Source organism: Triticum aestivum, chromosome 4A (assembly GCF_018294505.1).
Source record: "Triticum aestivum cultivar Chinese Spring chromosome 4A, IWGSC CS RefSeq v2.1, whole genome shotgun sequence".
NCBI classification, from domain to species: Eukaryota; Viridiplantae; Streptophyta; class Magnoliopsida; order Poales; family Poaceae; genus Triticum; species Triticum aestivum.
The window spans coordinates 18,107,739-18,179,827 of NC_057803.1; the positions used below are offsets into that span (position 1 = coordinate 18,107,739).

Sequence of the window (72,089 nt, forward strand, 5' to 3'; positions counted from 1 at the left end):
ACTATCCATATTGCACTTGTATCACCATCTCTTCGCCGAACTAGTGCACCTATACAATTTACCATTGTATTGGGTGTGTTGGGGACACAAGAGACTCTTTGTTATTTGGTTGCAGGGTTGCTTGAGAGATACCATCTTCATCCTATGCCTCCTATGGATTGATAAACCTTAGGTCATCCACTTGAGGGAAATTTGCTACTGTCCTACACACCTCCGCACTTGGAGGCCCAACAACGTCTACAAGAAGAAGGTTGTGTAGTAGACATCAAGCTCTTTTCTGGCGCCGTTGCCGGGGAGGTTAGCGCTTGAAGGTATATCTTTAGATCTTGCAATCGAGTCTTTTAGTTTCTTGTTTTATCACTAGTTTAGTTTACAAAAGAAAACTACAAAAAAATGGAATTGAGTTTGTCTCATACGCTTCATCTTTTTAATATATTTCGTGAGTATGATGGAAAGGATAATTGTGCTAAGTGCTATAAGACGAGATCTCTAAAATGTTTGGCACTAAATATTTGAATGATGAGCATGATTGCAATGTTGTTAGTACGAATTCTTTGAATATCCATGATGCTAATGATGATTGCACTAGTTATGATGAAAATGCCTCCTATAAACATGTCAATTTTTGTGGAGTAGACTGGGTTTGCAAGTACACACCAAATAGGGAAGATAGATATTTCAAGAGGCAAAAGTACTTAGAAACCAAATTGTTGCAAGAAGAGCTAGATGAATGTGCTGAAAATTTATCTTTTCTTAGCCCTACTTGTGAACTTCGCAATGAACATGAACATTTTAGTACCCAATGCAAATTGTTTCATGAGTGTATCGTGTCCAAAAATTGTGATGACTTGATTTCCCTTACACATCATAATGAACTTAGTTTGCTCTTGGGTTATGAAGAAATTAAATGTAGAACTAAGGATATTCCAAAATTTGCCCTTGATAAAATTCTTCATTTTGATCTAGAGGAAATTTATATGTATTGCGCGGTGAATTGCTTTGAAAATCCTTATATTTCCAATTACATAAAGAAAATAAAACAAATAGAAGATGAATAGAATGCTAACGAAAGGGAAGAGACTTCCCAATATTCTCCTATTATTTCTTATGATGAATCAGGTAACAAAGAGGAGCCCTCTATTCAACCAATCTCATTAATAAGGAGCTCCAAAAAGAGGATTGAACCCACACATGATGTGGTGAAGAAGAAGAAGAAGAAAAAAAGGAAGAGAGGTAAAAAGGTATATCTCCCAAATAAAGTTGCTCCTATTATTGTTGTGCCTCATGAACATGACACACTTGATGATGATGATCTCGTTATGCCTATTTCTTGTTGTGATGATTATGATTGGGAAGATAATGACACTTCTTATGATCTTGAAAATCTTTTTGGCACTTGCTTGGAAGAATATTATAATTGATATACTATTGGTGCTATCTATACTATTAATGATGAGAGTGATTATGCTTATGATATGAAAAGGCCCAAGCTTGGGGATGCTATGTTTAATAATGATGATATTTCTAGCCTCTCATGTTTTGATATGCAAAGTTGTTATGATGATAGCATGCCTTCTACTTATGATGATTATTGTGATAAAACTTATGCTATGAAGAGTAGTGATGATTATATTTATAAAACTTGCCATGATTATGAGTACCCTTTCTATGAACATTACTCCTTTCACGTGGAAACAATTTATAGTATTCAAGTCTCTTATGATACTCCCACTATTCCGAATGAGAAGAATTTTGCTTATGTGGAGAGTAGTAAATTTTCTATGAAAGTAGGTCATGAAAAGGATTATTTAGGTGCTGGTTATATTGTTTAATTCATTCATTATGCTACTGAAAATTATTATGAGGGAGGAATATATGCTTGTAGGAATTGCAATAATATCAAATTTCCTCTCTATGTGCTTAAAATCTTGAAGTTATGCTTGTTTTGCCTTCCTATGCTAGTTGATTATTGTTCACATAAGTTTTTTGCTCACAAAATCCCTATGCATAGGAAGTGGGTTAGACTTAAATGTTCTAGTAATATTCTTCATGATGCTCTCTTTATGTTTTAATTCTTATCTTTTATGTGAGCATCGTTGAGGGCGTTAAACGATAGCGCTTGTTGGGAGGCAACCCAATTTTATTTTTGTTCCTTGATTTTTGTTCATGTTTAGTAATAAATAATTCATCTAGCCTCTGTTTATATGTGGTTTTGTGCTTTTAATTAGTGTTTGTGCCAAGTAGAACCTTTGGGAAGACTTGGGGAAAGTCTTGTTGATCATGCTGTCAAAAACAGAAACTTTAGCGCTCACGAGAATTGCTTCCATTTTTATTTGGAGAGTTCTATTTATTTAATTCTTTTTGAATATGATTAATAGATAAATTACTCAGGTCCAGCAATTTATTTGAGAATTTTATGAGGTCCAGAAGTATACTTTTGATCCAGATTACTACAGACTGTTCTGTTTTTGACAGATTCTGTTTTCGATGTGTTGTTTGCTTATTTTGATGAATCTATGGCTAGTAAAATAGTTTATAAACCATATAGAAGTTGGAATAAAGTAGGTTTAACACAAATATAAATAAATAATGAGTTCATTACAGTACCTTGAAGTGGTCTTTTGTTTTCTTATACTAACGGAGCTTACGAGTTTTCTGTTAAGTTTTGTGTTGTGAAGTTTTCAAGTTTTGGGTAAGGATTCGATGGACTATGGAATAAGGACTGGCAAGAGCCTCAGCTTGGGGATGCCCAAGGCACCCCAAGGTAATATTCAACTACAACCAAGAGCCTAAGCTTGGGGATGCCCCGGAAGGCATCCCCTGCTTCGTCTTCGTTCATCGGTAACTTTACTTGGAGCTATATTTTTATTCACCACATGATATGTGTTTTGCTTGGAGCGTCAATTTATTTTGTTAGGATTTGCTTGCTTTTATCTAGAACAATGTTTTGCACCTTTTATTTCAATAAAAGTGGCATTGATAGCCTGTACTATGCCTATGTCACAAGTATACATGTTGCTGTTTGAAAACAGAAAGTTTACCGCTGTTGCAATAATTCCCTAGAAAAGTCAGAATGTGATAAAATGTCAAAACCTTTTGCATATTAAGATATGATAAATTTAATACAGTGGTAATTTCCTTTCATAATTTTTGGAGCTAGGTAAGTATGGATGTTGCAGCATTCTTTACAGACTATCCTGTTTAGGCAGATTGCTGTTATGTTTGCATTGTTTGCATATGGTTGCTTCTTTAATGATTCTATTTGAGGATAGGACTATTAAATATGCAGAGGCATTTAGTATGCAATGTTGAATAATAATTTTAGTGATTTTCTACAGTAGAGTATGATAAGGTTTTTGCAATGGTTTATACTAACTTATCTCACGAGTCCTTGTTGAGTTTTGTGTGGATGAAGCTTTTGAGATTTAGGGAGACCATGATATGAGAGGAATTAAGGAGACACAAAAGCTCAAGCTTGGGGATTCCCAAGGCACCCCAAGATAATATTTCAAGAAGTCTCAAGCATCTAAGCTTGGGGATGCCCCAGTTGGCATCCCACCTTTCTTCTTCAACAACTATCGGTTAGTACCGGTTGATCCTAAGTTTTTGCTTCTTCACATGATGTTTGCTATTCTTAGATGTCATTTTATTTTGCTTTTCTTTCTGTTTGAATAAATTACCAAGATCTGAAATTATTAAATGTTAGAGAGTCTTCACATAGTTGCATAATTATTCGACTACTCATTGATCTTCACTTATATCTTTCGGAGTAGTTTGTCATTTGCTCTAGTGCTTCACTTATATCCTTTTAGAGCACGGTGGTGGTTTTATTTTATAGAAACAGATGAACTCTCATGCTTCACTTAGATTATTTTGAGAGTCTTAAATAGAATGGTAATTTTCTTAAAATCCTAATATGCTAGGTATTCAAGAATAATAAAGTTCTCTTATGAGTGTGTTGAATACTATGAGAAGTTTGATACTTGATAATTGTTTGAGATATGGAGATGGTGATATTAGAGTCATGCTAGTTGAGTGGTTATGAATTTGAGAAATACTTGTGTTGAAGTTTGTGATTCCCGTAGCATGCACATATGGTGAACCGTTATGTGATGAAGTCGGAGCATGATTTATTTATTGATTGTCTTCCTTATGAGTGGCGATCGGGGACGAGCGATGGTCTTTTCCTACTAATCTATCCCCCTAGGAGCATGCGCGTAATACTTTGCTTTGATAACTTGTAGATTTTTGCAATAAGTATGTGAGTTCTTTATGACTAATTTTGAGTCCATGGATTATACGCACTCTCACCCTTCCACCATTGCAAGCCTCTCTTGTACCGCACAACTTTCGCCAGTATCATACACCCACCATATACCTTCCTCAAAACAGCCACCACACCTACCTATTATGGCATTTCCGTAGCCATTCCGAGATATATTGCCATGCAACTTTCCACCGTTCCGTTTATTATGACAAGCTCCATCATTGTCATATTGCTTAGCATGATCATGTAGTTGACATTGTATTTGTGGCAAAGCCACCGTTCATAATTCTTTCATACATGTCACTCATGCATCATTGCACATCCCGGTACACCGTCGGAGGCATTCATATAGAGCCATATCTTGTTCTAAGTATCGAGTTGTAAGTAAATGAAAGTGTGATGATCATCATTATTAGAGCATTGTCCCAGTGAGGAAAGGATGATGGAGACTATGATTCCCCCATAAGTCAGGATGAGACTCCAGACGAAAAAATAATAATAAAAAGAGGCCAAAGAAGCCCAAATAAAAAAAAGAAGAGGCCATAAAAAAGAGAAGGCCCAAATAAAAAAATAAAAGAATGAGAGAAAAAGAGAGAAGGGGCAATGCTACTATCCTTTTACCACACTTGTGCTTCAAAGTAGCACCATGATCTTCATGATAGAGAGTCTCCTATGTTGTCACTTTCATATACTAGTGGGAATCTTTCATTATAGAACTTGGCTTGTATATTCCAATGATGGGCTTCCTCAAAATGCCCTAGGTCTTCGTGAGCAAGCGAGTTGGATGCACAACCATTAGTTTCTTTTGTTGAGCTTTCATATACTTATAGCTCTAGTGCATCCGTTGCATGGCAATCCCTACTCACTCACATTGATATCTATTGATGGGCATCTCCATAGCCCATTGATACGCCTAGTCAATGTGAGACTATATTCTCCCTTTTTGTCTTCTCCACAACCACCATTCTATTCCACCTATAGTGCTATGTCCATAGCTCATGCTCATGTATTGTGTGAAGATTGAAAAAGTTTGAGAACATCAAAAGTATGAAACAATTGCTTGGCTTGTCATCGGGGTTGTGCATGATTTAAATATTTTGTGTGGTGAAAATAGAGCATAGCCAGACTATATGATTTTGTAGGGATAGCTTTCTTTGGCCATGTTATTTTGAGAAAACATAATTGCTTAGTTAGTATGCTTGAAGTATTATCATTCTTATGTCAATATGAACTTTTGTCTTGAATCTTATGGATCTGAATATTCATACCACAATTAACAAGAATCACATTGAAATTATGCCAAGTAGCACTCCGCATCAAAAATTCTGTTTTTATCATTTACCGACTCGAGGACGAGCAGGAACTAAGCTTGGGGATGCTGATACGTCTCCAACGTATCTATAATTTTTGATTGCTCCATGCTATATTATCTACTGTTTTGAATGTTTATGGGCTTTATTTTCCACTTTTATATTATTTTTGGGACTAACCTATTAACCGGAGGCCCAGCCCAGATTTGTTGTTTTATGCCTATTTCAGTGTTTCGAGGAAAAGGAATATCAAACGGAGTCAAAATGGAACGAAATCAACTGGAGAAGTTATTTTTGGAAGGAAACCTACCGGATATACTTGGACCCTACGTCAGAAGATGAAGGAGGTGCTCACGAGGGTAGGGGCGCGCGCCCCTGCCTCGTGGCCCCCCTTCGGTCCACCGACGTACCCCTTGCACCCATATATACCTACGCATCATAAAACTTCCAGAGGACACAATAGATCGGGAGTTCCGCCGCCAGAAGCCTCTGTAGCCACCGAAAGCCAATCTAGACCCGTTCCGGCACCCTGCCGGAGGGGGCAATCCCTCTCCGGTGGCCATCTTCATCATCCCGGCGCTCTCCATGACGAGGAGGGAGTAGTTCTCCCTCGGGGCTGAGGGTATGTACCATTAGCTATGTGTTTGATCTCTCTCTCTCTCTTGTTCTTGAGGTGATACGATCTTGATGTATTGTGAGCTTTTCTATTATATTTGGATCCTATGATGTTTTCTCCCCCTCTACTCTCTTGTAATGAATTGAGTTTCCCCTTTGAAGTTATCTTATCGGATTGAGTCTTTAAAGATTTGAGAACACTTGATGTATGTCTTACCGTGGATATCTGTGGTGACAATGGGATATCACGTGATTCACTTGATGTATGTTTTGGTGATCAACTTGCGGGTTCCTCCCATGAACCTATGCATAGGGGTTGGCACACGTTTTCGTCGTGATTCTCCGGTAGAACTTTGGGGAACTCTTTGAGGTCCTTTGTGTTAGTTGAATAGATGAATCTGAGATTGTGTGATGCATATCGTATAATCATACCCATGGATACTTGAGGTGACAATGGAGTATCTAGGTGACATTAGGGTTTTGGTTGATTTGTGTCTTAATGTGTTATTCTAGTACGAACTCTAGGGCTGTTTGTAACACTTATAGGAATAGCCCAACGGATTGATTGGAAAGAATAACTTTGAGGTGGTTTCGTACCCTACCATAATCTCTTCGTTTGTTCTCCGCTATTAGTGACTTTGGAGTGACTCTTTGTTGCATGTTGAGGGATAGTTATGTGATCCAATTATGTTAGTATTGTTGAGGGAACTTACACTACCGAAAGTATGAACCCTAGGCCTTATTTCACACATTGCAATACCGTTTACGCTCACTTTTATCATTTGTTACCTTGCTGTTTTTATATTTTCAGATTACAAAAACTATTATCTACTATCCATATTGCACTTGTATCACCATCTCTTCGCCGAACTAGTGCACCTATACAATTTGCCATTGTATTGGGTGTGTTGGGGACACAAGAGACTCTTTGTTATTTGGTTGCAGGGTTGCTTAAGAGAGACCATATTCATCGTACGCCTCCTACGGATTGATAAACCTTAGGTCATCCACTTGAGGGAAATTTGCTATTGTCCTACAAACCTCTGCACTTGGAGGCCCAACAACGTCTACAAGAAGAAGGTTGTGTAGTAGACATCAGGGCGCGCCTACCCCCCCCCCCCCCCCCCCAGGCGTGCCCTCCATCCTCGTGGACCCCCTGTTGCTCCACCAACGTACTTCTTCCTCCTATATATTCCCACGTACCCCCAAAACGATCAGATACGGAGGCAAACCCCTAATTCCACCGCCGTAACTTTCTGTATCCACGAGATCCCATCTCGGGGCCAGTTCTGGAGCTCCGCCGGAGGGGGCATGGATCACGAAGGGCTTCTTCATCAACACCATAGCCCCTCCGATGAAGTGTGAGTAGTTTACCTCAGACCTACGGGTCCATAGTTAGTAGCTAGATGGCTTCTTCTCTCTTTTTGGATCTCAATACAATGTTCTCCCCCTCTCTTGTGGAGATATATTCGATGTAATCTTCTTTTTGCGGTGTGTTTGTTGAGACCTATGAATTGTGGGTTTATGATCAAGTCTATCTATGAATAATATTTGAATCTTCTCTGAATTCTTTTATGTATGATTGGTTATCTTTGCAAGTCTCTTCGAATTATCAGTTTGGTTTGGCCTACTAGATTGATCTTTCTTGCAATGGGAGGAGTGCTTAGCTTTGGGTTCAATCTTGCAGTGTCTTTCCCGGTGACAGTAAGGGCAGCAAGGCACGTATAGTATTGTTTCCATCGAGGATAACAAGATGGGGTTTTCTTCATATTGCATGAGTCTATCCCTCTACATCATGTCATCTTGCTTAAGGCGTTACTCTGTTTTTAACTTAATACTCTAGATGCATGCTGGATAGTGGTCGATGAGTGGGGTAATAGTATTAGATGCAGGCAGGAGTCGGTCTACTTGTCTCGGACGTGATGCCTATATACATGATCATACCTAGATATTCTCATAACTATGCTCAATTCTGTCAATTGCTCAACAGTAATTTGTTCACCCACCGTAGAATACTTATGCTCTCGAGAGAAGCCACTACTGAAACCTATGGCCCCCGGGTCTATCTTTATCATATCAATCTCCTACTACTTAGTTATTTACTTTGCTATTTACTTTGCCTTTATTTTACTTTGCATCTTTGTCATAAAAATACCAAAAATATTATCTTATCATATCTATCAGATCTCACTCTCGTAAGTGGCCCTATAGGGATTGACAACCCCTATTTGCGTTCGTTGCGAGGATTTATTTGTTTTGTGCAGGTGCGAGGGACTCGCGCGTAGCCTCCTACTGGATTGATACCTTGGTTCTCAAAAACTGAGGGAAATACTTATGCTACTTTGCTGCATCATCCCTTCCTCTTCGGGGAAAACCAACGCACTGCTAAAAGAGGTAGCACCAAGCCCTAAAAGCTCTCGGGAGGGCTGATCTGGAGTCCGTTCGCGGCTCCGGAGAGGGGAATCTGTCGCCATTGTCATCATCAACCATCCTCCATCACCAATTTCATGATGTTCACCGTCATGCGTGAGTAATTCCATCATAGGCTTGCTGGACGGTGATGGGTTGGATGAGATTTATAATGTAATCGAGTTAGTTTTGTTAGGGTTTGATCCCTAGTATCCACTATGTTCTGAGATTGATTTGCTATGACTTTGATATGCTTAATGCTTGTCACTAGGGCCCGAGTGCCATGATTTCAGATCTGAACCTATTATGTTTTCATCAATATATGAGAGTTCTTGATCCTATCTTGCAAGTCTATAATCACCTATTATATGTGTTATGATCCGTTAACCCCGAAGTGACAATAATCGGGATACTTACCGGTGATGACCATAGTTTGAGGAGTTCACGTATTCACTATGTGCTAATGCTTTGTTCCGGTACTCTATTAAAAGGAGGCCTTAATATGTTGGAAATATGCCCTAGAGGCAATAATAAAAGTATTATTATTATATTTCTTTGTTCATGATAATTGTCTTTATTCATGCTATAACTGTATTATCCGGAAATCGTAATACACGTGTGAATACATAGACCATAATATGTCCCTAGTAAGCCTCTAGTTGACTAGCTCATTGATCAACAGATAGTCATAGTTTCCTGGCTATGGACATTGGATGTCATTGATAACGGGATCACATCATTAGGAGAATGATGTGATGGACAAGACCCAATCCTAAGCATAGCGCAAGATCGTGTAGTTCGTTTTCTAGAGCTTTTCCAATGTCAAGTATCTTTTCCTTTGACCATGAGATCGTGTAACTCCCGAATACCGTAGGAGTGCTTTGGGTGTACCAAACGTCACAACGTAACTGGGTGACTATAAAGGTGCACTACAGGTATCTCCGGAAGTGTCTGTTGGGTTGACACGGATCGAGACTGGGATTTGTCACTCCGTATGACGGAGAGGTATCACTGGGCCCACTCGGTAATGCATCATCATTATGAGCTCAAAGTGACCAAGTGTCTGGTCACGGGATCATGCATTACGGTATGAGTAAAGTGACTTGCCGGTAACGAGATTGAACGAGGTATTGGGATACCCACGATCGAATCTCGAGCAAGTAACATATCGATTGACAAAGGGAATTGTATACGGGGTTACTTGAATCCTCGACATCGTGGTTCATCCAATGAGATCATCGTGGAGTATGTGGGAGCCAACATGGGTATCCAGATCCCGTTGTTGGTTATTGACCGGAGAGTCGTCTCGGTCATGTCTACATATCTCCCGAACCCGTAGGGTCTACACACTTAAGGTTCGGTGACACTAGGGTTGTAGGGATATGTATATGCAGTAACCTGAATGTTGTTCGGAGTCCCGGATGAGATCTCGGACGTCACGAGGAGTTCCGGAATGGTCCGGAGGTGAAGAATTATATATAGGAAGTGCTATTTCGGCCATCGGGACAAGTTTCGGGGTTATCGGTATTGTACCGGGACCACCGGAAGGGTCCCGGGGGCCCACCGGGTGGGGCCACCTGCCCCGGGGGGCCACATGGGCTGTAGGGGGTGCGCCTTGGCCTACATGGGCCAAGGGCACCAGCCCCAATAGGCCCATGCGCCTAGGGTTTCCAAAGGGGAGGAGTCCCACTAGTGGAAGGCACCCCTAGGTGCCTTGGGGGGAGGGAAACCTCCCTTGGCCGCCGCCCCCCCTAGGAGATTGGATCTCCTAGGGCCGGCGCCCCCCCCTTGGCCCTCCTATATATAGTGGGGGAAGGAGGGCTTTTGATCCACGCCTTTGGTTGCCTCCTTCTCCCTCTCCAACACCTCCTCCTCCTCCATAGCGCTTGGCGAAGCCCTGACGGAGTACTGCTGCTCCATCACCACCATGCCGTCGTGCTGCTGCTGGTGCCATCTTCCTCAATCTCTTCTTCCCTCTTGCTGGATCAAGAAGAAGGAGACGTTACGCTGACCGTACGTGTGTTGGACGCGGAGGTGCCGTCCGTTCGGTGCTAGGATCTTCGGTGATTCGAATCACGTCGAGTACGACTCCCTCATCCCCGTTCTTTGAACGCTTCCGCTCGCGATCTACAAGGTACGTAGATGCATCTAATCACTCGTTGCTAGATGAACTCCTAGATGGATCTTGGTGAAACCGTAGGAAATTTTTTGTTTTTCTGCAACGTTCCCCAACAGTGGCATCATGAGCTAGGTCTATGCGTAGTTCTTCTTGCGCGAGTAGAACACAATTTGTTGTGGGCGTAGATGTTGTCAACTTTCTTGCCGCTACTAGTCTTATCTTGCTTCAACGGTATTGTGGGATGAAGCGGCCCGGACCAACCTTACACGTATGCTTACGTGAGACCGGTTCCACCGACTAACATGCACTAGTTGCATAAGGTGGCTGGCGGGTGTCTGTCTCTCCTACTTTAGTTGGAGCGGATTCGATGAAAAGGGTCCTTATGAAGGGTAAATAGAAGTTGACAAATCACGTTGTGGCTTTCACGTAGGTAAGAAAACGTTCTTGCTAGAACCCTACTTCGGCCACGTAAAACTTGCAACAACAATTAGAGGACGTCTAACTTGTTTTTGCAGCAAGTGTTTTGTGATATGATATGGCCAAAGTTGTGATGAATGATGAATGATATATATGTGATGTATGAGTTGTTGATGCTATTGTAATAGGAATCACGACTTGCATGTCGATGAGTATGACAACCGGCAGGAGCCATAGGAGTTGTCTATATTTTTTGTATGACCTGCGTGTCATTAAGAAATGCCATGTAAATTACTTTACTTTATTGCTAAACGCGTTAGCCATAGTAGTAGAAGTAATAGTTGGCGAGCAACTTCATGGAGACACAATGATGGAGATCATGATGATGGAGATCATGGTGTCAAGCCGGTGACAAGATGATCATGGAGCCCCAAGATGGAGATCAAAGGAGCTATGTGATATTGGCCATATCATGTCACTATTATTATTTGATTGCATTTGATGTTTATCATGTTTTGCATCTTGTTTACTTAGAACGACGGTAGTAAATAAGATGATCCCTCATAATAATTTCAAGAAAGTGTTCCCCCTAACTGTGCACCGTTGCGACAGTTTGTTGCTTCAATGCACCACGTGATGATCGGGTGTTTGATTCAAACGTTCACATACAACGGGTGTAAGACAGATTTACACATGCAAACACTTAGGTTGACTTGACGAGCCTAGCATGTGTATAGACATGGCCTCGGAACACAGAAGACTGAAAGGTCGAGCATGAGTCGTATAGAAGATACGATCAACATGAAGATGTTCACCGACGTTGACTAGTCCGTCTCACGTGATGATCGGACACGGCCTAGTTGACTCGGATCATGTTATACTTAGATGACTAGAAGAGGGATGTCTATCTAAGTGGGAGTTCATTGAATAATTTGATTAGATGAACTTAATTATCATGAACTTAGTCTAAAGTCTTTACTATATGTCTTGTAGATCAAATGGCCAACGTAGTCCTCAACTTCAATGCGTTCCTAGAGAAAACCAAGCTGAAAGACGATGGAAGCAACTATACGGACTGGGTCCGGAACCTGAGGATCATCCTCATAGCTGCCAAGAAAGATTATGTCCTACAAGCACCGCTAGGTGACCCGCCTGTCCCACAGAACCAAGACGTTATGAACGCTTGGCAGACACGTGCTGGTGACTACTCCCTCGTTCAGTGCGGCATGCTTTACAGCTTAGAGCCGGGGCTCCAAAAGCGTTTTGAGAGACATGGAGCATATGAGATGTTCGAAGAGCTGAAAATGGTTTTTCAAGCTCATGCCCGGGTCGAGAGATATGAAGTCTCCGACAAATTCTTTAGCTGTAAGATGGAGGAAAATAGTTCTATCAGTGAGCACATACTCACTATGTCTGGGTTACATAACCGCTTGACTCAGCTGGGAGTTAATCTCCCGGATGATGCGGTCATTGACAGAATCCTCCAGTCGCTTCCACCAAGCTACAAGAGCTTTGTGATGAACTTCAATATGCAGGGGATGGAAAAGACCATTCATGAGGTATTTGCAATGCTGAAATCAGCAGAGGTAGAAGTCAAGAAAGAACATCAAGTGTTGATGGTCAATAAAACCACTAAGTTTAAGAAGGGCAAGGGTAAAAAGAACTTCAAGAAGGACGGCAAGGGAGTTGCCGCGCCCGGTAAGCAAGCTACTGGGAAGAAGCCAAAGAATGGACCCAAACCCGAGACTGAGTGCTTTTATTGCAAGGGAAGTGGTCACTGGAAGCGGAACTGCCCCAAATACTTAGCGGACAAGAAGGCCGGCAAAACAAAAGGTATATATGATATACATGTAATTGATGTGTACCTTACTAGTACCCGTAGTAGCTCCTGGGTATTTGATACCGGTGCAGTTGCTCACATTTGTAACTCAAAGCAGGGGCTGCGGAATAAGCGGAGACTGGCAAAGGACGAGGTGACGATGCGCGTCGGGAATGGTTCCAAGGTCAATGTGATCGCCGTCGGCACGCTACCTCTATATTTACCTTCGGGATTAGTTTTAAACCTTAATAATTGTTATTTAGTGCCAGCTTTGAGCATGAACATTGTATCGGGATCTCGTTTAATTCGAGATGGCTACTCATTTAAATCCGAGAATAATGGTTGTTCCATTTATATGAGAGATATGTTTTATGGTCATGCTCCTATGGTGAATGGTTTATTCTTAATGAATCTCGAGCGTAATGCTACACATATTCATAGTGTGAGTACCAAAAGATGTAAGGTTGATAATGATAGTCCCACATACTTGTGGCACTGCCGCCTTGGTCACATAGGTGTCAAACGCATGAAGAAGCTCCATGCAGATGGACTTTTAGAGTCTCTTGATTATGAATCATTTGACACGTGCAAACCATGCCTCATGGGTAAAATGACCAAGACTCCGTTCTCAGGAACAATGGAGCGAGCAACCAACTTATTGGAAATCATACATACTGATGTGTGTGGTCCAATGAGTGTTGAGGCTCACGGTGGCTATCGTTATGTTCTCACCCTCACTGATGACTTAAGTAGATTGGGTATGTCTACTTAATGAAACACAAGTCTGAAACCTTTGAAAAGTTCAAGGAATTTCAGAGTGAGGTTGAGAATCAACGTGACAGGAAAATCAAGTTTCTATGATCATATCGTGGAGGAGAATACTTGAGTCACGAATTTGGCACACACTTAAGAAAATGTGGAATAGTTTCACAACTCACGCCGCCTGGAACACCTTAGCGTAATGGTGTGTCCGAACGTCGTAATCGCACTCTATTAGATATGGTGCGATCTATGATGTCTCTTGCCGATTTACCGCTATCTTTTTGGGGGTATGCTTTAGAGACTGCCGCATTCACTTTAAATAGGGCTCCGTCAAAATCCGTTGAGACGACACCGTTTGAATTATGGTTTGGTAAGAAACCTAAGTTGTCGTTTCTAAAAGTTTGGGGATGCGATACTTATGTCAAGAAACTTCAACCTGAAAAGCTCGAACCCAAGTCGGAAAAGTGCGTCTTCATAGGATACCCTAAAGAAACTGTTGGGTATACCTTCTACCTCAGATTCGAAGGCAAGATCTTTGTTGCCAGGAATGGATTCTTTCTGGAGAAAGAGTTTCTCTTGAAAGAAGTAAGTGGGAGGAAACTAGAACTTGATGAAGTATTACCTCTTGAACCGGAAAATGGCGCAACTCAAGAAAATGTTCCTGAGGTGCCTGCACCGACTAGAGAGGAAGTTAATGATGATGATCAAGATACTTCTGATCAAGCTCCTACTGAAATTCGAAGGTCCACAAGGACACATTCCGCACCAGAGTGGTACGCAATCCTGTCTTGGAAATCATGTTGTTAGACAACGGTGAACCTTCGAACTATGAAGAAGCGATGGCGGGCCCGGATTCCGACAAATGGCTAGAAGCCATGAAATCCGAGATAGGATCCATGTATGAAAACGAAGTATGGACTTTGACTGACTTGCCCGTTGAGCGGCGAGCCATAGAAAATAAATGGATCTTTAAGAAGAAGACAGACGCGGATGGTAATGTGACCATCTATAAAGCTCGGCTTGTCGCTAAGGGTTATCGACAAGTTCAAGGGGTTGACTACGATGAGACTTTCTCACCGGTAGTGAAGCTAAAGTCCGTCCGAATCATGTTAGCAATTGCCGCATTCTACGATTATGAAATATGGCAAATGGACGTCAAAACGGCATTCCTTAATGGTTTCCTTAAGGAAGAATTGTATATGATGCAGCCGGAAGGTTTTGTCGATCCTAAGAATGCTAACAAGGTGTGCAAGCTCCAACGGTCGATTTATGGGCTGGTGCAAGCATCTCGGAGTTGGAACATTCGCTTTGATGAGATGATCAAAGCGTTTGGGTTTACACAGACTTATGGAGAAGCCTGCGTTTACAAGAAAGTGAGTGGGAGCTCTGTAGCATTTCTCATACTATATGCAGATGACATACTTTTGATGGGAAATGATATAGAACTCTTGGACAGCATCAAGGCCTACTTGAATAAGAGTTTTTCAATGAAGGACCTTGGAGAAGCTGCTTATATATTAGGCATCAAGATCTATAGAGATAGATCAAGACGCCTCATAGGTCTTTCACAAAGCACATACCTTGATAAGATATTGAAGAAGTTCAATATGGATCAATCTAAGAAGGGGTTCTTGCATGTGTTACAAGGTATGAAATTGAGCTCAGCTCAATGTCCGACAACGGCAGAAGATATAGAAGAGATGAGTGTCATCCCCTATGCCTCAGCCATAGGTTCTATTATGTATGCCATGTTGTGTACCAGACCTGATATAAACCTTGCAGTAAGTTTGGTAGGAAGGTACCAAAGTAATCCCGGCAAGGAACACTGGACAGCGGTCAAGAATATCCTGAAGTACCTGAAAAGAACTAAGGAAATGTTTCTTGTTTATGGAGGTGACGAAGAGCTCGTCGTAAAGGGTTACGTCGACGCTGGCTTCGACACAGATCGGATGACTCTAAGTCACAGACCGGATACGTGTATATTTTGAATGGTGGAGCAGTGAGCTGGTGCAGCTGCAAGCAGAGCATCGTGGCGGGATCTACATGTGAAGCGGAGTACATGGCAGCCTCGGAGGTAGCACATGAAGCAATATGGGTGAAGGAGTTCATCACCGACCTAGGAGTCATACCCAATGCGTCGGGGCCAATCAAACTCTTTTGTGACAACACTGGAGCTATTGCTCTTGCCAAGGAGCCCAGGTTTCACAAGAAGACAAGGCACATCAAGCGTCGCTTCAACTCCATTTGTGAAAATGTTCAAGATGGAGACATAGAGATTTGTAAAGTACATACGGACCTGAATGTAGCGAATCCGTTGACTAAACCTCTCCCTAGAGCAAAACATGATCAACACCAAAATTCCATGGGTGTTCGATTCATCACAATGTAACTAGATTATTGACTCTAGTGCAAGTGGGAGACTGTTGGAAATATGCCCTAGAGGCAATAATAAAAGTATTATTATTATATTTCTTTGTTCATGATAATTGTCTTTATTCATGCTATAACTGTATTATCCGGAAATCGTAATACACGTGTGAATACATAGACCATAATATGTCCCTAGTAAGCCTCTAGTTGACTAGCTCATTGATCAACAGATAGTCATAGTTTCCTGGCTATGGACATTGGATGTCATTGATAACGGGATCACATCATTAGGAGAATGATGTGATGGACAAGACCCAATCCTAAGCATAGCGCAAGATCGTGTAGTTCGTTTGCTACAGCTTTTCCAATGTCAAGTATCTTTTCCTTTGACCATGAGATCGTGTAACTCCCGGATACCGTAGGAGTGCTTTGGGTGTACCAAATGTCACAACGTAACTGGGTGACTATAAAGGTGCACTACAGGTATCTCCGAAAGTGTCTGTTGGGTTGACACGGATCGAGACTGGGATTTGTCACTCCGTATGATGGAGAGGTATCACTGGGCCCACTCGGTAATGCATCATCATTATGAGCTCAAAGTGACCAAGTGTCTGGTCATGGGATCATGCATTACGGTACGAGTAAAGTGACTTGCCGGTAACGAGATTGAACGAGGTATTGGGATACCGACGATCGAATCTCGGGCAAGTAACATATCGATTGACAAAGGGAATTGTATACGGGGTTACTTGAATCCTCGACATCGTGGTTCATCCGATGAGATCATCATGGAGTATGTGGGAGCCAACATGGGTATCCAGATCCCGCTATTGGTTATTGACCGGAGAGTCGTCTCGGTCATGTCTACATATCTCCCGAACCCGTAGGGTCTACACACTTAAGGTTCGGTGACGCTAGGGTTGTAGGGATATGTATATGCAGTAACCCGAATGTTGTTAGGAGTCCCGGATGAGATCTCGGACGTCACGTGGAGTTCCGGAATGGTCCGGAGGTAAAGAATTATATATAGGAAGTGCTGTTTCGGCCATCGGGACAAGTTTCGGGGTTATCGGTATTGTACCGGGACCACCGGAAGGGTCCCGGGGGCCCACCGGGTGGGGCCACCTGCCCTGGGGGGCCACATGGGCTGTAGGGGGTGCGCCTTGGCCTACATGGGCCAAGGGCACCAGCCCCAATAGGCCCATGCGCCTAGGGTTTCCAAAGGGGAGGAGTCCCACTAGTGGAAGGCACCCCTAGGTGCCTTGGGGGGGAGGGAAACCTCCCTTGGCCGCCTCCCCCCCTAGGAGATTGGATCTCCTAGGGCCGGCGCCCCCCCCCTTGGCCCTCCTATATATAGTGGGGGAAGGAGGGCTTTTGATCCACGCCTTTGGTTGCCTCCTTCTCCCTCTCCAACACCTCCTCCTCGTCCATAGCGCTTGGCGAAGCCCTGACGGAGTACTGCTGCTCCATCACCACCACGCCGTCATGCTGCTGCTGGTGCCATCTTCCTCAACCTCTTCTTCCCTCTTGCTGGATCAAGAAGAAGGAGACGTTACGCTGACCGTACGTGTGTTGAACGCGGAGGTGCCGTCCGTTCGGTGCTAGGATCTTCGGTGATTCGAATCACGTCGAGTACGACTCCCTCATCCCCGTTCTTTGAACGCTTCCGCTCGCGATCTACAAGGTACGTAGATGCATCTAATCACTCATTGCTAGATGAACTCCTAGATGGATCTTGGTGAAACCGTAGGAAAATTTTTGTTTTTCTGCAACGTTCCCCAACATAATATCCCTTAGTTTCCAATAGGACCCCACTGCCACGGGAGGGTAGGACAAAAGATGTCATCCAAGTTCTTTTCCATAAGCACGTATGACTATATTCAGAATACATACCTACATTACATTGATGAACTGGAGCTAGTTCTGTGTCACCCTAGGTTATGACTGTTACATGATGAACCACATCCGGCATAATTCTCCATCACCGATCCATTGCCTACGAGATTTCCATATATTGTTCTTTGCTTATTTACTTTTCCGTTGCTGTTGCTATCGTCACTACAAAATACCAAAAACATTACTTTTGCTACCGTTACCTTTTGCTATCATTACCACTACTACATATTACTTTGCTACTAAACACTTTGCTGCAGCTATTAAGTTTCCAGGTGTGGTTGAATTGACAACTCAGCTGCTAATACTTGAGAATATTCTTTGGCTCCCCTTGTGTCGAATCAACAAATTTGGGTTGAATACTCTACCCTAAAAAACTGTTACGATCCCCTATACTTGTGGGTTATCAATCACAAATAAAATAAAACGCAGCAAGGTATTTTTGTATTTTTGGTTTAATAGATATGAAAATAAATGCAAAAGAAAAGTAGATCACAAAGGAAAATATATGAGAAAGAGACCCGGGGCCGTAGGTTTCACTAGTGGCTTCTCTCGAGAAAAATAGCAACCGGTGGGTGAACAAATTACTGTTGAGCAATTGATAGAACTTCAAATAATCATGACGATATCCAGGCAATGATCATTACATAGGCATCACGTCCAAGATTAGTAGACCGACTCCTACCTGCATCTACTACTATTACTCCACACATCGACCACTATCCAGCATGCATCTTGTGTATTAAGTTCATGGAAAAACGGAGTAATGCAATAAGAACGATGACATGATGTAGACAAGATCTATCTATGTAGAGATAGACCCCATCGTCTTATCCTTAGTAGCAACGATACATACGTGTCGGTTCCCCATCTGTCACTGGGATCAAGCACCGTAAGATTGAACCTACTACAAAGCACCTCTTCCCATTGCAAGATAAATAGATCAAGTTGGCCAAACAAAACCCAAATAACAGAGAAGAAATATGAGGCTATAAGAGATCATGCACAAAAGAGATCAAAGAAACTCAAATACTTTCATGGATATAAAAAGATAGATCTGATCATAAACTCAAAGTTCATCGATCCCAACAAACACACCACAAAAGATTTACATCATATGGATCTCCAAGAGACCATTTGATAACCCACAAGTATAGGGGATCAATTCTAGCCTCTTTCGATAAGTAAGAGTGTCAAACCCAACGAGGAGCTAAAGGTAGAACAAATATTCCCTCAAGTTCTATCGACCACCAATACAACTCTACGCACGCTTGACGTTCGCTTTACCTAGAACAAGTATGAAACTAGAAGTACTTTGTAGGTGTTTTTGGGTAAGCTTGCAAGAAAGTAAAGAACACGAAAATAAAAGCTAGGGGCTGTTTAGATAAAGACACAACTAAATTAGTTTTAGTAGAGAGATTTTGTCAACAAGAAAGTTATTTGTCCCTAGGCAATCGATAACTAGACCGGTAATCATTATTGCAATTTTATTTGAGGGAGAGGCATAAGCTAGCATACTTTCTCTACTTGGATCACATGCACTTATGATTGGAACTCTAGCAAGCATCTGCAACTACTAAAGATTCATTAAGGTAAAACCCAACCATAGCATTAAAGTATCAAGTCCCCTTTATCCCATACGCAAACAACCTACTTACTCGGGCATGTGCTTCTGTCACTCACGCCACCCACCATAAGCAAATCATAAGCATATTGCAAACCGTACAGCGGGAATCCCTCACACTTGCGTGACACCGAGAGCACCATAGGACAGCACCAATAATAAAACATACAACTCAAACCAATCACGATCATCAAATAGCCATTAGGACAAGACAGATCTACTCAAACATCATAGGATAGCCATACATCATTGGGAAATAATATATAGCGTTGAGCACCATGTTTAAGTAGAGATTACAGCGGGTAAGAGAGAGGTTACACCACTGCATAGAGGGGGGAAGAGTTGGTGATGATGGCGGTGAAGTTGTTGGTGAAGATGGCGGTGATGATGACGGCCCCGACAGCGCTCCGGCGCCACCGGAAGCAAGGGGGAGAGGGCCCCCTTCTTCTTCTTCTTCTTGCTTGACCTCCTCCCTAGATGGGAGAAGGGTTTCCCCTCTGGTCCTTGGCTCCCATGGCGTGGGAGGGGCGAGAGCCCCTCCGAGATTGGATCTATCTCTCTGTCTCTCTCTGTTTCTGCGTTCTCTTCCGGCTCTGTTTCACCATTTCGTATATATATATGGAGATCCATAACTCCGATTGACCTGAAACCTTCGCCGTGATTTTTTTCTGAATATTAGCTTTCTTGCGGCAAAAGAAGAGCGTCAACTGCCTTACGGTGGGCCCACGAGGGTAGAGGACGCGCCCTAAGGGGGGCGCCCCCTGCCTAGTGACCACCTCGGGCACTGGTTCGCGTTGATTTTCCTTCCGAATTTTCCATATTTTCCAAAAATAAGCTCCGTCCGTTTTTATCCCGTTTGGACTCCGTTTGATATGGATATTCTACGAAACCAAAAACATGCAACAGACAGGAACTGGCACTGGGCACTGGATCAATATGTTAGTCCCAAAAATAATATAAAAATTTGCCAAAAAGTATATGAAAGTTGAATAATATTGGCATGGAACAATCAAAAATTATAGATACGACGGAGACGTATCACCATTGTATTGAGAATTCAGCGAGAGAGAGGAAGCCATATAGCTACTAACTACGGACCCGAAGGTCTACAAAGAACTACCCACGCATCATCGGAGAGGCACCAATGGAGGTGGTGAACCCCATCCGAGATGGTGTCTAGATTAGATCTAGTGGTTCTGGACTCTACGGCGGCTGGACGAATATTTCGTCAACTCCCCTTGGGTTTTGGGACTTTTGGGGTATTTATAAAGCAAAGAGGTGGTCCGGGGGGCACCCGAGGTGGGCACAATGAAGGAAATATGCCCTAGAGGCAATAATAAAGTTATTATTTATTTCCTTATATCATGATAAATGTTTATTATTCATGCTAGAATTGTATTAACCGGAAACTTAGTACATGTGTGAATACATAGACAAACAGAGTGTCACTAGTATGCCTCTATTTGACTAGCTTGTTGAATCAAAGATGGTTAAGTTTCCTAGCCATAGACATGAGTTGTCATTTGATTAACAGGATCACATCATTAGAGAATGATGTGATTGACTTGACCCATTCCGTTAGCTTAGCACGATGATCGTTTAGTTTGTTGCCATTGCTTTCTTCATGACATATACATGTTCCTATGACTATGAGATTATGCAACTCCCGAATACCGGAGGAACACTTTGTGTGCTACCAAATGTCACAACGTAACTGGGTGATTATGAAGGTGCTCTATAGGTGTCTCCGATGGTACTTGTTGAGTTGGCATAGATCGAGATTAGGATTTGTCACTCAGATTGTAGAGAGGTATCTCTGGGCCCTATCGGTAATGCACATCACTATAAGCCTTGCAAGCAATGTGACTAATGAGTTAGTTGCAGGATGATGCATTACGGAACGAGTAAAGAGACTTGCCAGTAACAAGATTGAACTAGGTATTGAGATACCGATGATCGAATCTCGGGCAAGTAACATACCGATGACAAAGGGAACAACGTATACCGTTATGCGGTTTGACCGATAAAGATCTTCGTAGAATATGTAGGAGCCAATATGAGCATCCAGGTTCCGCTATTGGTTATTGACCAGAGATGAGTCTCGGTCATGTTTACATAGTTCTCGAACCCATAGGGTCCGCACGCTTAACGTTCGGTGACGATTGGTATTATGAGTTTATGTGTTTTGATGTACTGAAGGTTGTTCGGAGTCCCGGATGACATCAGGGACATGACGAGGAGTCTCAAAATGTTTGAGACATAATGATCGATATATTGGAAGGCTATATTTGGACATCGGAAAGGTTCTGAGTGGTTCGGGTATTTATCGGAGTACCGGAGAGTTACGGGAATTTGTGCGGGAGTATATGGGCCTTATTAGGCTTTAGGGGAAAGATAGAGGGGAGGCTGCCCCCCCCCCAAGTCCTAGTCTGAATTGGACTAGGGGAGGGGCGGCACCCCTCCTTCCTTTTCTTCTCTTTTCCCTTTCCTTCTCTCCTACTCCTACTACATGGAAGGGGGAATCCTACTCCTGGTGGGAGTAGGACTCCCCAGGGCGCGCCATAGTAGAGGGCCAGCCCTCCCCCTCCTCCACTCGTTTATATACGGGGGCGGGGGCACCCCATGAACACACAAGTTGATCAGTTGATCTTTTAGCCGTGTGCGGTGCCTCCCTCCACCATAATCCACCTCGGTTATATCGTGGTGGTGCTTAGGCGAAGCCCTATTCCGGTAGCAACATCATCACCGTCATCATGTCGTCGTGCTGACAAAACTCTCCCACGAAGTTCTACTAGATCGTGAGTTCATGGGACGTCACCGAGCTAAACGTGTGCAGATCACGGAGGTGCCGTATGTTCGGTACTAGGATCGGTCGATCGTGAAGACGTATGACTACATCAACCGCATTGTCATAACGCTTCCACTTACGGTCTACGAGGGTACGTAGACGATACTCTACCCTCTCGTTGCTATACATCACCATGATCTTGCGTGTGCGTAGGATTTTTTTTTGAAATTACTGCGTTCCCCAACAGTGGTATCAGAGCCAGGTTTATGCGTAGATGTTATATGTACGAGTAGAACACAAAGGAGTTGTGGGCGTGGGTATATACATATTTCTTGTCGTCACTAGTTGATTCTTGATTCAGCGGCATTGTTGGATGAAGCGGCCCAGACCAACATTACGCGTACGCTTACGCGAGACTGGTTCTACCGACATGCTTCGCACACAAGTGGCTAGTGGGTGTTTGTTTCTTTAGCTTTAGTTGAATCGGATTCAATGAACAGGGTTCTTTCTGAAGATCAAAAAGCAATCACTATACCGCGTTGTGGTTTTTGATGCGTAGGTAAGAACGGTTCTTGCTCAGCCCGCAGCAGCCACGTAAAACTTGCAACAACAAAGTAGAGGACGTCTAACTTGTTTTTGCAGGGCATGTTGTGATGTGATATGGTCAATACGTGATGAGATATAAATTGTTGTATGAGATGATCATGTTTTGTTAAAGTTATCGGCAACTGGCAGGAGCCTTATGGTTGTCTCTTTATTGCATAAGATGCAAGCGCCATATAATTGCTTTACTTTATTGCTATGCGATAGCAATAGTTGCAAAAGCAATAGTTGGTGAGACGACCATGTGACGACACATTGATAGAGATCAAGATGATGGAGATCATGGTGTCATGCCGGTAACAATAGAGATCATGACGGTGTTTTGGAGATGGAGATCAAAGGCACAAGATGATGATGGCCATATCATGTCACATATTTTGATTGCATGTGATGTTTATCCTTTATGTATCTTATTTTGCTTAGTTTGGCGGTAGCATTATAAGATGATCTTTCACTAAACTTCAAGGTATAAGTGTTCTCCCTAAGTATGCACTGTTGCGACAGTTCGTCGTGCCGAGACACCATGTGATGATCGGGTATGATAAGCTCTACATTCACATACAACGGGTGCAAGCCAGTGTTGCACACACGGAATACTCGGGTTAAACTTGACGAGCCTAGCATATGCAGATATGGCCTCGGAACACTGGAGACAAAAAGGTCAAGCGTGAATCATATAGTAGATATGATCAACATAGTGATGTTCACCATTGAAAACTACTCCATCTCACGTGATGATCGGACATGGTTTAGTTGATTTGGATCACGTGATCATTTAGATGACTAGAGGGATGTCTATCTAAGCGGGAGTTCTTAAGTAATATGATTAATTGAACTTTAATTTATCTTGAACTTAGTCCTGATAGTATTTGCATAACTATGTTGTAGATCAATAGCTCACGATGTAGCTCCCCGTTTATTTTTGATATGTTCCTAGAGAAAAACTATGTTGAAAGATGATAGTAGCAATGATGCGGACTAGGTCCATGATCTGAGGATTATCCTCGTTGCTGCACAGAAGAATTATGTCCTTGATGCACCGCTAGGTGGCCTATTGCAGGAGCAGATACAGACGTTATGAACGTTTGGTAAAGCTCGGTATGATGACTACTTGATAGTTTAGTGCACCACGCTTTACGGCTTAGAGCCGGGACTTCAAAAACGTTTTGAATGCCACAGAGCATGTATGTTCTAAGAGTTGAAATTGGTATTTCATACTCATGCCCGTGTCGACAGGTAGAAGACTCTGACAGTACTTTGCCTACAAGATGGAGGAGAACAACTCAACTAGTGAGCATGTGCTCAGATTGTCTGGGTACTACAATTGCTTGAACCAAATGGGAGTTAATCTTCCAGATAAGATAGTAATTGACAAAGTTCTCTAGTCACTATCACCAAGTTACTAGAACTTAGTGATGAACGATAATATGCAAGGGATAACGGAAGTAATTCCCAAGCTCTTCGCGATCCTGAAATCGGCGAAGGTAGAAATCAAGAAATAGCATCAAGTGTTGATGGTTATCAAGACCACTAGTTTCAAGAAAAAGGGCAAAGGGAAAGAAAGAAGAACTTCAAAGAAGAATAGCAAGCAAGTTGCTGCTCCCATGAAGAAGCTCAAAGCTAGACCCAAGCCTGGAACTGAGTGCTTCTACTACAAAGGAAGTGATCATTGGAAGTGGAACTGCCCTAGATACTTGGCGGATAAGAAGGATGGCAAAGCGAACAAAAGTATATATTTGATATACATGTTATTGATGTGTACTTTACTAGTGTTTATAATAACACCTTAGTATTTCATACTGGTTCAGTTACTAAGAGTAGTAACTCGAAACGGGAGATGCAAAATAAACAGAGACTAGTTAAGGGCGAGGTGATGATGTGAGTTGGAAGTGATTCCAAGGTTGATAAGATCACCATGGCACACTCCCTTTACCTTCGGGATTAGTGTTGAACCTAAAATAAATGTTATTTCGTGTTTGCGTAGAGCATAGTATGATTGGATCATGTTTATTGCAATACGACTATTCATTTAAGTCAATGATAATTGTTATTCTGTTTACATGAATAAAACCTTCTGAAGTCATACACCCAAGGTGAATGGTTTGTTGAATCTCGATCGTAGTGATACACATATTCATAATAATTGATGCCAAAATAAGAAAAGTTGATAATGTTAGTGCAACATATTTGTGGCACTGCCGTTTAGGTCATATTGGTGTAAAGCGCATGAAGAAAATCCATGCTGATGGGCTTTTGGAATCACTTGATGCTTGCAAACCATGCCTCATGGGCAGGATGACTAAGACTCCGTTCTCCGGAACAATGGAGCGAGCAACTGACTTATTGGAAATAATACATACTGATGTATGCGATCCGATGAGTGTTGAGGCTCGCGGCGGGTATCGTTATTTTTTGACCTTCACAAATGATTTGAGCAGATATGGGTATATATACTTAATGAAACATAAGTCTGAAATGTTTGAAAAGTTCAAAGAATTTCAGAGTTAAGTGGAAAATCATGCATCGTAACAAGAAAATAAAGTTTCTATGATCTGATCGCGGAGACGAATATTTGAGTTACGAGTTTGGTCTTCATTTGAAACAATGTGGAATAGTTTCACAACTCACGCCACCTGGAACACCACAGTGTAATGGTGTGTCCAGACGTCGTAACCGTGCTTTATTAGATATGGTGCGATCTATGATGTCTCTTACTGATTTATCACTATCGTTTTTGGGGTTATGCATTAGAGACAGCTACATTCACATTAAATAGGGCACTATCTAATCCGTTGAGGCGACACCGTATGAACTATGGTTTGGCTAGAAACCTAAGCTGTTGTTTCTTAAAGTTTAGGGTTGTGATGCTTATGTGAAAAAGTTTCTGCCTAATAAGCACAAAGCTAAATCGGAAAAGTGCGTCTTCATAGGATACCCAAAAGAAATTGTTGGGCACGCCTTCTATCATAGATCCGAAAGGCGATATCTTTGTTGCTCAGAGTGGATCCTTTCTAGAGAAGGAGTTTCTCTCGAAAGAAGTGAGTGGGAGGAATGTAGAACTTGATGAGGTAATTGTACCTTCTCCCGAATTGGAAATCAGTTCTAGTGATCTAGTGATCTCTACACCATTTAGTGAGGAAGCTAATGATGATGATCATGAAACTTCAGATCAAGTTACTACCAAACCTCATAGGACAACCAGAGTATGGTCCGCACCAGAGTGGTAGGGTAATCCTTTCTGGAAGTCATGTTACTAGACCATGACGAACCTACGAACTATGAGGAAGCGATGATGAGCCCAGATTCCGCAAAATGGCTTGAGGCCATGAAATCTGAGATGGGATCCATGTATGAGAACAAAATATGGACTTTGATTGACTTGCCCGATGATTGGTGAGTCATTAAGAATAAATGGATCTTCAAGAGGAAGACAGATGCTGATAGTAGTGTTACTATCTACAAAGCTCGAATTGTCGCAAAATGTTTTTGACAAGTTCAAGGTGTTGACTACAATGAGATTTTCTCACTCGTATCGATGCTTGAAAGTCTGTCCGAATCATGTTAGCAGTTGCCGCATTTTATGAAATCTGGCAAATGGATGTCAAAACTGTATTCCTTAATGGATTTCTTAAAGAAGAGTTGTATATGATGCAACCAGAAGGTTTTGTCGATCCTAAAGGTGCTAACAAAGTGAGCAAGCTCCAGCGATCCATCTATGGACTGGTGCAAGCATCTCGGAGTTGGAATATATGCTTTCATAAAGTGATCAAAGCATATGGTTTTATACAGACTTGTGGTGAAGCCTGTATTTACAAGAAAGTGAGTGGGAGCACTACAGCATTTCTGATAAGTATATGTGAATGACATATTGTTGATCGGCAATAATGTAGAATTTTCTAGAAAGCATAAAGGAGTGTTTGAAAAGAGTTTTTGAAAGAAAGACCTCGATGAAGCTGCTTACACATTGAGCATCAAGATCTATAGAGATAGATCAAGATGCTTGATAAGTTTTTTCAATGAGTACATACCTTGACAAGATTTTGAAGTAGTTCAAAATGGAACAGACAAAGAAGGAGTTCTTGCCTGTGTTGCAAGGTGTGGAGTTGAGTAAAGACTCAAAACCCGACCACAGCAGAAAATAGAAAGAGAATGAAAAGTCATTCCCTATGCCTCAGTCATAGGTTCTATAAAGTATGCTATGATGTTTACCTTAGCATGATTCTAGCAAGGGAGTACAATAGTGATGCACTGGACAGCGGTCAAAATTATCCTTAGAGGACTAAGGAAATATTTCTCGGTTATGGAGGTGATAAAAGAGTTCGTCGTAAAGAGTTGCGTCGATGCAAGCTTTTTACATCGATCTAGATGACTCTACGTCTCGATCTGGATACATATTGAAAGTGGGAGAAATTAGCTAGAGTAGCTCCGTGTAGAGCATTGTAGACATAGAAATTTGTGAAATACATACGGATCTGAATGTTGCAGACCCGTGGACTAAATTTCTCTCAGAAGCAAAATATGATCACTCTTTGGGTGTTAATCACATAGCAATCTGAACTAGATCATTGACTCTAGTAAACCCTTTGGGTATTAGTCACATGGAGATGTGAACTAATCACATAAAGATGTGAACTAGATTATTGACTCTAGTGCAAGTGGGAGACTGAAGGAAATATGCCCTAGAGGCAATAATAAAGTTATTATTTATTTCCTTATATCATGATAAATGTTTATTATTATGCTAGAATTGTATTAACCGGAAACTTAGTGCATGTGTGAATACATAGACAAACAGAGTGTCACTAGTATGCCTCTACTTGACTAGCTCGTTGAATCAAAGATGGTTAAGTTTCCTAGCCATAGACATGAGTTGTCATTTGATTAAGGGCATCACATCATTAGAGAATGATGTGATTGACTTGACCCATTCCGTTAGCTTAGCAGGATGATCGTTTAGTTTGTTGCTATTGCTTTCTTCATGACTAATACATGTTCCTATGACTATGAGATTAGCAACTCCCGAATACCGGAGGAACACTTTGTGTGCTACCAAATGTCACAACATAACTGGGTGATTATGAAGGTGCTCTACAGGTGTCTCCGATGGTACTTGTTGAGTTGGCATAGATCGAGATTAGGATTTGTCCCTCCGATTGTCGGAGAGGTATCTCTGGGCCCTCTCGGTAATGCACATCACTATAAGCCTTGCAAGCAATGTGACTAATGAGTTAGTTGCAGGATGATGCATTACAGAACGAGTAAAGTGACTTGCCGATAATGAGATTGAACTAGGTATTGAGATACCGACGATCGAATCTCGGGCAAGTAACATACCGATGACAAAGGGAACAACGTATACCGTTATGTGGTTTGACCGATAAAGATCTTCGTAGAATATGTAGGAGCCAATATGACCATCCAGGTTCCGCTATTGGTTATTGACCGGAGATGAGTCTCGGTCATGTCTACATAGTTCTCGAACCCGTAGGGTCCGCATGCTTAACATTCAGTGACGATCGGTATTATGAGTTCATGTGTTTTGATGTACCGAAGGTTGTTCGGAGTCCCGGATGAGATAAGGTACATGATGAGGAGTCTCCAAATGTTCGAGACGTAAAGATCGATATATTGGAAGGCTATATTCGTACATCGGAAAGGTTTTGAGTGGTTCGAGTATTTATCGGAGTACCGGAGAGTTACGGGAATTCGCCGCGGAGTATATGGGCCTTATTGGGCTTTAGGGGGAAGAGAGAGGGGAGGCTGCGCCCCCGCCCCCAAGGCCTAGTCCGAATTGGACTAGGGGGAGGGGCGGCGCCCCCTCCTTCTCTTCTCTTTTCCCTTTCCTTCTCTCCTACTCCTACTACATGGAAGAGGGGGGGAATCCTACTCCCGGTGGGAGTAGGACTCCCCAAGGCGCACCATAGTAGAGGGCCGTCCCTCCCCTCCTCCACTGCTTTATATATGGGGGCGGGGGGCACCCCATGAACACACAAGTTGATCAGTTGATCTTTTAGCTGTGTGCGGTGCCCCCCTCCACCATAATCCACCTCGGTTATATCGTAGCGGTGCTTAGGCGAAGCCCTGTTCTGGTAGCAACATCATCACCGTCATCACGCTGTCGTGCTGACAAAACTCTCCCACGAAGCTCTACTGGATCGTGAGTTCGCAGGACGTCACCGAGCTGAACGTGTGCAGATCACGGAGGTGCCTTACGTTCGGTACTAGGATCGATCGACCGTGAAGACGTACGACAACATCAACCACGTTGTCATAACGCTTCCGCTTACGGTCTACGAGGGTACATAGATGATACTCTCCCCTCTCGTTGCTATACATCACCATGATCTTGCATGTGCGTAGGATTTTTTTTTGAAATTACTGCGTTCCCCAACAGACAACCCACCAGGGTGCGCCTGGGCCTCCTGGCACACCCTGGTGGGTTGTGTCCTCCTCAAGGCACCCCCCAGGTGCAGCCATGGCCCATTATGTTCCTTCTGGTCCAAAAAAATCTCCGTGAAGTTTTGTTGTGTTTGGACTCCGTCTGATATTGATTTCCTTCGATGTAAAAAACATGGAGAAAACAACAACTGGCACTTGGCACTATGCCAATAGGATAAAAAGGGGCAGCCCCAGTGCATGTAGCTCCCGCTTGCGCAGGGTCTGGGGAAGGGTCCGACCACTTTGGGTCTATTGTACGCAGCCTTTCCCTACATTTCTGTAAGAGGTTATTTCCAGGACTTGAACCCGTGACCTCATGGTCACAAGGCAACAACTTTACCACTGCGCCAAGGCTCCCCTATGCCAATAGGATAGTACCAAAAAATGATATAAAATGACTACAAATGATTATAAAACATCCAAGATTGATAATATAACAGCATGGAACAATCAAAAATTATAGATACGTCGGAGACGTATCAAAACATACCGCAAAAAAGAGATTACATCGAATAGATCTCCAAGAACATCGAGGAGAACATTGTATTGAAGATCAAAGAGAGAGAAGAAATCATCTAGCTACTAGCTATGGACCCGTAGGTCTGTGGTAAACTACTAACGCATCATCGAAAGGGCAAACAAGGTTGATGTAGAGTCCCTCCATGATCGAATCCCCTCCGGCGAGTCCCTGAGATGGGATCTCACGTGAACAGAAGTTTGCAGCAGCAGAAAAGTATTTTTGTGGACGCTTGTGATGTTCGGGAATATTTGAGAATTTATAGAGGTGGAAATAGGGTTAGAGAACCCTCGAGGGGCCCACAAGCCAGGGCGGCGCCCCCTCCCCCGGGGTGCGCCCTGGTGGCTTATGGCCTCCTCGGGACTCTTCTGGCCCTCTCTCCAACTCAAGTACGTGTCTTCTGGTCCAAGAAAAATCATCGCGAAAGTTTTATTCCGTTTGGACTCCGTTTGATATTCCTTTTCTGTAGAAGTCAAAAATAAGGAAAAACCATAAACTGGCACTGGGCTCTAGGTTAATAGGTTAGTCCCAAAAATAATATAAAATAGCATATTAATGCATATAAAACATCCAAAACATATAATATAATAGCATGGAATAATAATAAAATTATAGATACGTTGGAGACGTTTCAATAAGTATAAGGATGCTTTTATTGCCAAGTTTTTTTCCTCCCGCTAAGATTATTCCTCTTAGAGATGAAATTATGAATTTTAAGCAACTCGAACATGAACATGTTGCACAATCATGGGAGATAATGAAATTAATGATTAGAAATTGTCCCACTCATGGTTTAAACTTATGAATGTTATAGGAAAAATTATGCGGGACTAAACTTTGTTTCTAGAAATCTTCTAGACTCTATTGCAGGTGGTACTTTTATGGAAATTACATTGAGAGAAGCTACAAAACTCTTTGATAATATTATGAAAAATTATTCTCAATGGCACACCGAAAGAGCTACAACTGGTAAGAAGGTAAATTATGTCAAAGTAATTAATTTTTAAGTGATAAAATGGATGCTCTTATGAAAATGGTTGCTAGTAAAAATGCCCATGTTGATCCTAATGATGTGCCACTGTCTAATTTGATTGAGCAATATAAGGATGCTATATATTGACGTGAATTTTGTCTCTAGAAATAATTTCAATAACAATGCTTATAGGGCTAATTTCAATCCTAGACCGTATCCCGGAAATTCCTCTAATAATTATGATAATTTATATAATAATAATAATAATAGGATACCTACTGATCTTGAGAATGATATTAAAGAATTCATTAGTTCTCAAAAGATTTTTAATGCCATGGCAGGGGGAAAATTGAATAAAGTGGATGATATGGATGGAAACATGGATATAATTGCTCATGGTGTGGATAATCTTAAAATTAAAATTTTGCCACCCAAGCATGATATTAATGACTCTATTAAATCTAGCCAAGTCTCCATTAATGAAAGTAAAGAGAGAGCCGCTAGGTTAGAGGTAAGCGAGAATTCCTAGAAAAAGCTATTCCACCCAGTTTTTATCGTAATCGTGATGAATATATTCAAATGATTGGTGTCTCACCTATTGAATCTTTATTTAGTAATATAAAACTTGATGAAAATGGACTGGAGATAAGTCAACTTTAGCTAGAAGGCATCCCAATTGTCTGGAGGTAGATGATCATAATGATAAAAATGATAAAATTAGGTTTGGAGAGGTTGAGACTTTAAATAGTGATGTGCCCAGTACTTTAGATTACAAGGACTTTAATGATGATAGTTTCTCTTTAGTTGAATGTATTTCTTTGTTGAAATCCATGATAAATTCACCCAATGTTTATTAACAAAATACAGCTTTCACTAAACATATTGTAGAAGTTATGATAAAAGCTCATGAAGAAAAGCTAGAATTAGAGGTTTCAATACCTAGAAAATTGCATGATGAATGAGAACCTACAATTAAAGTAAAAAATTAAAGATAATGAATGTAATGCTTTATGTGATTTGGGTCTAGCGTCTCCACTATAGAAAAATATTTATGTGATGTGCTAGGCCTTACCGATTGGATGAATGTTCCCTTAATTTGCATTTAGCGGATTTAACTATTAAGAAACCATTGGGTAGAATAAATGATGTGCTCATACTTGCTAATAGGAATTATGTGCCTGTTCATTTCATTGTGCTTGATATTGATTGCATTCCCTCTTGTCCTATAATACTTAGTACAGCTTTCCTACGAACCATAGGTGCTATTATTGATATGAAAGAAGGAAATATAAGGTTCCAATTCCGGTTAAAGAAAGGGATGAAACACTTCCCTAGAAAGAGAATTAAACCACCATATGAATCTATTACGAGGGCCACCTATGGAATTAATTTGAAGGATGACAACTGATACGTCCATTTCGCATCACATTTTCCTACTGTTATTTATTATGTCTTATGTCACTATTTCACTTTACGATACAATTCTTATGTCTTTTCTCTCATATTTTGCAAGTTTTACATGAAAAGAGAGATTGTCAGCAGCTAGAATTCTGGACCAAAAGGGGCTACAGCAGAAATAGCTATTCTGCACAACTCCAAATGGCCTGAAAATCTACGAAGAATTGTTCTGGAATATATAACAAATATTGGCGGAAGAAACCATTGACATGTCTCCTTTTGTGGATCCCAAAAAGAAGTCGTTGAGCATCTCAAAGTTTATTAAGGATCTCAAAATTGTGAAGATTGATAGACAGGTTAACAAGGTGACGCATGAGATTGCGAAATTCAATTTTGATAGCAAAAGCAATGAACTATGTAATGAAAGATTGTAAGAATCTTGATATTTAAATTAATATATGGGTGAGGTTTTCAAAAAAGAAAGAAAGACGTGTCGACCACTTTCATTCACACGACTACCTGATGCCAAGTTGGTTGGCTGGGTGACTACCGTTGATAGTCAAAGACGACAAGTGGTTTGGCCTTTATATGTATAATGAACGCGGGTAGTAGATAGTCATTTTTTTATAAAGTGGATAGGAGCGGCGACAGATGTTGTTGAATGGTGTCTTCGGACTTAGTGATGTATTACTTTGTAAGTCTTTGTGAATAATTAATAAAGTGGCCGTATGCATCGCCCAAATGCAGAAGCCGGAGGTCATCCTCCTTTTCAAAGAAAAGTAGATACTTATTTTTATAGTTAGGCACCTGATTTTTTTTTGGACCATGAATGCGCTTAACTGTAAATAAGGACCATTTAGGGACGTGTTAGGTTACTTGCATCTTTTTTGTCACTTTGCATACTTGTCTCATTTGACCCTGGCTGAGCATATTCTGGCAAAAAATAACACCTTCATGTTGATTGATTGCCTGGATCCCCTCTAACATTCATGTGCTAAAACCGAAGGCCTGCTGTTTGGTTGCGAACTTGTTTGAGGGGAAACATAAGTCCAGTTGTTTGGTTACATCCAGGACAGTTGTGTGGTAACCTCCTTCTCGATACGGTGATGTTATCAAAGGCATATATGAACTACCAAAAACTAAACTAGAAGCAACAGAACAATTTTAAACACAAACACAAGTCTTAATCATGCATTAGAAGTTTTAAACCAACATAGTACAATACGTTTTTTGCTGGCCATGAATGCGCTTAACTGTAAATAAGGATCATTTAGGTGAATAAATACTGGTTGCCCGGCAACCCAGAGAAGCCTTGACCGCCAAATCGTCTCCCCTCTTTCCCCACCTACGGAGCCCATGACGCGACCAAGCAGGGGGGCGCGTATGAACTGAACGTCTCTTTTGACGTCTCGCGCCCTAGGCCCTAGCTAGGTAAGGAACCGTGTCGCTGTTGGCAGTAGGATCCAAGAAGGAGCACCGCACTTTACACTCCGCGTGCACTGCAGCCAGCGGCCAGCTTCACATGGTGCACAGTAGTACGTATCGTATCATCAACTGGCTCGTGAGTAATAACTACACTGCTATGCGCAGCAGCATGACGCGTCCAATCAAGTCCATGCTTTCAGTTCACACGGCAAATTTCATTTTTCTCCATCTCGCAAAATAATAACAATAATTCATTTTTCTCTTTCTTTTTTCGGGCGAAGTAAACTTTGTCATTTTTTCTGTCCTAGTGAGAAAAGGCGTACAGCAGCAATTGACCCGCTGGTAAAACCACACAAGCAAATCTCGTGAGGAGTGAAAGGACCCAAGAGGGCGAAGCTAGGGTTCCTCCCCTGCTCCCCCGCCGCCGCCGGCAACCCGCGCTCTCCCCCGCCACCGCCGGCCGCCGGTCGCGCCCCCCAGCCCGCCTTTCTCCCCCTTCTTCCCTCCTTCCCTGCGCTCCCGTCGCCCCCCGAAGCGGCGGAGCGCCCCATCTGCTCCTCCCGTCTCGACCCGCCCTCCTCCTCCTTCCCCCTTCGTCGCCGCCGGCAGCGGCCTTCGGCATGCTCGGGCGGCGGCGGATGTCCCTTCCCCGCGCGCCCGAAGGGGGAGTCGGGGCTCCCTCCTGCCCGGCGGTGGGGCTCGACGGCAGAGCCCGTCGGGCCTCGGGTGCCCTCAACGTGGCGGCGTGGTCGTTGGCTGCGGGGCGACGCTGTGGGCTGCTGGCCGGCGGCGCCCGCTCGGCCCAGATCTGGGCCCTTTCGGTCCCCATATAGGTTGGAGCGGGCCTGCGGGTCCGGGCGTGTTGGCGTGGCTCCCTGGTGGTGTGGCGAGGCGGCGGTGGCTGTGGTGGTGATGGCTCCGGTGGCCGGCGTGCTGCAGCGTGGCTGCAGGGACTGTCCAGACCTGTTTGGGTCCGGCCGGGCCGGCCTGGCCTGGCAAGTCCCTGTCGCTACGTCTGGTCGGCTCCGCGCGGCGGTGGAGGTTGTTCCCTCTTGTTGGCTGCGGTGCGGTTGCCCCCGAGCCCGGTGTCTTCTCGTCCTTCCTCCAGGCTTCGTGTTGGCGACCTCAGTGAGACGGTGAAGATGGGGCGGTATCCGTGGTGGCACAGGCTGGTGGGCGGCATGTTGAGCAGTGCGCTTCCGATTGTCTGAGGTGGCGATGGTGGTTTCGGGGCAGGAGAAATCTCTGGCGGCTCGTTCGTCACCGGCGCGGCTGCGCCCGTGGGCGTTGCCGGATCCTCCTAAGGGGCGTCGGTGATACACCTTCCCCACTGCCATCTGTGTACCGGGGGAAACCCTAGGATTTGTCCGGACAGCAGCGGCGTCGTCGTCGCATTTCTTCCTGAAGATGTTGCTTGGTACGTGAGGCTTCGGAGTGCTTGGCGGGCGGTGGTACTTCTCCGGAGGGTGCAGCGGGTGTCGACCATCTTTACTTAGTTGAACTGCCGGTGTTGGCATTTGTTTTTTTTTCTTTCTCTCCTCTTTTTTGGTTTGTTTGTGCTGCGGCTCCAGCAAGCTGCTTGTATCGGTTGAAGCGTTGCTTTATAATCTAAAACGGGGGAAACCTTTTTTCTCGATGGCGTACAGCAGCTGAGTAGAAACAGAGTAGCAAGAGTGCACACTGCCCAGCCCAAGATCCACCCCCTTCCTCCCTCAGTCCCTCCTCTTACGCGCTGGTGGGTAAGGTTCCTCGCCGAGAGCAAACCACTCGTTTCCGACCATCGCCGTGCGTCCCCTGCCGCCGCCGCTCCTGCTGGGGGAGTAGCCTCCAGGTCCAGGTGAGCTCAACTGCCCCAACCAACTCTTGCATTACCAATTTCTTCTACTCTTTCATTTGTCTCCAACTCATAAAAATCAAACGCAAACTACTCCACTTGTTAGTTCTCAGTTTCGGCCCATCTCTTCTTAGTTGCCTTTTTGCATATTAACATGTTCATAGCTCTTCGTCTCCACTTGTTAGTTCCCACCCACTCTGTTTTTTTCTTCTTTTTTTGAGAGAAATTTGTCTGATTCTGAAGGTTTTTTTTGTTGCTGCCTATGTAGCGCAAGAAAAAGGGTCAGCATAGCAGATTTTTGTGAGGCAGGTTTCAAATAAGGTATATTAAGCAGGTCTCAAGATTTTTCTTTTTAAGCAGTATAAAATTACTCATCAGTACTAGAACCAAACTAATCGCGTAGCCAAACAAATCACTTATGCACTTATGCCCTAGTTATCAGAATGCCAAATTTTCAATTGATCCCCTCTCAGTTACCATTTTGCATACAACAAGTTCATAGCTCTTCCTCTCAACTTGTTAGATCTCAGTCACCCTTTTTTCTGTCTGATTCTGAAGCCTGCAGGGGGATTCTTTTGCTTATGTAGTGCAGAAAAAGGAATTGTCAACACCAGCATAACAGTTTTTTGTGAGGCAGGTCTCAAATATGTAGTATATTAAACAGGTTCCAAGCAAATTTGGTTTTTAGAAAAGAAAAGAAAAAACTATTTGTTAGTAGAACCAAACTTATTATCGCGTAGCCAAACAAATCACCTACACTCTGCTCTCAGCTCTGCTGCCTCCAGCGCTGAGTTGCTTGCTGCTGCAACACGCATGGTTGAGTCAATTCAACTTGCTATGCTTATCGATCAGATCGAGGTTGAGTCAATTCAACTTGCTCTGCTTATTAATCAGATCAAACCGCTCTTCTTAACTTTTGTGAGCTCTTCCATTTGCGCTATCTCCAACTAAGTTGAATAGCTGCAACTCTTACTTAATAATTCCACTTCATTTTATTTTGTTCAGTTATGGAAGTGCATTTTACAGAAATTTACTAGCAGTTCACTTGTCTGACTCATGCATGCACTCGAGGATTCAGTGTTGAGTCCGGTTTTCAGAAAATGCATTATGTTGTTGTGTTGTGTCTGTGAGGAATTTTGTGTTTTTCAGGGAGACGAACATCTGAAGCTGTACTTAGTACTCGTACATTCCTAGGAGATTGATATGGATCTCACGTTCCAGTTGATAGAACAGATTACCAAAAGTTTCTCTGACGATCAAAAAATTGGCTGTGGTGCATATGGGGAAGTTTACAAGGTACGACGTGATTTCCGGATAGTAGTTATCACTTGCTATGACCGAGTGCTCCATTTTAACACCGGGTTTTAAATAACAGGGAGTGCACAATGGTGAAGAAATTGCCATTAAGAAGCTTTACAACATGCAAGGGATTGATGACAAGGAATTTACAAATGAGTTCCGTAATCTTATGAAGGTCAAGCATCCGAACATCGTACGCTTAATTGGCTACTGCTATGAAATACGACATAGACATGTTGAGATGAACGGAGAACTTGTTTTCGCTAAAATAATAGACCGACTTCTCTGCTTTGAATATATGGAGGGTGGAAGCCTTGCTAAGTATATTTCTGGTATGATGGTATTTCTAATACTTTTAATTCAATATGTTTATGTCTGACAGTCCGAGTATAATGCCTGTCTTTACCTCTTGCGCAGATGAATCCTGTGGTCTTGATTGGCCCACTCGATACAAAATCATTAAGGGAATTTGTGAGGGTCTAAATCATCTTCATAATGCGCGGAGTGATTATATTTATCATCTGGATTTGAAACCGGATAATATACTGTTGGATAAAAACATGATGCCCAGGATTGCAGATTTCGGCATGTCAAGACTCTTAGCTTCATCCAAAACCCATATAACTCAAACTCTAAAAGGAACACTGTAAGTTGATTGAGCATGTCTGATCCATTTCTCTTCATTCAATAGCAATATGTTGTGCTTGCATTGCCTTTACTGTATGTGTCAATACCATGCAGAGGGTACATGCCACCAGAATTCATTGACAAGCGCAGAATCACAAAGAAGTATGATGTGTTCAGTGTTGGTGTCATAATTTTACAAGTAATGGCTGGAGCTCAGGGCTACAACAATTGTTGTGAGATGTCTTCTCCCCAACAGTTTATCGAGCTTGTAAGCCTTTGTACTATATTTTGAGCAAATGTTATGTTTTTTCTGGTATCTTCACACTATCCAAGAATGCGTGCGCTTATGAATCTTTATATATATACCGCAGGTACATGAGAACTGGAAGAAAAGGCTTCAAGGGATGCCAATGCAGGAAAATACTTACTCAATTGACATCCTAGCAGTGCAGAGATGTATTGAACTCGCAGTGAGATGTGTGGAGGCCGATCCCGTAAAAAGGCCTAGTATAATGGACGTCGTCGATGAGCTGAATAAACTAGATGCTGACATGAAGAATATATCACTTCCATGCCAGGTAAGATTCAGGTTATCTTTTCAAATGAAACTGAATCAAAACTTTGGGAGTTTAAGTAATTTGGTGGATCCTAAACATTTCTGTCATTCTGTGGCATGTGTATCTGAGCCAAATTCATACGAATACAAATTAACATTGGTCATATTTCCACAATTCAGAGATCACTCGAAGTTATGTGAATTTCTTTGTCATTTGGCCGAACTGGAATCTCCAATTTTTCAGTTATTTCAGTGGTGCCCAAAATATTTTCAAATCTGAGATTTGATACCATGATCTATTTATTCTCATTGCAGGAAACTTCTGATTCCAAAGATCTTGAGCTCGATCCTGCCCTCGAGCTACGCTTCCCATTTGAGCTAAACAGGGACATATCATGTTGTATGCAGCTAATCAACAAGACAAACGAGTTCGTTGCATTCAACATCAGAACCAATAAAATGAAGTACAGTGCACGGCCAAATAACGGGACTATGGCACCATATTCCAAGATTTATATCACATTTACATTGCTGGCACAAGACAAGGATCCACCCTATATGCGGTGCCAAGACATGCTCATTGTGCAGAGCACTAGGCTCAGCATGGAATCCGGTGATGAGATCACTGACGAGTTCTTCGAGAAGGCAGTGGCAAGTAGGGTGGTGGATGAGGTGAAGTTGCCGATTGTCTATGTTGTGTAGTTACTGTGCTGGAGCATGAGTGAAATCCATCTAGGGTGACATGACAAGGGAAACATAGAGGCTCATGACTTGCATAAAGTTCTGCGGATATTTGAGAGTAGATTCTGTCGGTAAGAAAACTATGTTCAACTTTTGCGTGTGTAACCGTTTAGAAAGACTAATATGAACTTAGATCTGTATCCACCCTTCACTAGTTATATGGACTCAAAGGATTCATGCTACTACATTGCCTTTTTGTAAAGGGGGTGTATATTAATTAAGAACCATTGTCATCATTACAATCACACAACGTCAGATTGGACACGCATGTTAGAGCATCTACAACCGGACTTGACAAATTCAACCCCTCAAACGCTCGTGGACGTGCCCGAGCGCGTCCGCGGACAGTGACCGGTCACCCCTCAAAAAACAGATTCCACATCCGGATACCTTAAATTAGAAACCTTAAATCCATATTATTATATGCAATGTGAAACCTAATCTACGCGGAGCTCGTCCGGTTCTGCTCCCCGCTCGTCCGGCTCCGCCCTGGCCATGTCCAGCGGCCGCCTGCACTCCTCAGAGTGTTGGGCCGGTCGCCGGAAAGGTAGGGTAGAGCATGGGACACGAGCTGGCTCACGGGACTGAAGGCCCCGCCGTCTCCCATGCCCTACTCTTCCTAGTCGGAGACCGGAACCCGAACGGTGTCGCCGACGTCAGATCGATGATGGATCCATCCGGACTGTTGCGCCATACGGGACGCCGGAGAATGCGACGGGAGGCACCATGGGCCTCGTCCGACGAGGCCATGGCATGGCGTGCCTGCTGTGCAAGGCACCAGGCCCGGGAGGCGGCGGCAGCCACGGTGGCGGAAGTCGGCGAGGCGGAGTCTCGGCGGCGTGGCACAACGGGGTCTCGGCGACAGATGCATAACGATGTACGCGCGTAGGGAGGTGGTGTTGTCTAGTGTCGTGCCAGCGTTGATGGCAGGCCTGACAATGTCGATGCATCAGTACCTGCTCTGAAGATAGATGGATCAGTGAAAGACGGCGGCGATGACCTACGAGTGTGCGTCGGACCGGTGTGTGCCCCAGAACGGTATGCGGCTTGGTTGGGGCCTCCTGCTATAGATGTTAGGCCTAGGAAAGAGGTCTAGGTATTCGGCTCGGACTATCTACATCCCTTCATCAAGTGGATAGGAGTAACGACAAATATTGCGAAGATGACAACTTCAAACATATTGAGGTATTTCTTTATAAGGTCTTTATAAATAATTAATAAAATGGTTAAAATGATTGTATGCATCGCTTAGATGCAGATGTGTCAGGGATTGACCTTCTTTTCAAGGAAAAATGTAAGAGAAGGGCAATGAAATCAACGTGTAGAACCTGCAAAAAAAACGCGTAGGACATAAAAGCAAAGTTGAGAAGCCTTTATCTGAAAATTCAATTTGAGATATATATGGGGGGCGTATGAAACTGCTTTGTGAGACAAGGAGGGGACGTAACGAGACGGGAAGACGCCTGCTGCCCCCATGTGAAAGTGAAACCAAGAACGACTCGTCTCGTTCCTGTCAAAATCAAAAGGAAAAAAGAAAAAGAAAAAAGCTACCCGTCTCGTCTAGTTGTCTTAGAGATTCTAGTCTATAGCGTTTTTTTGCGAAAACTGTAAAAAAATCGGTTATTTTTAGGGTTTGAGGGCTCTACTAGTAATGCTCTTACCCTGAAAGCGTCGTTCCCAGCAGCAGTAGCAGTAGAGAGACCGCGCATGGCACATTCTTGTTCCTGGCCATGGTGCGGCATAGCTGAAGAGTGAAGAGAGATCCCCTGGTGGTGGAGGCGCCGTCGCGCGGGGGAAGGGGAAGAAGTCAAGGCGCGTCTCAAGGCGGTGGGACGCTGCGGCGGGGGCGCCAAGCCCCGCATACACTTGAAGTTGGAGGGGATTTGGCCGCTGCATCTGCATCCGCTCCATCGATCCCCACTCAGGCAGCAGGTTCGGGATCTATGCTCCCTCTCATTTCTTATCTCCTATCTGATGTCCCTAGCAGCAGCTAGAGAATCACAAGAGAACTCGCGAGCGAGTACGGGGTTGACCGAAGGAGGACGAAGGAGCTGAGCTCAGTTCATCTCTTTTTCATTCGATGGATTAGTACAGACCAGAGGGTTGGGTAGATAAGCACCACACACACACACGCACACACCTACTACTCAGTCCACATGGCAACAGGATGGACTTGACCTGTCATACACCAACCTGTATTAGGTGGGGGTGACACATCCTAAAACTGCAACATCTGTATTGTGGCGTTCCAGCAATTCCGAATGTCCGTTATCATTTGGTTTCTTTTTCGACAAAGGGTGGATTTTATTACCATTTAAGGTTTCTAGAGTGGGCTAATAGGAGTCCATATATAAAAAATAAATAGATCTGCTGCTACACCAGAATGGCTGCTCAAGGTATATTATATCATCGAACATTTAAGGAAACGTTTTCAGTTTATGACATTTAAGGCCCAAATAAATTTTCTTTATTTTTTTCGAATAAATAATTTAAAGGAATCCCCTAGAATAATTTAAGGGAGTACTAGATAAGAAACCAATGTCTCAAAAAAAAACTAGATAAGAAACCAATTTCGCATTGCACAGGCTAGCTAAGGGAGTTCAGATCTGCGTACATACAAGACATACAAGAGGTCCTTAGCAGGAAGGCTACTCGATCTACTACTATCCAGCTACGGTTGTATACAGGTGGGAGCCTCGCTTTTGGCTCGTCGCCGGCGAGCTGGTTCCTGGTTGAGGTTTCAGATTTGGTTCCCCAAGTACTTGATATTACATATGGCTCTGAGGGTCAGATAATGCAAGGACCATGACGTGTTAAACTATTTCTTAGAGCTAAGATACTTGATAGTTTTTTTCACAGTTCTTTTTTCTGTATGTGCAGAAGGGCCAAGCTGGATGAATGACATGACTGCAGCAATGAATATACGTTTACATATTTTAGAAAAGATTACAAATGGATTCTCACCGGACTCGATAATTGGAAGGGGTGAGTATGGAGACGTTTACAAGGTATGGCTTATGACTAGATATTTTGTGTTTCAACAAATGTACCAGCACTAACAACAAACCACACAAATATAAAAAATAATAATTATCTATGGTACTTATGTCAAGCAGGGAGTCTACAATGGTGAAGTGATTGCTGTGAAGTTGCTTCATAATGATCCGCAGCAAGTACTCGATGACACACAATTTAACAGCGAAGTCGGTAACCTTTTGAGGGTTGAGCATCCAAATATTGTACGGTTGCGTGGTTATTGTTATGAAGCACAGTATAAATATGTTGAACACAATGGTGAGAAAGTTTTGTGTAAACATATGTATAGAGTTCTCTGCTTTGAGTACTTACAGGGTGGAAGCCTAGACAAACATCTTAATGGTACAATGGAACTTCACTTCAGTATGGTCATTATTTTCTATGCTTAAGCAAAACCGAATTCTTAAATTCTCATTTGTTAACATTATCTTTACCAACTTCTGTAGAACAATCTTTTGCACCTAACTGGAGCACACGTTACAGTATTATAAAAGGGATTTGTGAAGGTTTAAATTTCCTTCACGGGTGTGAACCACCAATTTTTCATCTTGATCTGAAGCCTGCCAATATATTACTAGACAGTTCCATGGTGCCTAAATTGGCGGATTTTGGATTGTCAAGGCTCTTCAATCGATCACACACTCATGTCACAGAAAGAATTATAGGAACCCAGTAAGTGCTCGTGGGACTCCTCATTTTGTATTTTTCTTTCTTTTGTGATCAAATAAATGGTATTTACACCTGACTGTGTTCTTTATATATCACAGGAAGTACATGCCACCAGAATTCATAAAGAAAGGCTTCATCTCGATTAAGAATGATGTCTTTAGTTTAGGTGTTGTAATCATGGAGATAATAACAGGGCTTAGTGGTTACTCAAGTTTCTTAGAAATGGACGACGTCACACAATTTATGCAGGAGGTAAGAATAAGCATAGAGTTTGGCACTCAAGTTCATATAACAAACTACCACATGATGAAATGCCTGGTGTCTATACTCTATGAGTCATGGTCGTCCAATAAATGAGTTAATAAGAGGACCGAAGGATAAAGAAACATATAGCAAAACTTTTTGCCCCCACACAATACATTCTGCATGGAATATTTTTGTCAAGGACAAATTTGAACAAGTATCATATATCATAGTTTTACATCCTTCATCTCCAATGTTATCTGTATATTTTGGTTTCATAGGTACTTACCAATTGGAAGAATATCATTCAAGACTCATCGGAGTACCCATCAGAGGAACTACATCAAGTGAAGATATGCATTAACACAGCAATATGTTGTGTGGATTCTGAAAGAGACAGTAGACCCACTGTAGCAGGTATCCTGGATACCCTGAATAAGACAGAAACACATATTCCCAGGAGACAGGTACAATCTGCCTACTTAATGCGAACGAAATGCATTACAGTTTGCAGAAAATAATTGGTCGGATAGTTAATAAAAAAGAAACGATCTCTTGGATACATGGACTACTAAGCACTTGTAGAGTTTGCAGCGCCTCATTTCCGGTCAAATATCTTTCCATATCTGTGCGCTTTCTCTGTGCTGCAATTTGCCACACTTGTATGTTGCTTTTTTATGTTTGAATGTGGTGCCTTTTTCCATGGTGCCGTTTTGACATTGTATTAAAGCTCTTCCCCTGATGGTTTGCATGTTTTGTGAATAGCAGTTTAATCACCAAATTGTCTACCACATAATGAAAGCATATTCATCACAGAGAGTTAATTGATTATGATAATTTTCCTTATCCTTCCTAGTACTTATACATGAAAGTTATTGTAGTTGGAAGATGTGCTCCCTTGTCCGACAGTTGGTCCCACGAATACAATGGCTAAAAGGTTGAAGACGATTCCTGCAAAGAAAAATAAAAGGCTGAAGACTCTGACAACTGAAGTGGACAATATAACAAATAAACACCAAAATTTCTGTTGCACGCCAAGAGATAGCTTTAACATTAATGTTCAGCAAGTTCCTGACAGGGAAACATCGTCAGATGTGGAACAAACATTAATCATTGGAAGGACTGAAGAAAAACAGAAAATATTGTCTATTTTATCTGAGAGCATCACAGGAGAGATGGCCATTCTTCCAATATATGGGATTGGAGGCATTGGAAAGACAACCTTAGCACAATTGGTATTCAATGACTCACAGTTCCATGAATATTCTCGGGTGTGGGTATATGTTTCCCAGGACTTCAACTTGAAGAAAATTGGCAACTCTATAATATCACAGTTAACAAACAAGACCAGCCATATAGCAGAGAAGCAGATGCTTCATAACCGCCTTGGAGAGCTATTTGCTGGTAGAAGAATCCTTGTTGTTTTAGATGACCTGTGGGAGGAGAAACCATCTGAGTAAGATAAATTGAAGGCTATGCTAATGCCTCACCTGGGAAGCAAGGTGAGCGTAGTAACTACACGCGATGAAGCCATTGCAAGGAAAGTTAGCAGTACTGTTATGCCATTCAAGCTAGATATTTTGACGGATGATATGTGCTGGACTATAATAAAACAAAAAAGTTCCTTTGAAAATCGACCTGACAAAAAACAGTTGGAGCAGATAGGAAGGGACATTGCAATCAAGTGTGGGGGCATGGCTTTGGCAGCTCAATCACTTGGGTACATGTTGAGGGACATGACGTCTGACCAATGGCAGTCAGTGAGGGACAGTTATATCTGGAATTTATCTACTTCTGAAGATCCATCATTAAGAAATCATGAAGTGCTTGCATCCTTGCTGTTAAGCTATAGTCACATGCCTGAATTCTTGAAGTTGTGCTTTTCCTATTGTGCAATCTTTAGGAAAGGTCAGAAGATAAAGAAGTACGATCTAATTCACCAATGGATAGCTCTTGGATTCACCGGACCATCTAGGATACTTGGTCCTATGCAGCTCTGCGAGAAATATGTTAGTCAACTTATGGGGATGTCTTTCCTTGAATATTCAAAGGCACCTCAGGTGAGTTACTAAATGGTTCTATTATTCTTTTCTATCTTATGTATACCAACTCACATGGGATATATTTTTTCATGTCGACTCTGGTAACATATTATAGTGTGTATGCCCATGTTGTAGTTTTTCTGCCCTATCTTTTGGAAATTCACAAATGTGTATATTTTACACAAATGTATGAGGCTACAGTGCTGTACCCACTAACAGTAATTTTGTGCCAAACATAATAGAAGATTCAACATTCTTATTCATCACATGCCTCATGGTTGCAACAATCTGAGTACCGCTTGGATCACAGTGTGCATCAAATGCTAAAGAGAAGTGTGCAAATAAACAAATTTTTTTGTTGATTATGTCTATGGGCGTAGGGGCAATGTAGGCGGAAAGTAGTGCTGCCGTCACACAAGGCTGTTTTCAGTTGACGATATGATTCCTTAGATTTTTCGGATATAATTGACCGAAATATTTGAAAGGTTGCATGGTAATAAAATCACGGTGTACAATTATGAAGATCTACTGATAGTTGGTCATTAGCTAAAATAATAGTTTGCTGGTCATATATTTTGCTTTTCTGTAGGAATTTTTAGCCTATTCCTCTTTTTTCCTTCGTATGGTGCTTTTAGTTTATAAAATATGGATATACTATACAATGAAGTAAATTCAAAATTCTGACACAAATAGGTGTTTTCTATGCAGAGAGGACAGCGGGACAAATATGTTACACTATTCACGATGCATGACCTAGTGCACGATCTTGCAAGGGCGATCTTGGCAGATCAAGTTAATGATAAGGGCAGTCCTGGGGGAAACAGTTGCCACTATGCATTGATCACAGATTGTAGCAAGCCATTGCAGTTGTCCCCGAGTTATCTTGAAAATATAAGGGCGCTGCATTTTCGGGCCTGCCACGAAATAGAGCTTCATGGTGGTGCATTTTCACCGGCTAAGTGCATCCATGTCTTGGATTTAAGTGAATGCCTTATTCAGAAGTTACCTGATTGTATTGGCCAACTGAAGCAGCTGAGGTATCTTCGTGCTCCACGGATACGAGATAAAATGATTCCCAATTGTATCACCGAGCTCTCAGAATTAACTTACCTCAACCTTAGAGACTCTCATATCTCAGCACTGCCGGAGTCAATTGGTGATATGAAAGGTCTGATGCATCTTGATTTAGCAGGTTGTGCTGGCATTTGTGAATTTCCAAAATCATTCGCGGAGCTGAATCAGTTGGTGCATCTGGATTTATCAGATCGCTATTATACCAAACTTCACTTGAGTTTATCTGATACCATTGGCAATCTAATCAATCTCAGGTATCTAAATCTTATGGGGTGCATTAATTCTTGGGGCGTACCAGATGATCAAGTGGGCAACTTGCTTCACTCTGTCACCACCCTTTCCAATCTAGAGCATCTGGACTTGTCATGCAATAGTAATCTTTCTACTATACCAGAAAGCATTAGCAACCTCAGGAAGCTTCATACATTGGACCTCTCATGCTGCTGCAACCTAGAGAAGCTTCCCGATAGTATGTATCGGATGGTTAGTCTGAAGGTTCTAATTGTGGATAAAGAGGTTACATCATCCATGCTCTCTCGGTTGAATTTTGCCTCGTTGCCACAATTTGTGGTGCATGCTTCAAGTGATAAATGTTGCAGCTATATCAGCCTGCTCCAACATACAAATACTGATGACCTGATGATAGATAGACTTGAAAATGTGAAGTCTTCCGAAGAGGCAGAGTATAGAACTGATAGATAAACGAAATATTGAAGTGTTAAGATTTGAATGGACTTCAGCTGCTCAGAGGTTTGTGGATGGATGTGTTGGAAAAACTAGTGCCACCAAGCAGTGTACAGAAATTGACTATAGTTGGTTACAGGAGTGTCAGCTTACCTGGTTGGTTTATGGATATTACGCGGTATCTCCCTAATCTTTTGGAGATAAATCTATATGATTTTCCTAGGTGCAAGAAGCTACCACCACTTGGTCTACTACGAAACTTAGAATACCTGGGTCTCCACCGTATGGACGGCTTGGAACAGTGGACCACGACACATTACAGTGGCAAGGAAGGTTCAAATGAGCTCATGTTCCCTAAGCTTCAAAGGTTGACCATAGAGCAGTATGCCAAGCTGAGGATAAAATCGTGTCTGCCTAGAGCTATGTATTTGTACATAAAAGATTGTGATACTATGCTATCATCATGTGGAGAGAGCTCTTCACACAGCGGTACTTCCTCATCTTCTCCATTAACTTGCCTGAATGTTGCTGAAAGCAAGGTGCCCATGCATCAATGGAGGTTGCTTCACCACCTCCCCGCCCTTCGTTGGTTAACTATTACCGGTTGCAGTGATCTGACCACCTCACCTCACATCATCCACAACCTCTCTTTCCTCACAGAACTGTGCCTCAAATTCTTGTCCCAGGCAGAACTGCCGAGATGGTTGGTTGAGCTGACATCTCTGGAGCAACTAACTCTGCGTGGGTGTGCAAGCATGACACTACCGGAGTGGTTAGGTGAACTTCCCTCTCTCAAGAGATTTGAGCTCTGGAACTGCAAGGGTATCAGGTCTTTGCCGGACAGCATACAACAACTGACCAAGCTTGAACATCTATCCATTCACGACTGCCCAACATTAGAGAAGAGGTGTGAATCAAAGGAGAACAAGAGGAAGCTCTCTCACATCAAAGAGGTATGTGTGCCCGCGAAGCTATTTATTGTATTTCTTTTATTCTTGGACGGACTAGTCCTCTTTTCTTTATCCGCAAATACATATACACATGGCACGAGTATCTTGTATATTCATCTAAGAAGAAAGGAATTCTGTTTTTTTTTGCGGGAGAATTCTGGATGTAATTGTGCTATAGCATGGCTGGCTGTACACATGCTCTGATTATACTGTTTATGTTGTTCAGGTCGTCCCATCATCACTAAGGGCAGATCCCATTCATGGTACTTTGATGGGTAAGGTGCGTCGAGATGTGGTGCGTAGTGATGTGATGAACACTAGGAGGCCCGCTCACATCACAAAGGTTTGTGTGCCCTCCAAGCATCTGTTGCATTGCTTTTATTCCCGCCCTGACTAGTGCCTACAAATTTATCCACATGGCATGTGTATCTTATATATTCAGAAGAAAGGAGTTCAGGTTGTAATTGTGCCATAGCATGGCTGGCTGTACACATCATAGATTAAAATAGCCCGCAAAATTGCCGCGATAGCTGCGCTATAGCTGCCCAGGAGCCTCGCCGCAACGCTATGGCTGCTGCCGCGAAATCCTCCACAACTCCTTATAAATGGCTCAACAATGAGCAAAACCCTTCGGAAATCATCTCTCCCATCAGATTTTTTTTGCTATTCGCCGCGATTGCCCGCTATGGCGGCCGCTATAGCTGCTAGGAGAGGCCGCCACGAAATCGTTTCTCCCGCGATTTTAATCTTTGATACATATACATGCTCAGTTGTTCTGATTATACTGTTTATATGTTGTGCAGATCGTCCCATCATCATTAAGGGCAGATCCCATTCGTTGTACTCTGATTGGTAAGGTGCGTCAAGGTGTGCTGCGTAGTGCTGTGATGAACACGCCTGGCTTCACGGAGGAAGATTTGAGAGTTGCCGTATCTCATTTGGAAGAAACGTCCCATTGCATGGCTCTGTGTATATGGGCACACTGGTAGAAAAAGGGCCTGTTGTCCCGGTTCCTGAACCGGGACTAAAGGGTCGGTACTAATGCCCTGTTCCTTTAGTCCCGGTTCAATCCAGAACCGGGACAGATGGGCCTCCATGTGGCCTGTGCGTGGGTCTCAGGCAGGAGACCCTTTGGTCCTGGTTGGTGGCACCAACCGGGACCAATAGGCATCCACGCGTCAGCATTTTTGTGGCTGGGGTTTTTGTTTTTTTTTGAAGGGGGGGGGGGGTTGGGGGTTTTGGGGGGTTAATTTAGGTGTTTCATATATTGTGTTAGCTAGCTATAATTAATAGAGAGAAGTGTCCTCTCTTACCGTGCTTGGTCGACGCTACGTACTATACATACGTATAGAGAGGACTAGACACGCTAGCTAGCTAGTAAGCAAACGAAGGAAATAGAAGATCGTCATGAACATATATGCATACAGAGAGAAGTGATATCGACCACCTCTCCTTCTCTGAGAGATTGGTCGAACAACAAGTTCTCGTATATCTATCCGACACTACCGGCTACATATATACAATAATTATCTCTTACAAATATAATCATACGGACTCATGGTCCACATAGTATTCTCCGTCTTCAGCGATCACGTGGTCAAGAAAGAATGCCGCCAATTCCTCTTGAATTGCTCGCGTGCGAGCTGGTGCTAGGAGTACATCCCGCTTCCGAAACATCTAATTTGAAGAAGGGGGTCAATACATATATATATGAATGAATGAAACTCAACACAAATGATGGTAATAAAATAAAATTGTGAATGTTGTTATTTACGTACTTCATATTGTTCGTCAGTGTAGCCCCGCTCACAGGTCGTGTGGCGGATGGACTCGCAAACGTAGTATCCACAGAAATCATTCCCTTGTTCCTGCCACAACCACTTTACAAGAAATAGAGGTCAATCAAACTGATAAGCAAGAATGCCAAATGGTATTGATGAAACTAGCGCTTGAATCAATAGGAGATGCGCGGAACATGCTACTATAGTACTTACTTTCGGGTGTCTAAATTGCAGCTTCTTCGGGAGTCCTGGAGCTTTTTTGGAGAATTTTTTCCAAACCCTGCCAGACAAAGAAAACAATTACTTGATATATCAGGAAATGAACAAAGTTGCTGATATGGTGGATAATGATCGATTTAACTTACTTCTCGAGCATTTGAGTCATGTCCGCATAGTCCTGGGGATCTTTTCGTCTTGAGTCTAAGACGGTTACTAGTCCCTGCTCAAGCTTAATCTCTAGGAGAATATAGTGGTAACTGCACACGCATGCATAACTCATCAATTACATTACTATAACCTTGACTAATATATAAGGGAAACCGAATACGCACAAGACAGTAACACTCACTTGAAGTTGTAAGGAAAGAGTATTATATCTTTGTTTTCATTTATTACCAACGATCGTAGCAAGTTGGCCTCGGTATCTGCGGCATGAAATTTAACCTGAGTTGCATCTATGAGATATGTGTTAATGAACCCAATATCACCGACTTGTCTTTTCTTCAATTCGGCGATCTTCAATCTGCATAATATAGTGAGGATGATTATAAATACATGCAATGAAAGAGCTGAGCTATATAGAGAGACTTAATGACAGAAGTAGTACTACTTACAGACAGTAGCAGGTGACCGTTGTTTTATCGAGGGCCAATTGATTGAAAAACTGAAAGAACTCCTCAAATGGAACAGGCAACAGTTCAATTCCAACGAGGTCATGCTCCTTTTTAACTTTCACATACAAAGTACTCCTCCCCCAGAGTCTCTGCAGATTTTCAAGTACCAATCATGCAATCTTCGCATCATCGTTGATAGAGATCTTTCATCTTTGACGAGAGGCTTCCCGTACTCGTATCTTTGTATCTGCACCTCCATGAAATCATAATGTACATCGTCGGGCAGGTAATCGCCAAGATTGCTATAACCGGGCACCATCCTCGGATCATTAGCGACGTTGTCGCTAGGCACCTTGAGCGGGGGGCACGATTGCTTCGCTTGTTCGCCGAGCTGGGCAATTTGTTTCCCAGCTCGTCGTTCTTTCAGCCTTTGATCACTGACAGTACTTCCCGACCGCTCCGCTTCGGCAAATTCCTTTCCAATAATGCGCTCATAGTTTCCTTTCGGCGGAGACTTGGGTGGTTTTGTCAGGGCAGCCAGAGTGCGCTTCGCTTTCACCGGATCTACCTTCTCCTCCGGAGGTGGATGTTTCTTTGCTTTCACCCCTTCAAAGTAGTTCCTCACTTCTTCTCGTGCGATCTCGGCGTTCTCCTCCGGGGTCCTCTCGTATGGTAACTTCTCTGGAGTCTTCAGAGAAGGACCGAATCTGTATTTCCTCCCGCCTCTGGCTGTACTGCTAGACGCCGGCAGAGCAGACGGAGCGGTTGTCTTCTTTACTTGCTTACGAGGCGGAGGAGAAGGACTACGACGCGCCGGAGCAGCCGGAGCGGCGGCAGGTCTCTTCCGCCCTTGCTGACGAGGCGGAGAAGGAGGAGGCTGGCTGCTCGGGCGCGTCGGCGCAGGCGGAGAAGGAGGCGGAGTGCCGCCACGCGCCGGAGAAGGAGCCGGTCGAGTGCCCTGATCGTCACTCGCCGGAGGAGGAGGCGGTGGAGGAGGCGGAGTGCCCTGACTCGCCGGAGGAGGAGGCGGTGGAGGAGGCGGAGTGCCCTGACTTGCCGGAGGAGGAGGAGGAGGCGGAGGCGTCCAGTTCGGAAGGTTGATGAGCTCCTTCCGCCATAGGCATGGAGTCTTCAGAGCAGACCCCAGCCTAGTCTCCCCTTCACCGGTAGGGTGGTCAAGCTGGAGGTCCTCAAATCCCTCCGTTATTTCATCCACCATCACCCTAGCATATCCTTCTGGAATCGGCCGGCAGTGAAAAGTTGCGCCGGGTTCAGTAGGATAAACAGAGCCAACAGCCGCCTTGACCTTCAAATTCATCCATTGCGTCATAAGGTGGCAATTTTGAGACTCCGTGATAGCATCCACGGGATAGCTGGCAGGAGCCGTCAAGGCATGCTCCGGCTGAAGCAGCTCGGTGGAAGCCACGCTGCTTCTCCGCTGAGATGGCGGGGTAGCTTCGGGGGAAGCTTCGGCAGTACGTTTGCTGCGATTTGCTTCTCGTTCCTCTATCGCTTGTACCCTTGCTTGCAGCGCCTGCATTTGGGTCTGCTGCAATTTTTTCCTCCTCTCCTGGGATTTGTAACCGCCTGCGTCCGGAAACCCAACCTTCCACGGAATGGAGCCTGGCGTGCCTCGTGTCCGTCCAGGGTGCTCAGGATTCCCGAGGGCCATTGTGAGCTCGTCGTTCTCTCTGTCTGGAAAGAACGTCCCTTGCTGCGCTGCTTCGATATACTGCTGAAGCTTCCTGACTGGTATGTCCATTTGATCGTTCGTCCAAATGCACTTCCCTGTTACAGGGTCCAAGGTTCCGCCAGCCCCGAAGAACCAAGTCCGGCAACGGTCTGGCCAGTTAATTGTCTCTGGTTCGATCCCTTTATCAACCAGATCATTCTCAGTCTTGGCCCACTTAGGCCGGGCTACGAGGTAGCCACCTGACCCCGTGCGATGGTGATGCTTCTTCTTCGCAGCATTTTGCTTGTTTGTCGCCGACATCTTCTTACTCTTTTCCGATGTCTTGTGGGCCACAAATGCGGGCCAGTGATCTCTGATCTTCTCATATCTGCCCTTGAATTCTGGTGTCTCTTTATTTTCGACAAACTTATTCAGCTCTTTCTTCCACCTCCTGAATAGTTCTGCCATCCTCTTAAGAGCAAAAGACTTGATTAATTGCTCTTTAACTGGCTTCTCTGGATCATCCTCTGGCGGTAGGGTGAAATTTGACTTCAGCTCAGTCCAAAGATCATTTTTCTGCATATCATTGACATAAGACACCTCAGGGTCTTCTGTAGCCGGCTTTAACCATTGCTGGATGCTGATCGGGATCTTGTCCCTAACCAAAACCCCGCACTGAGCAACAAATGCGCTCTTTGTCCGGAGGGGTTCAATCGGTTGGCCGTCGGGCGCGATTGCTATGATCTCAAACTTTTCATCCGAGCTCAACTTTTTCTTCGGGCCTCGTCTCTTTACCGAAGTTGTGCTCGATCCGGAGGGCTAGAAAAAAGAACAAAGACTTAATTAATATGTGTACATACCAAAACAATGAATGCATCAATTAGCTAGTCAGCAGAAGCTTAACTAATATATATACCTGGCCGGACTCGGTTCGGTCACCAGAGACATCATCATGGTCTCCTTCTTGCACCGGCATTGGGTCACCGGAGCTGTCCTCACGGTCTCCTTCTTGCACCGACATTAGGTCACCGGAGCCATCATAATCATAGCCAGCTGCTTCCAGACCATCGGTGTCGTTGAGAAACAACGAGCAGACGGCATCACTTCCTCATGCGATTATGTCCCCCAACAACTCTTCTTGTACTTCGTCTCGGGCGGTGTCCATAGTTTCTACAAATATTGACAACATGGAAATTATTATTCAAACATGACAGATGGATATATTAGTGGCAAACGTAGAACTAATATTAATTAGTGGCCTCGACGCTGCTTCTCTAGGGTTTGGGGTGGCCTCGACAACGCTTCAAGGATAAAAAAAGAAGAGGAAGAAGAAAAAAAAGAGGAGAAGAAAGAATAGAGGAGTAAGAACTCCTCTATTCTTTCTTCTCCTCTTTTTTTCTTCTTCTCCTCTTTTTTTTATCGGGAACAAGGGTCACCGAGCGGTAGAGGAAACCCTAAATAGCAAGTATCGTGGGTGTGAGATACATGTGGCCGTCGGTGTCGGACACTACATCCACGTCCCACAAGTGACGTGGGCGTCGAAGCCCGCGTCACTTGTGGGACGTGGATGTACTGTCTGACACCGACGGCCACAGGTATCTCACACCGACGATACTTGCCATTTAGGGTTTCCTCTACCGCTCGGCGACCCTCGACGACCCTCGTTCCCGATAAAAAAAGAGGAAAAAGAAGAAAAAAGAGAGGAGAAGAAAGAATAGAGGAGAAGAAAGAATAGAGGAGAAGAACTCCTCTATTCTTTCTTCTCCTCTTTTTTTCTTCTTCCTCTTCTTTTTTAATCCTCTTCTTTCTCTCATGTTCGACGACCCTCGACCCCTCGGCGACCCTAGACCCCCTCTCGACCCCCTCATGTCGAAGTTATCGGGTAGGGGGTATATCGACAACGACATACCCGATACATACATACATATCACATGCATCCATACATATATGAACAAAATTAATATCTACTAATTAACAACCTAAATAAAAAAAACTAATACATATAGGAAGAAGAAGAAAAAAGAAGAGAAGAAAGAATAGAGGAGAAGACTTCCTCTTCTTCCTCTCCTCTTCTTCTCCCTCTTCTTCCCCTTCTTCCTCGCCTCTCTCATGAATGTCCGACGTTCTCGACCCTTGACCCCCTAAACTAGTTCTCAACCCTCGACCCCCTAAACTAGTTCTCTACCCCCCTCATCTCGAAGTTATCAGGGAGGGGGTATATCGACCCTCCCTCATGTCGAAGTTATCGGGGAGGGTTATATCGACCCCCCTCCTGTCGAAGTTAACGGGGAGTGGGTATATCGACAATGACATGCATACATGGAAAAAAATGCTATCCATCTATACATACATATCCACATACATATATACATGGAAATAATGCTATGAAAAAAATATGAACAAAAAAATGCTATGAACAAAAAAAATAATACACATAAACAAAAAAATACATATATGAACAAAAAATGCTCTGAAAAAAATACACATATATGAACATCTATACATACATATAGCCACATACATATATACATTATATATACGAACAAAAAAATGAAAAAAAATGATAAACCGGGGCGGCGGCGGCTCACAGCAGCGAGGTTGACCGGCGAGGGCGTCGGCGAGGGCGGCGGCGAGGGCGTCAGCGAGGGCGGCGGATGGCTCGGGGAGGAGGGCTCGGGGACGAGGCGAGATCGGGGGCGGCACGGGCTCGGGGCGGCGCGGGCTTGAGGACGACGGCGAGCTCGAGGGGCGGCGTGAGCTCGGGGAGGAGTGCTCGGGGACGACGGCAAGCTCCGGGGCGGCGCGGGCTCGAGGGCGGCGCGGGCTCGGGGGCGGCGCGGGCTCGAGGAGCGAGCGGCGGCGACGAGGAGCGGGCGGTGACGGCGACGGCGACCTCAGGGCGGCGACGGCGAGCACAGGCAGCCTGGCGGCGTCGTCGGGGCGGGATCAAAGAACTGAACCAAAAATTTCACAAGGATGGCTTATATAGACGGGGCATTGGTCACGGTTTGTGCCACAAACCGTGACCAATGCATCCTTTAGTCCCGGTTGGTGCCACCAACCGGGACCAAAGGCCTTGTGCGGCTACGGCGTCGAAAGTTTAGTCCCACCTCGCTAGTTGAGAGGGGTGCGCAGTGGTTTATAAGCCCCACTGCCGCACCCCTCTCGAGCTTCTCTCCATTGCAGGCTTACGGGCCTAATTGTCACTGCTATGCCTGTGGGCCTATTGGGCCTCCTGCGGGCCTGAATCCTGGCCCTTGGATGGGTTTCTAGTCGTATTCAGGCCGTGGTGGCCCAGTAGGTGGCATTTTTTTGTTTTTTTGTTGCTTTATTTATTTATTTTCTTTTGTTTTTTTCTTTATTTTTTAATTCTTTATGCTTTTAGTTTTAGAAAAATTATAAACTTTTTGTTAATGCCATTAGTTTTCAAATTTGAAAACACTTTTTTTGTTTTTTTGTTTTCTTTGTTGCTTTATTTATTTTAATTTGTTTCTACTTACAACAAAATACTTATTTTTGCTATTTTTTCCAATTTTTTTGTTTTGTTTTCTGCATTATTTTTTTTGTTTTTTGTTTTAATTTTTAATTCTATTTGCTTTTAGGTTAGCAAAATTATAAAGTTTCTGTTAGTGCCATTAGTTTTAGAAAAATTATAAACTTTCTGTTAGTGCCAGTAGTTTTCAAATTTGAATAGTTAAGATTTGAATTCTTTGAAATTTGTGTGAATCACAAGTTTGTGATTAACTTTCTAAAAAAATGAGAATAGATGCGCTTATAGAGAAAATTCAACCTAAATTCATAGTAAATTTCTATGAATTTCAGAGAAATTTACTATGAATTTAGGTTAAACTTTTCTCTATTAGGGCATCTATTTTCACTTTGAGAGGAGCTCAACAAGGCATAGAGGGAAGGGCTTATAAACCGGTGTGAGCCCCCTTCGGTTGGCGATGTGGGACTAAACTCTGCCCGCAACGAGGACCAACCCATTAGTCCCGGTTTGTGGCACAAACCGGGACTAATGGTCATGGGCCAGGGGCGAGGAGCAAAATTATAAACTTTCTGTTAGTGACATTAGTTTTAGAAAAATTATAAACTTTCTATTAGTGCCATTAATTTTCAAATTTGAATAGTTAAAATTTGAATTCTTTGAAAATTGTTTGAATCACAAGTTTGTGATTAGCTTTACTTTTTCCAGTTTTTTTTGTTTTTTGCATTATTTATTTTCTTTTGTTTTTTGCATTTTTTAATTCTTTTTTGCTTTTAGGTCAGAAAAATTATAAACTTTCTGTTAGTGCCATCAGTTTTAGAAAAAATTATAAACTTTCTGTTAGTGCCATTAGTTTTCAAATTTGAATAGTTAAAATTTGAATAATGGTATTACGAGGGCCAAACCATAAGATATTAAAGCATTTCAATTGAACTCTGAAAAAGTTGAAAGTTGGCATGGTATCATAATTTCACCCACATAGCATGTGCATGTACAAAACGGACAATGGTAGCATGTTCGTGTGTTACAAATAAGTTGGCATGGTATCATCATAATAGTTGCGGGAGAAAGTCTTCACTTTTTCTTCGCTTGTGTCATTTGCTTATTGCGCCGTAACCATGGATAATCTTCATCGTTTATCAGGATGCTTGGGTCAGCCTTGACATTGAAGGGAGGAATTTCATGTAACTTTTCATAATCTTCAGACATGTCTGTCTTGCCGTCCACTCCCAGGATGTCCCTTTTTCCTGAAAGAACTATGTGGCGCTTTGGCTCATCGTATGATGTATTCGCTTCCTTATCTTTTCTTTTTCTCGGTTTGGTAGACATGTCCTTCACATAGATAACCTGTGCCACATCATTGGCTAGGACGAACGGTTCGTCAGTGTACCCAAGATTTTTCAGATCCACTGTTGTCATTCCGTACTGTGGGTCTACCTGTACCCCGCCGCCTGACAGATTGACCCATTTGCACTTAAACAAAGGGACCTTAAAATCAGGTCCGTAGTCAAGTTCCCATATGTCCACTATGTAACCATAATATGTGTCCTTTCCGCTCTCGGTTGCTGCATCAAAGCGGACACCGCTGTTTTGGTTGGTGCTCTTTTGATCTTGGGCGATCGTGTAAAATGTATTCCCATTTATCTCGTATCCTTTGTAAGTCAATACAGTCAAAGATGGTCCCCTGGAAAACAAGTACAACTCATCACAAACAGTGTTGTCACCTTTGAGACGTGTTTCCAACCAACTGCTGAAAGTCCTGATGTGTTCACATGTAATCCAGTCGTCGCACTGCTCCGGGTGTTTGGAGCGCAGACTGTTCTTGTGTTCATCGACATACGGGGTCACCAAGGTAGAGTTCTGTAGAACTGTGTAGTGTGCTTGAGACCAAGAATATCCGTCCCTGCATATTATTGAGTCTCTTTCAAGAGTGCCTTTTCCAGTCAGTCTCTCCTCATACCGCGATTTAGGGAGACCTATCTTCTTAAGGCCAGGAATGAAGTCAACACAAAACCCGATAACATCCTCTGTTTGATGGCCCATGGAGATGCTTTCTTCTGGCCTAGCACGGTTACGGACATATTTCTTTAGGACTCCCATGAACCTCTCAAAGGGGAACATATTGTGTAGAAATACGGGCCCCAGGATGACAATCGCGTCGACTAGATGAACTAGGACGTGCGTCATGATATTGAAGAAGGATGGTGGGAACACCAGCTCGAAACTGACAAGACATTGCACCACATCACTCGTTAGCCTTGGTATGATTTCTGGATCGATCACCTTCTGAGAGATTGCATTGAGGAATGCACATAGCTTCACAATGGCTAATCGGACGTTTTCCGGTAGAAGCCCCCTCAATGCAACCGGAAGCAGTTGCGTCATAATCACGTGGCAGTCATGAGACTTTAGGTTCTGAAACTTTTTCTCTGGCATATTTATTATTCCCTTTATATTCGACGAGAAGCCAGTCGTGACCTTCGTACTGAGCAGGCATTCAAAGAAGATTTCTTTCTCTTCTTTCGTAAGAGCGTAGCTGGCAGGACCTTTATACTGCTTCGTAGGCATGCCGTCTTTTTCGTGCAAACGTTGCAGGTCCTCCCGTGCCTCAGGTGTATCTTTTGTCTTCCCATACACGCCCAAGAAGCCTAGCAGGTTCACGCAAAGGTTCTTCGTCACGTGCATCACGTCGATTGAAGAGCGGACCTCTAGGTCTTTCCAGTAGGGTAGGTCCCAAAATATAGATTTCTTCTTCCACATGGGTGTGTGTCCCTCAGCGTCATTTGGAACAGGTAGTCCACCGGGACCCTTTCCAAAGATTACGTGTAAATCATTGACCATAGCAAGTACGTGATCACCGATACGCATGGCGGGCTTCTTCCGGTGATCTGCCTCGCCTTTGAAATGCTTGCCTTTCTTTCAACATTGATGGTTGGTCAGAAGAAATCGACTATGGCCCAGGTAGACATTCTTCCTGCATTTGTCCAGGTATATACTTTCAGTGTCATCTAAACAGTGGGTGCATGCGTGGTATTCTTTGTTTGTCTGTCCTGAAAGGTTACTAAGAGCGGGCCAATCGTTGATGGTCACGAACAGCAATGCCTTAAGGTTAAATTCCTCCTGTCTGTGCTCATCCCACGTACGTACACCGTTTCCATTCCATAGCTGTAAACATTCTTCAACTAATGGCCTTAGGTACACATCAATGTCGTTGCCGGGTTGCTTAGGACCTTGGATGAGAACTGGCATCATAATGAACTTCCGCTTCATGCACATCCAAGGAGGAAGGTTATACATACATATAGTCACGGGCCAGGTGCTGTGATTGCTGCTCTGCTCCCCGAAAGGATTAATGCCATATGCGCTTAAAGCAAACCATACATTCCTTGGGTCCTTTGCAAACTCATCCCAATACTTTCTCTCGATTTTTCTCCACTGCGACCCGTCAGCGGGTGCTCTCAACTTCCCATCTTTCTTTCGGTTCTCACTCTGCCATCGCATCAACTTGGCATGCTCTTCGTTTCTGAACAGACGTTTCAACCGTGGCATTATAGGAGCATACCACATCACCTTCGCAGGAACACTCTTCCTGGGGGGCTCGCCGTCAACATCACCAGGGTCATCTCGTCTGATCTTATACCGCAATGCACCGCATACCGGGCATGCGTTCAGATCCTTGTATGCACCGCGGTAGAGGATGCAGTCATTAGGGCATGCATGTATCTTCTCCACCTCCAATCCTAGAGGGCATACGACCTTCTTTGCTGCGTATGTACTGTCGGGCAATTCGTTATCCTTTGGAAGCTTCTTCTTCAATATTTTCAGTAGCTTCTCAAATCCTTTGTCAGCCACAACATTCTCTGCCTTCCACTGCAGCAATTCCAGTACGGTACCGAGCTTTGTGTTGACATCTTCGCAATTGGGGTACAACCCTTTTTTGTGATCCTCTAACATGTGATCGAACTTCAGCTTCTCCTTTTGACTTTCGCATTGCGTCCTTGCATCGACAATGACCCGGCGGAGATCATCATCATCGGGCACATCGTCTGGTTCCTCTTGATCTTCAGCAGCTTCACCCGTTGCAGCATCATTGGGCACATCGTCTGGTTCCTCTTGATCTTCACCAGCTCCCCCCGTTGCAGCATCACCGTATTCAGGGGGCACATAGTTGTCATCGTACTCTTCTTCTTCGCCGTCTTCCATCATAACCCCTATTTCTCCGTGCCTCGTCCAAACATTATAGTGTGGCATGAAACCCTTGTAAAGCAGGTGGGAGTGAAGGATTTTCCGGTTAGAGTAAGACCTCGTATTCCCACATTCAGTGCATGGACAACACATAAAACCATTCTGCTTGTTTGCCTCAGCCGCATCGAGAAACTCATGCACGCCCTTAATGTACTCGCAGGTGTGTCTGTCACCGTACATCCATTGCCGGTTCATCTGCGTGCATTATATATAATTAAGTGTCCAAATTAATAGAAGTTCATCATCACATTAAAACCAAAGTGCATACATAGTTCTCATCTAACAACATATAGCTCTCCAGAGCATCTAATTAATTAAACCATACATTGAAACTATGTAAAACATTTCAATGCGAAAACAAATGAGATCATAATCGCAACCAAGGTAACAATTGATCCAACGGCATAATGATACCAAGCCTCGGTATGAATGGCATATTTTCTAATCTTTCTAATCTTCAAGCGCATTGCATCCATCTTGATCTTGTGATCATCGACGACATCCGCAACATGCAACTCCAATATCATCTTCTCCTCCTCAATTTTTTTTATTTTTTCCTTCAATAAATTGTTTTCTTCTTCAACTAAATTTAACCTCTCGACAATAGGGTCGGTTGGCATTTCCGATTCACATACATCCTACATAAATAAAATCTATGTCACGTTGGTCGGCATAATTTTCATAAACAATAAATGAACCAATAGTTAGAAAGATAATATATATACCACATCTGAATCATAGACAGGACGAGGACCGACGGGGGCGGATACCAAAACCATCGCACTATATAAGATGCAATAATAAAAGTAAGAAAATAATACAAGTATCTATGTAAACATACAAGTAAGAATATTTTTCCTTTCAGAAATAAGATAAGAACAAGAGGCTCACCACGGTGGTGCCGGCGATGAGCTCAGCGCGGGTGATCGACGGCGGTGAAGACGGGGACGGGGCGTGATGGACCGCTAAACCTAGACAAACATTGTGGAAAATGGAGCTTGGAGGTCGAGCTTGGAGAGGAGAAAGCTTAAGTAGTGTGGCTCGGGCATTCCATCGAACACCTTGTGTGCATAGGAGGTGAGCTAGAGCACCACCAAGCCCTCTCCCCCTCGGCCAGAAAAAAAACAGAGCAGTGTGCTCTGCTCTTACGCGAGGGGGTATATATAGGCACTTCATTGGTCCCGGTTGGTGGCATGAACCGGGACTAAAGGGGAGCCTTTGGTCCCGGTTCAAGCCACCAACCGGGACCAATGGTGGTGGGCCAGGAGCGAGGCCCATCGGTCCCGGTTCATCCCACCAACCGGGACCAAAAAGTCCAGATGAACCGGGACTAATGGCCCACATGGCCCGGCCGCCCCCCTGGGCTCACGAACCGGGACCAACGCCCCAATTGGTCCCGGTTCTGGACTGAACCGGGACTAATGGGCTGATCCGGCCTGGACCAAAGCCCTGTTTTCTACTAGTGGCATGAATGAGGAGCATCGAGTATTGTGGCTCAGGAGCTTCCTGGCAGAGTACTACTACAATTTAACCAATGGTGGTTGGCAGTCAGTGACGAATCTACCACCCCTGCAGTTGAGAATGCACCAGCAGCGATGAGCAAAGTTGCTAGCAGCGAGCAGAGTGATGTGATTGATGGGGCGCGTCTGGATTTTAACTGCTGCTGGTTGGTGGTAATTATTTTGCAAGGTGATGTGACTATAAAAAAACATTATATTTTTGCTGTTACAATCTATCTAGAACGCACCACAATCCTTGCTGGTAGTGCATCACTATGCTTATTGGCTTGTTTCAGGGATAGTATGCCTAGCTCTAGATTGAACAACCAAACTGTACGTGCTATTGGTAGAATCAAGTACTCTACCAGGTCTAGGCCGTAGGTGGTAAGGGAAGTATGGAGGAGGGCGTGGCGAGGAACGGGCGCGCCGGCGGCAGGGCGCCGTCGCGAGCTAGGAGAAGGGCGACGGCGGTTAGGGCTGTTGGCGGCTAGGGTTTCCGGCTCCTCAGGGAGCCGGGCAATAGGAGATAATATTCTTCTTATTGCTTGCTCTCAAACGATGTCTTACACGAGTATTTATAACTTTAGCCTAAGATAACTTGCCTAAGATAACTTGTGGGCCAAGCCCCTAATACTAATGCCCGGTGGTCCTCTTCCTAGTATAGACCAAACCGGTCATAACATCTCTCCCCGCCTGCGCAAACAGCTCGTCCTCGAGCTGAAAGTCTGGATAGTGTTGACAGAATTACTCACGCTGTTCCCAAGTAGCCTCCTCCTCCGGAAGGCCTGCCCACTGAATTAAGACGAACCAGATGCCACGACGGAGCTGGGCCTGCAACACCTTTGCTGGTTCTGGAAGAATGCGACCAACGGCGGTTGGAGGAAGCGCCGGAGGGGCCGCCGGTGGCTCGCCACGGAAAGGCTTGAGCAGCCCCACATGGAACACGTCGTGGATGCGAGCGCGGGCTGGAAACTGAAGACGATAGGCCACCTTCCCGATGGGCTCCATGATAGGGAAGGGAACGGCGTAGCGAGGGCCGAGCTTGCGCTTCGCGCGCGGGTCCAGTGACTGCGTAGAGCGGTGGAGAAGACGCAGACACACCCAGTCACCCACTGTGAACTCCGCCTCGCGATGATGATCGTCGTAGTAGTGCTTGGCCGTCTACTGGGCCTGAAGTAGACGCCGACGGACCTCAGCCAGCATCTCATCACGGGTGCGGATAAGGTCACCCGCAACCGCCGTCCGAGCCGTCTCCGAGTCGACCGGAAGTATAGGCGGGGGTGGTCGACCATAGACCACCTCAAATGGCGTCGCGCGCAGGGCGGAGTGATAAGAGGTGTTGTAGCAGTACTCCACCCAAGAGAGCCAGTCCACCCAAGCTCGAGGCCGATCACCTGTCACACAACGCAAATACATGGCAATGACCTTGTTAACCACCTCAGACTGACCGTCCGTCTGAGGATGGAACGCCGTACTCAGGCGGAGCTGGACACCCGCCATCCTGAAGAGGTCGCGCCAGACATGGCCCATGAAGACTGGGTCCCGATCACAGACGATCGAAGTAGGGAACCCGTGTAGACGGACGATGCCGTCGAAGAAGGCCCGGGCCACGGACGCCGCCGTGTACGGATGGCCGAGTGCGATGAAGTGGGCGTACTTAGAGAAGCGATCGACCATCGTGAGGATGACCGACTTGCCCCCCACCTTGGGAAGGCCCTCGATGAAGTCCATGGAGATATCCGCCCAGACCTGAGATGACACTTCCAAGGGATGAAGGAGCCCAGCCGGCCTCAGGGTCTCTGTCTTGTTGCGCTGGCAAGTCTGACAAGACCGAACCCAGTCACGGACTAGGGCACGATCACCAGGGATGTAGAAGTCGGCGCGAAGACGATGGAGGGTTTTCTGCACACCCTCATGCCCCACCGAGTGGGCGAGTTGCAACACCTGGTGACGGAGATCATCATGAGCCGGAACAAAGATCCGGCGCCCATGGAGGAGCAGTCCGTTAGAGAAGCGCCAGGGCTCCTCCAAGTCGCCGCCCGCGAGCTGCTGCTGAAGAAGTGCGGCGTCATCGGCCGTCACAGTGGCGTGGCGAATGTCGGCGAAGAGACCGAACGATGGCCCGGAGCGGATGCACAGGGCCGTCTCGGCGGACGCGTCGGCGGGTGGCGCGAGGTTAGAATTGCGATGGGACAGTGCGTAGGCCACGGTGTTAAGACGGCCCGACCGATACTCGACGGAGAAGTCGAAGCCGAAGAGCTTACTGATCCACTGGTGCTGCGGAACGGTCGACAGCCGTTGATCCAGCAAGAACTTCAGGCTGTAGTGGTCCGTGCGAATATGGAAGGTCCGCCCCCACAAGTATGGTCGCCAATGATGCACGGCCTGGACGAGGCCAATGAGCTCCCGCTCGTAAGCTGCCAACTTAATATGGCGCGGCGCGAAAGGCCGACTGAAGAAAGCGAGGGGCCCATCGCCCTGATGAAGTACGGCGCCGAAACCGGCGCCCGAGGCATCACAGTCCACCACAAACGGGCGGTCAAAGTCTGGCATCTGGAGGACGGGGCCCGTCGTGAGGGCCCCCTTGAGGGTCTCGAACGCCGTCGTCGCCTCGTCGTCCCAGGCGAAGGCGTCGCGGCGAAGCAACCGCGTGAGGGGCGCCGCGATGAGTCTGAACTCCCGAATAAATTTCCGGTAGTAGCCGGAGAGTCCGAGGAACCCGCGGAGAGCCCGCGGCGAGTGAGGCGTTGGCCATGCGGAGACGGCCGCCACCTTATCGGCGTCCATAGCCACCCCGTCGGCCGAGATGACATGGACGAGGTAGGCGACAGTAGGCGTCCCGAACGAGCACTTCGAGCGCTTAAGGTAGAGGTGGTGCGCCCGAAGCTAGTTGAAGACGATGGCGACGTGCTGGAGATGCTCGGCCCAGGTGGCGCTGTAGATAAGAATGTCATCAAAGAAAACAAGCACAAACCGCCGTAAGCAGGGTCAATGGACGTCGTTCATCAGGGCCTGGAACGTCTCCGGGGCGTTGGCGAGGCCGAAGGGCATCACCAAGAACTCAAAGTGACCATGGTGGGTGCGAAATGCCGTCTTGGCGATGTCGTCTGGATGCATGCGCACCTGATGATAGCCCGACCGGAGATCGAGCTTGGTGAAGAAGCGCGCCCTGTGGAGCTCATCCAAGAGCTCGTCGACCACCGGTATAGGGAACTTGTCCTTGAGCGTGAGCGCGTTGAGGGCACGGTAGTCGATGCAGAAGCACCATGTGCCGTCCGACTTATGGACGAGAAGCACCGGCGCCGAGAAGGGCGACGTGGAGATCCGGATGATGCCCGCGGTGAGCATCAGTGCACACTGGCGCTCCAACTCATCCTTCTACAGCTGGGGGTAGCGGTAGGGCCGCACCGCCACCGGAGTGGAGCCCGGTACGAGGTGAATATGATGGTCGTACAACCGGGCAGGCGGAAGACCCTGCGGCTCATCGAAGAGGGTGATGTGCTGCTGCAGAAGGGAATCCAGTAGGGGGTGCTCGGCCTCCGAGGACGCGGCGGCCAACTGGAGGTGTGGCACGGCCGGTGCGGCGCCCCCAAGGCCCTCCCATCGGATGCGGCGGCCCTGCCGCCAGAATGTCATCATGAGCGCATCGAAATCCCACAGGATGGGGCCGAGGGTCCGGAGGAAGTCCACCCCGAGAATGAAGTCGAAGCAGCCGAGGTCGATCCCTGCACAGGTGATGGAGAAGTGTTCGCCACCGATGGAGATGGGAACGTTGCGGGCGAGTCCATGGCACCGGAGGCGATCGCCGTTCGCCACCGTGATCCGCAGGTGCTCCCCGCCTGTCGTCGGAAGGGCTAGTCGACGCATGGTCGACTCGGGCAGAAAGTTGTGAGTGGAGCCCGTATCCAGCAGGGCCACCAGGCGCGTGCCATGTATCATCACAGGCAGCAACATGGTCCACTCGCCCCGGATGCCGGCCAGGGCGTGAAGGGAGATGACGCACGCTGTCGCCGCAGGATCCGCGGCCGCGTCCTCGGGCGCCGCAGGTGGAGGTAGTGCGTCGGGCGAGTCGTCCGCCTCAGTGTAGTCGACCATCTCCAAATAAAATAGGCGGGGGCAGACATGGGTCGGCGTGTATGGCTCATCGCAGATGAAGCAGAGACCATGAGGGCGGCGCTCCTGCTGCTCGGCCGGTGACAGCCGACGGAAGGGTCGTGTGGCGGCCGGGGGTGTGGCCGTCGCGGCTGGAGGAGGCCGACCCGGGGCTGGGGGAGTCGGGGCTGGCCGACTAGGCTGGCGGCCACTCCGTCCGAGTGGCTTCTGAAGTGCCTGGGCCTGCTGCTCGAAGGCCCGGGCGTAGTACATGGCCGTCTGGAGGTCGGGGGGTCTCGGAGCTCGACGTCCACGCGAATATGGTCCGGCAGGCCGCCCACAAAGAGCTCGACGCGCTAGGTCGCGGAGACGCCCGGCGCGTGGCACGCCAGGGCCTGGAAGCGGCCAGCGTAGTCCTGCACCGTAGATGTGAAAGGTAGATGGCCGAGGGCCGCTAGTCGGCTCCGGTGGATAGGAGGCCCAAAGCGGAGGAGACAAAGCTCCCGGAAGCGCTCCCATGGTGGCATGCCGCCCTCGTCCTGCTCGAGAGCGTAGTACCAAGTTTGTGCTGCGCCTCAAAGATGATAGGAAGCGAGCCAGGTACGATCCGAAGCGAGCGTCCGTTGCCCTCGAAAGAACTGCTCGCACTGGTTGAGCCAGTTGAGGGGGTCCTCCGTGCCCTCTTAGGTGGCGAAGTCCAGCTTGGCGAAGCGAGGGGGTGGCGGCCCGCCGTGCCTGGGGGCGGCCGCAGTCGCCGGCAGCGCGTATGCCGGTTCGGAAAGCGCCGGGGCGTAGTTCACTGAGCTGGAGGGGTGATCAAATCGTAGGGAGGGCGTCGGATGTTCCGGCGCCGTGGAGTATACCGGGCCCGGAGACGAGCCGGTCGCCCACGCGGGGATCGCCGATGGTGACGGTGGAAACTGCACCTGGTGCAGGGGCCGACCCGTGGCCCGAGACGCGGGTGGTGGTGCTGACGATGGCGGTGGCGCCGGGTGGAGCTGCTGCACCGGCGCCTGCTTCGGGGTGGGGGGGCGGTGGCGCCGGAAGAAACTGCTGGGTCGGGCCCCCCAGCGGCGCGGTGGAGGTCGGCCACGCTGGCCAAGGCTGTCCCACCGCCGAGTAGTGCGGCAGCAGCAGCGGCGGCTGGGGCGCCCCTCCGGAGGGCGCCTGGAGGGCCGGGGCGGCCCACTGTAGCGGCGGCGGTCCGTAGGCAGTGGCGACGGCACTCGGTGGCGGGGGCTGGTTCCCGGCGAGGTAGAAGGTAATGCCCCTGACCGCCTGGACAAGCTCCCGCAGGGTGACCGACACCTCCTCCGGCAAGAGGAGCGGGGGCGGATCCCCCGTAGTGATGATGGCCGCTGGCGCGGGAGGGGCGGTGGTCTCGGACGCGATCTCCGTCATCGCCGTGGAAGTGGCCGGCGGCAGCGAGAGCGGGACGGAGGTGGATGGTAACGGTGGCGGTGATGGAGGGAGTGACATGATCGGCCTGGTGTCTCTGGATACCAAATTGGTAGAATTAAGTACTCTACCAGGTCTAGGCCGTAGGTGGTAAGGGAAGGATGGAGGAGGGCGTGGCAAGGAACGAGCGCGCCGGCGGCAGGGCGCCGTCGCGAGCTAGGAGAAGGGCGGCGGCGGTTAGGGCTGTTGGCGGCTAGGGTTTCCGGCTCCTCAGTGAGCCGGGCAATAGGAGATAATATTCTTCTTATTGCTTGCTCTCAAACGATGTCTTACACGAATATTTATAACTTTAACGTAAGATAATTTGCTTAAGATAACTTATGGGCCAAGCCCCTAATACTAATGCCCGATAGACCTCTTCCTAATATATACCAAACCGGTCATAACAGCTATACTATAAACTCCATGTACGGTAGAGGTGTCGCCCGCCTTCTTCTCCATGGGCACAAACCTGGCCTTGATGGAGCGGACCCCTGACGCACCGGTGCACCATTCGGATCAGGGTTCAGGGATCATCCTCTTTCCCGCCACATATACATACATCAGTTGTTTTTTGTTGAATATATGTGTTATGTGTATATTGTGTATTAAGTTTATTTTCTAGTTTTTTGTATAGTTGAGGTCCGTGATCCATCTCTGTACATCATATATACGTATCTATGCACAAAAGCAATACATTGTGTAATCATAATCTCATACACCCTCCGTCTAAAAATACTTGTCACAAAAATGAATATAAATAGATATATCAGTTTTTGAGATTTTAATCTCGCCTTCGGCTGCCGCCGCCGCCGCTGCCCGCGCGTCGTCTCCCGCGCCAGCCGCTGCACCCCCGCTCCTCCGCCCGCTCGGTAAACTGCCGATCGGCCCGCCGGCCTGCATCGCTAGCTAGCTACCCACCCCGTGCCCGATTCCGTCAGCCGCCAAGTCACGCCCGCGTTCACTCGCCTCCATCGCCCGCTTTGCCAGCTCACTGCCTCGCTAGTTCCATCCGCTGCTGCCTGCCACGCATCGCTCCACCCGCTGCCTGCGCCGCGTCGCATCACCCGCCACCGCCAGCCGCCAAGACGCCTCCAGTCGCAAGCCGCTTCGCTGCTGCAGTTTGCTCTCTGCCGCCCGAGCCGTCCGCACTGTCCCGTCCTAGCTATGTCGTCCGTCATCTCCTCCGCGTCCACCAATTTCAACCCGTTCGTCGATGCCAACCCTCCCGACGTCAACGACATCCGCAAACTCAACATCTTCGAGTGGGTGCCGGTTCGTCTCTCGCAGACGGACTCCTCCTACTACACGTGGAAAACGTATTTTTCTTCGATCAGGAGCTACCAGCGAGAAGTCCCGAGATGCTCGGTTGAGACGAGGGACTAGTGCTACAACAGGACATCACTAGCGCAGTGGTTAGGACTTAGGAGAGATTTGTGATAGCGGTCTTTGCCGGACTGCATCAATAACTGTGAACTGACCAGGCCTGAATATCTAAGCACTGATGGCTTCTCTACATTATTGAAGTGGTGTCAATCAGAGGAGAACAATATGAAGCTTGCTCACATTAGAGAGAAAGTATTGGTGGCAACATTATATTGGATGTAATACATCTTATATTATGGGACGGATGGCGTATCTATTAGGTTGTCTTGCTTTCATTCTAGAGCCATACATGCTCTGTTGTTCTGATCATACTATTTCTGTTGTTCAGTCCTTCTCAACAGCCTATTAACGTCAAGTGGATCAAGGATGAAAACAGAGCCCAATCCATGGTAGCATGATGAAACAAGCTGCAAGCAAGACAAGGTTGAACAACGAATCCCCAATATACATGCCAGGCCTCCAATGCCTCAAGTTTTTTTGTGCGAATCGATGTAGCCGGCCTGATTTCATTTTTCTATACTGACTCGTGATAGGTGTTTGCCAAAGATGAAATGTTTGTTTAGCTCATATATGACGATTGTTGATTTCCAATTGGATTCACTCTGTTTCGCTGCCATGTGTAACGAGCTCTGATTTGAATATACATTTTGCAGATGCTACCCCCGTTTCACATTTCTGGGCGGATTGTTTCATATGCATAGATGGTGTAGATGTCCAGCCTATTGGATTGTTCACAACCTCAGACAGATGACTTTGCCTGAGGTTGTTATAGCTTGTTTAGACTGCTGGTTTTACCTGCAGCAGCAATCAATCGATGTATAATACCAATAGCAAAGGGTTAAACAAACCAAAGCTGTTGACCGAGGTTCTCCTGAGATTCAGATATTTGAACCTGATATTTCCTACGAGGTGACTACAGCCGGTTCTGTTGGTTGCTGATGGCCTGAAGCCTAAAAAAACTTGCTCATCCATATAGCTTATAAGAAAATAGATTAATTATAGGTTTGACCGTATCAAGAAAACCCACTATCTGTACTGGTACTCGAATACAAACTACTTATTGGACGAAAAACCTCATGCACCAAACTACCCTATTACAAACACACAATATAGAAAATGGTTCTAGCTAAACACACAGTACATGTTCTGCGTTGATGCGGGGACGGCTGGGTTTTTTCTCGCTGTGATTTGAGACGAAGCGGTGGTGCAAGGCGACGCAGTGTGGGCTGATCCAACGGTTAACATGCCTGCCATCCAATGGTGTGGAAGGGGACCGATCCTGGCTCAGATAGGTCAGCCGGCGAAGAGTGCTGGCTGGTGGAATTCCATCTCTTACATATATTGATCTGACTTCTCCCCGTGTAAGAGAAATGTCTCACTCATTGAAGGCATAGCAATATGGACGCATGATATATAGTCTAGGGCTTCTTTGATTCAAAGGAATTATATAGGAATTCTGGAGGATTGAAATCCTCAGATATTTTTCTTATGTTAGTCTTTTGATTCATAGGATTAGATCCCATAGGAATTTTTTCTATGAAATCTTTTGTACTACATTTCATAGGAAATTTAACATCCATTCCAACCTTTTTTTACAATTCTTTTTTTTCTATGGCATCAAACACTCTTTGCTAATCCTACAGAATTCAAGTGGGCATGCCACTCCAATCCTCCACTTTTTCTATTCCCGTGTTTTCAGAATCCTGCAAATCAAATAGGCTCTTACTTTTGTAGGCAATAACCATCACCCACTCATAACTCACGGGTCATCTTAGATGGGAATTTCCTTTACATTCGGGTAGTCGAGCCCTTTTCTTTCCCCTCTCGCAAGGCGAGTAGGGAATTCCTTACTCCTCTCAATCTTTGTCGGAAAACCCGTGGCTTCATTTCTCCTATGCCCGCAGCTCCGGTGTTCGATGGCGGAGAGGGGCTTACTAGTGCCTCAGCTCCAGCTAGTAGATAGGTAGGATTTTAGTCATCGTAGGGGCGGCGGTTCTTCTTCGAGTCGGTCTTCCAGGCTCCGATCCTCCTCAAGTTCGTCTATCAGGACGGTTAGACAAAGCTCCGACGTAAATTACTGCCAACTCCTCGGGGCGGTGAGGGTTAGGTTTTCTCACCATGCGTATGCAACAACGAGATTTGGTACCAGATCGATTTAAGGATTCAACGACAATGACTGCGACTCTGGGGCGTTGGTTCTTATGGGCATGTCTACAAAGACTTCCCAGCCATCATCGACAAGGTCGGATTGGATCCAGTATGGGAGCAGTGACAACGGTGCAACAGCAGCTCGTTTTGACGGCGACAATCGTCGTTCGGTGGTCCATGAACCTAGATGTAATTTTTATTATGTTTGATGTGCTTTGTACTTCTGACAAATCTTTATAGTAGATTGACTATTTTCATTAAAAAAAAGGTCATACATACATACTCCCTAGCTACATTTCAGAATGTAAGGTGTATTGATTTTCGTGCAAGTCAACCATTTGAATGTTTGACCAAGATTATAGAATAAAATAGCAACATCTAATAAATGAAATATGAAACTACTTTTCATGATGGATCAGATGATGTAAAATTCATATTGTGGATATCGAAAATATTTTTATAAAAACTCAGTCAAACATGCACTCGTTTGTTTTCTGAAAAAACAAATACACCTTATATAAAGGAACGGAGGGAGTATATCATAGGGTGGATTGTTGAAGCATCACACCACATGCTTGCCTGGCCCGGCATATTCACATTATTCTCCGAAAAATTGATGATTGCTTACTTGATTAATTATCCTTCAGTTGAGTTCGTTCCATAAAAATAGTCTACTAGTTGCCAAACCATGTCCTTGGTGGATTGAACCAGTTCGCAGAGTTCCGCGCGGTGTGGGGGGGGGGGGGGGGGGGGGGTCCATTTTAGAATCGTGCCATTGATCTGACTTTCCTCTTCCTAAAAGAGATGTCTCACTCAATAGAGGTATTAAAATCTGATTAATTATGTGATATTGTTTGTTCTTTAATCAAAGACGACCATGGCCCGTTCACAATACTAATTCACAGTTCATCTTAGCCATTGATCAGCTCTTAAGATACCTGTGCGCAATATGAGTATATTGATCTTGTGGCTAGATAATGACCAGTCTTTGGATGCTACTGATCCAGCTACATCCATGATTTAGTTACATAGTAATAGTATATACAGAGAAGTATGTAATATATGGCACAAAATCAACGGAAAGATGGAAGACATGTAAATTAAGCTAGTGTCTCTTGAGAGAGAGGATAGCCTTGAAGATGCCCACAAGAACACCAGTGATGGAGAGCACCGTGACGATTGCTTTGAAGTTTTTGTAGACGAACTGGTGCACCTTGATCCACATCCACCTGTTGAGCTTGTAGGCCTCAACCTCCTCCATGATTTGAATGTAGAGGGGGCCGCCACTTATGCACTTGACAAGCATCTTGAAGAAGTCAAGCGTCTCTTTGTTGGTGAGTTCTCCCTGCACCAGGCGCTTGGATCGCAGCTCGTGCACGTCCTCCTCCCGATCCATGAGCATGGCGAGGACAGCAAGGTAGGAGCAGACGACTGCTGTACTTTGATGAGCACCAGCTGCCATGCCCAGGCATACCTCGAAAGCCGCCATGTTGACAAGCCAGCAGGACCTTATGTCGTCCAGCAACAGAGGTGCCAGGAAGATCTCGGCAGAGAGGAATGTTTTCTTGATGCCCGTGTCCATGAACTTTGTCGTCTTGCCGGCTGTGAGCTTAATGCCAATCTCTGCAAGCTCAATGGCGCTAATACTCTTTGACATGGATCTAAAACCATCTGGAACAGACAGGGGCACATTATTATTTATGCCTCCGGCTTTGTAGAACAGGAGGATGCCAAGAAGATGTGGCGGCATGTAGCAAGCATCCATCACAACTGGTCTCCTGTGCATGTCCCCACGGATTTGGAGTGTGCGTCCCATCTTACCGATAAACTCCTCCACAGGCACGGACCTGAACGTCCTTAGGATGTTGACCACCATCCAGGGAAGTTGATTCTCGAGCAGCATTATGTCGTTGATGATGCAAGCCTCGTTGGACTTGAAGCAAGACAATAATGACGGAGGCAGCTTGCCAAGGCCGGTACACATAAGCATATACTGCAGCAAGAAGC

The 72,089-nt window shown here is 45.1% G+C and overlaps 2 protein-coding genes and 1 pseudogene across 4 annotated transcripts in view; 2 read left to right on the forward strand and 1 right to left on the reverse strand.

The window, feature by feature from the left end:
• Positions 1–35,357: 35,357 nt before the first annotated feature.
• On the forward strand, positions 35,358–39,046 carry LOC123084850 (putative receptor-like protein kinase At4g00960). 3 transcript variants are annotated; one of them, XM_044506376.1, is made up of 8 exons: positions 35,358–35,584; positions 35,850–35,902; positions 36,731–36,877; positions 36,957–37,212; positions 37,298–37,526; positions 37,622–37,775; positions 37,879–38,085; positions 38,379–39,046. In XM_044506376.1, the coding sequence occupies exons 3-8, from the start codon at positions 36,785–36,787 to the stop codon at positions 38,763–38,765; spliced, it is 1,326 nt and encodes a 441-aa protein (XP_044362311.1). In that variant the 5' UTR covers positions 35,358–35,584; positions 35,850–35,902; positions 36,731–36,784; the 3' UTR covers positions 38,766–39,046. The 3 variants fall into 3 exon arrangements, with proteins under 3 accessions (XP_044362311.1, XP_044362312.1, XP_044362313.1); XM_044506377.1 differs by having other exon boundaries at positions 35,850–36,877; XM_044506378.1 differs by lacking the exon at positions 35,850–35,902 and having other exon boundaries at positions 35,367–35,584.
• A 1,242-nt stretch (positions 39,047–40,288) lies between these two features.
• Positions 40,289–48,694, forward strand: LOC123084849 (putative disease resistance protein RGA3; annotated as a pseudogene).
• Positions 48,695–71,187: 22,493 nt separating this feature from the next.
• LOC123081599 (uncharacterized) overlaps positions 71,188–72,089 on the reverse strand; it is a 1,899-nt gene continuing 997 nt past the window's right edge. Inside the window, exon 1 of the mRNA XM_044504150.1 lies at positions 71,188–72,089. This exon is cut by the window's right edge and continues 997 nt beyond it. Coding sequence (XP_044360085.1) covers positions 71,188–72,089 — 902 coding nt within the window.

Excerpts from the sequence above, each read along its gene's own strand:
- LOC123084850 (XM_044506377.1), top strand. The coding sequence starts at position 36,785 with ATGGATCTCACGTTCCAGTTGATAGAACAGATTACCAAAAGTTTCTCT. Across the intron at positions 37,213-37,297 it reads CCTTGCTAAGTATATTTCTG|ATGAATCCTGTGGTCTTGAT; the intron begins GTATGATGGTAT and ends CCTCTTGCGCAG. Across the intron at positions 37,527-37,621 it reads CAAACTCTAAAAGGAACACT|AGGGTACATGCCACCAGAAT; the intron begins GTAAGTTGATTG and ends AATACCATGCAG.